At 51.0% G+C, this 69,796-nt stretch overlaps 1 protein-coding gene across 1 annotated transcript; it reads left to right on the top strand.

Annotated features, from left to right (window-relative positions):
• Positions 1-38,953: 38,953 nt before the first annotated feature.
• LOC146822498 (uncharacterized) lies at positions 38,954-65,198 on the top strand. Its single transcript, XM_085613607.1, has 2 exons — positions 38,954-39,175; positions 61,635-65,198. The coding sequence occupies exon 2, from the start codon at positions 62,047-62,049 to the stop codon at positions 64,210-64,212; it is 2,166 nt and encodes a 721-aa protein (XP_085469733.1). The 5' UTR covers positions 38,954-39,175; positions 61,635-62,046; the 3' UTR covers positions 64,213-65,198.
• Positions 65,199-69,796: the final 4,598 nt, after the last annotated feature.

Below are 69,796 nucleotides of genomic sequence, written 5' to 3'. Positions count from 1 at the left end.
TCTTACCACTTACTTTTTCATCTCTTTCTCTCAGGGCCCCTCTACTTTTATTAGCTCAAAGTGTCTCCCTCTCTGCCAAAAAAATTCAAATGATTCTTATTGACATTACCAGTTATACCAATGTTGCCAAACTCAACACATGACGCGTTTAAACTGACTTCACAGCGATATTGATACACAGTTTCAGTTTTGAGAGAAAAGTATACACATTAGAGTACCTATAAACGAGAAGCCATGCTTGACATTTCATGTCACATCTAGCATCATGGTAACAGTATGGCAAATATTTTTGTTGACTCCAGCATGCTTCCGAGGGACAGTGAATAACTTCCCTCTTTAATTTTTTTCAGGATATCTTATCCTAGGAGATAGGATGTGTTTTATATCACAGTGTTAAATGGACAGTGTAAGACTCAACGTCACTCAGGTTCTACTTTTCCATGTGCGTGGATATGGTTCTCCATTGCCATCCTAGTGCAGAGCCTGGCTCCTCTTGGTTTCCACTTCTGTTTTTCTCGACGTTTTGATCTCCAGTTTGTGGCCATTAAGTCTGTGCCTGGTGACTGTCTGTCTTTGTTGGCTTTCCTTTGGAGCTGTTGTTTGCTTGGCCATAGCCCTTGTTAAGGGATGGCCAACAATCTAGCTTGGTGTTCATTTCAGAAATGGGGCGGCACTCTTTTTGGGGGCAGCGGATGTGAGCAAGTCGTGTCTGTCAACTAACACCACCACCCCACCCCTGTGAACAAGTCGTCAGTTGGCTGCCATCCCTCCCGCACCCCGAGAACAAGCTGTCTGTTGCCCGCTCTTACCTGCACCTAAACTTAGGGGCTGCCCTGGATGACAGTAGGTCAAGCTACCCCACTGGCTATATTTAGTGAGTACATCAAGACCAATGAGCCTACCCTGGCTCTCATACCAATTCACTTCTCCTCAGAGAGCACATGTGGTATAAAAATTTTAAAATATACCAAAATATGCTGTAAATCAGGGCAGGCATTACGCACTACTGAGCCATGCTTGAGGACAATTCTGTCCTAACTATATGCCTCCACATATTGTGTCCATGATAAATTCAACATGAATTATTTTTGTAGCTAGGTGAAATTTCATCCCTAATCACGGACCAGATATGGCCCAAACTCAGATCTCAGTAATCCCATTTTCCAAATACAGATCAACCAAAAGTTCAGAAATTTCTAAGGAGTGGCAAGTAGAGTGGGCATTTAAATAAATCTAAATCAGGGCGAGTCAACTCTACCAACCATCTTGAAACCTTCGACTTGTAAAAATGTATTTGGAACTCATATACACTGTATGTACACTGTCTATATACCATGCATCAATGAAGAAAGCAAGCAATAATAAAAGCAAAGCGTTCCATAAACACCGGTAAAACACTGTTTCAGTTGTTTTTTATGGCGCGAAAATGAGTAACCACTGAAAAGCACTGTTTTTTTTAGGTATTGAATTCACTGGAAAACACTGAAAAAACACTACCAGAATTCACCAAAAATAGAAACTGAAAACAGGAAAGCCTATCTATCTTATACAACTAACAAGCATTGTTTAAGCCAAAGGTACTGGCGTGGAGTGAGGCATGGTGTTTGTTGTATATACACAGAGGCAATGTCATGAGCCGCTAAACTACAGCCTGCCATGCCACCGGCTAACAGCCCAAGGGTGTGAATTCTGTGAGGTCTTTGGGTACAGCTGGGCCGCTGTCAGGTCATTGGCAGAAGTACATACATTCTCCAGTTGCATATTACCTGTCTTGCATTCCTCAACTCCTCACGTCAGACATTTAAGGTAACAGACCCCGGCTCTTCAGCAACATCGTGCCATGGTGGCATGCGCGCTGCGTAAACACAGAGCTCCAACCATAAGGGTGCCGAGTAGCAAAACCAGTATATAGGTTTAAGAGGTGTGCCTCTAGCCTTACAGCTGTGTGAAACCACTATCATTTAGAGGTACACCCAGGTGAGAATGGGGCGCTTCTTAAGGTTCAGATGACCATGGCGTGTTGTGGTATCTCCCAGCGGAACCACTGGTAGTGTACTGGAGCTAGCAGGAAACTGGGAACCTGGGATACCGACACTTGTATCTCGCTTGGTGGGGATGCGGTCAGCCAACATAGTGTGCTGCCGTCCCAATAATTGGGGTAGCAGCGTGTCAAACACAATGGGACACTATGTCGATAGAACATTTGGCACTCCCAGTGTGTAACGAAAACTAAACTTCAACGGAGCAGGTAATTTGTCACCGCTGGGAATACTCCGGGCTGGCGGTGGGTACCCGCCCGGCCACCCTCTTATCTGGGAGCATTCTAGGAGGGGTTAAAGTAGGACTTAGCCAATCCGTAATGCTTGGACCATGCCGCAGACAGTGGACACTGCTTAAATCAGACAGATTCTCTAAGCTAGTATGCCTGGGGGTTTCACCACAGAAGGAGCTGAACTGGCATAATTCCCATAAGGAATAAGGGATACATGGCAAGGGCAAGAGGGTCCCTTGCCCATGGCCACACACTTTCAGTTATGAACGCTCACTCAGGATTTAGCAAACAAAGGGACTGTTCAAAGGTTAAATAAAATCCCTCTCGTCAGAATAGCCAGAGCAGGCAGGCGGGTGGGGCAAAGGTCACCTAGCAAGTGGGCTGCTGTCCCATAGATGGGCATGCAGGTTTTCAGGCACACTTGGTGCTAGGAGAACGGCAGCTAGGTGAGATCAGCACATAGATGGGGCCTTGCGAGCCTGGATGTCGGTGGCCACCCCGCCCAGAGCTGGCTCGGGCTGAGGCAAGTGAAGCAGTGGAACTTTCCCGCATGGGGGTGAATTGCTCTTGGCACAACTCCCCAGGCCTGACGGGCCTTTTGTTTCAGCAGACACTATCTGCCCAGGATAGCGTCAAGGGCATGGGATATAGATGGGGCCTTCTATAACCAGCAGGGAGGGTTCTCTTTCATCTGGTTTGCAGGAAGCTCTAGACAGGAGAGGTGGCAGGTAAGACTATAGCTGTTTTGGTGGGGGGATCTGGCGGCGACAGTGGCCGCCTCCAGAGCTGTGGCAGAGTTACAGGGCGATCTGGAAGCAGGCCGGTACCAAGGGTACCTCTGCGCGGCACCATAGGGGGTGCCAGAGCCAAATCCGAGGAGCCTCATGGGAGGGTCCCGGAAGCCGTGTCGACGCCCCGCTAGTCCTTCGGGCGGTTGTGGGCCTGAACAACCGAAGGTTTGCTATGCTATATGCTACGCTCCGCCCCGGGAAGGGGCGTGAGTAGAAGTTACCAACGGTCACATGATCCTGTAATAGAATCACTTGGATGGCAGCAGAGGCAGGGTTCGCCCCAGTGCTGCCCGGCTCATCAGGCGGGCAGGCGGACCAGTTGGTTGCCTGCCCTTGGATCGCCGGTAAGATAACCCACCTATTACATAACGGTGTATGTAATAAACCTGCAGCATTTTGTACCCAATCAAACAGTCTGTGTGAGTGTTATTATTGGGTAATGTATTTTGTTGGAGGGGGACTGAGGGGTGCCAATGGCGATACTATGACGTCCATGGGAGCCCCGACATTCATCACCCCATCTTGAGTCAGCCTTCTGCTGCCGTATAACATTGTATGATTTGTAATGCACCGTTTACATTCACTGTTGCATTCTGGGACTTGTAGTTTCATATACATTTCGTCTGTGTTCGAAAATGGCAGCGACAGAGCCAGGGGTCGTTCTAAGGGACTCCCACGCAGACAGAGATAGTCAGGCCACAGAGGGGGTTGCAGCCTCCCCACCCCTCCCCAAGCCCCTCTAGATTGTCCCTCCCACAACAGAGCGCTGCGAAGCCCTGCATATGAAGAGAGGCGCCCCTGGGGACCATAACTATAACACCCCCTATCTCAAGCATGGGGGGTGAGTCTGCGAGGGGTGGGGCACCAATGGGGGCTGTCAGAATAGGTAAACAGCCCCATAAGCAGGAATTTGTGGGAGGGGCCCCAGGGGGAGTCTGTGGGAGGGAGGGGGCAGGAAAGTGGACTATCAGGACAAGGGAATAGCTCCAGGGATGGAGGGGAGGGCTGTGCTGCCGTCCGAGGGGTGCAGCCAGTACAAGGGGGCCGGGGTGGGGGGGAAGAGCTGCGCTGCAGTCCGAGGGGTGCAGCCAATGCAGGGGGGAGAGGAGAGCTGTACTGCAGTCCGAAGGGTGCAGACAGGACAGGGGGTAATGAAGAGGGATTCTCCCTGAAGGCTCGCACAGAGGGAGCCTGTAAGGGAGTGGTTGCAGAGTCAGGGGTCAGGTGGAGGTAGTAATGAAGAGGGATTCTCCCTGAAGGTTCGCACAGAGGGAGCCTGTAAGGGAGTGCGTTGCAGAGTCTGGGGTCAGGTGGAGGTAGTAATGAAGAGGGATTCTCCCTGAAGGCTCTCACAGAGGGAGCCTGTAAGGGAGTGCGCTGCAGAGTCCAGGTCAGGTGGAGGTAGTAATGAAGAGGGATTCTCCCTGAAGGCTCGCACAGAGGGAGCCTGTAATGGAGTGCGTTGCAGAGTCCGGGGTCAGGTGGAGGTAGTAATGAAGAGGGTTTCTCCCTGAAGACTCGCACAGAGGGAGCCTGTACGGGAGTGCGCTGCAGAGTCTGGGGTCAGGTGGAGGTAGTAATGAAGAGGGATTCTCCCTTAAGGCTCGCATAGAGGGAGCCTGTAAGGGAGTGTGTTGCAGAGTCAGGGGTCAGGTGGAGGTTGTAATGAAGAGGGATTCTCCCTGAAGGCTCGCCCAGAGGGAGCCTGTAAGGGAGTGCGTTGCAGAGTCAGGTGGAGGAAGTAATGAAGAGGGACTCTCCCTGAAGGCTCGCACAGAGGGAGCCTGTAAGGGAGTGCATTGCAGAGTCAGGGGTCAGGTGGAGGTAGTAATGAATAGGGATTCTCGCTGAAGGCTCGCACAGAGGGAGTCTGTAAGGGAGTGCGTTGCAGAGTCCGGGGTCAGGTGGAGGTAGTAATGAAGAGGGTTTCTCCCTGAAGGCTCGCACAAAGGGAGCCTGTACAGGAGTGTGCTGCAGAGTCTGGGATCAGGTGGAGGTAGTAATGAAGAGGGATTCTCCCTGAAGGCTCGCATAGAGGGAGCCTGTAAGGGAGTGTGTTGCAGAGTCAGGGGTCAGGTGGAGGTTGTAATGAAGAGGGATTCTCCCTGAAGGCTAGCGCTGAGGGAGCCTGTAAGGGAGTGCGTTGCAGAGTCAGGTGGAGGTAGTAATGAAGAGGGATTCTCCCTGAAGGCACGCACAGAGGGAGCCTGTAAGGGAGTGGTTGCAGAGTCAGGGGTCAGGTGGAGGTAGTAATGAAGAGGGATTCTCCCTGAAGGTTCGCACAGAGGGAGCCTGTAAGGGAGTGCGTTGCAAAGTCTGGGGTCAGGTGGAGGTAGTAATGAAGAGGGATTCTCCCTGAAGGCTCTCACAGAGGGAGCCTGTAAGGGAGTGCGTTGCAGAGTCCAGGTCAGGTGGAGGTAGTAATGAAGAGGGATTCTCCATGAAGGCTCGCACAGAGGGAGCCTGTAAGGGAGTGCATTGCAGAGTCCGGGGTGAGGTGGAGGTAGTAACGAAGAGGGATTCTCCCTGAAGGCTCGCACAGAGGGAGCCTGTAATGGAGTGCGTTGCAGAGTCCGGGGTCAGGTGGAGGTAGTAATGAAGAGGGTTTCTCCCTGAAGACTCGCACAAAGGGAGCCTGTATGGGAGTGCGCTGCAGAGTCTGGGGTCAGGTGGAGGTAGTAATGAAGAGGGATCTCCCTTAAGGCTCGCATAGAGGGAGCCTGTAAGGGAGTGTGTTGCAGAGTCAGGGGTCAGGTGGAGGTTGTAATGAAGAGGGATTCTCCCTGAAGGCTCGCCCAGAGGGAGCCTGTAAGGGAGTGCGTTGCAGAGTCAGGTGGAGGAAGTAATGAAGAGGGATTCTCCCTGAAGGCTCGCACAGAGGGAGCCTGTAAGGGAGTGGTTGCAGAGTCCAGGTCAGGTGGAGGTAGTAATGAAGAGGGATTCTCTATGAAGGCTCGCACAGAGGGAGCCTGTAAGGGAGTGCGCTGCAGAGTCCAGGTCAGGTGGAGGTAGTAATAAAGAGGGATTCTCCATGAAGGCTCGCACAGAGGGAGCCTGTAAGGGAGTGCATTGCAGAGTCCGGGGTGAGGTGGAGGTAGTAACGAAGAGGGATTCTCCCTGAAGGCTCGCACAGAGGGAGCCTGTAAGGGAGTGCGCTGCAGAGTCCAGGTCAGGTGGAGGTAGTAATGAAGAGGGATTCTCCATGAAGGCTCGCACAGAGGGAGCCTGTAAGGGAGTGCATTGCAGAGTCCGGGGTGAGGTGGAGGTAGTAACGAAGAGGGATTCTCCCTGAAGGCTCGCACAGAGGGAGCCTGTAAGGGAGTGCATTGCAGAGTCCGGGGTCAGGTGGAGGTAGTAATGAAGAGGGTTTCTCCCTGAAGGCTCGCACAAAGGGAGCCTGTACGGGAGTGCGCTGCAGAGTCTGGGGTCAGGTGGAGGTAGTAATGAAGAGGGATTCTCCCTGAAGGCTCGCATAGAGGGAGCCTGTAAGGGAGTGTGTTGCAGAGTCAGGGGTCAGGTGGAGGTTGTAATGAAGAGGGATTCTCCCTGAAGGCTAGCGCTGAGGGAGCCTGTAAGGGAGTGGTTGCAGAGTCAGGGGTCAGGTGGAGGTAGTAATGAAGAGGGATTCTCCCTGAAGGTTCGCACAGAGGGAGCCTGTAAGGGAGTGCGCTGCAGAGTCCAGGTCAGGTGGAGGTAGTAATGAAGAGGGATTCTCCATGAAGGCTCGCACAGAGGGAGCCTGTAAGGGAGTGCATTGCAGAGTCCGGGTGAGGTGGAGGTAGTAACGAAGAGGGATTCTCCCTGAAGACTCGCACAGAGGGAGCCTGTAAGGGAGTGCGCTGCAGAGTCCGGGGTCAGGTGGAGGTAGTAATGAAGAGGGTTTCTCCCTGAAGACTCGCACAGAGAGATCCTGTACGGGAGTGCGCTGCAGAGTCTGGGGTCAGGTGGAGGTAGTAATGAAGAGGGATTCTCCCTTAAGGCTCGCATAGAGGGAGCCTGTAAGGGAGTGTGTTGCAGAGTCAGGGGTCAGGTGGAGGTTGTAATGAAGAGGGATTCTCCCTGAAGGCTCGCCCAGAGGGAGCTTGTAAGGGAGTGCGTTGCAGAGTCAGGTGGAGGAAGTAATGAAGAGGGATTCTCCCTGAAGGCTCGCACAGAGGGAGCCTGTAAGGGAGTGCATTGCAGAGTCAGGGGTCAGGTGGAGGTAGTAATGAAGAGGGATTCTCGCTGAAGGCTCGCACAGAGGGAGTCTGTAAGGGAGTGCGTTGCAGAGTCCGGGGTCAGGTGGAGGTAGTAATGAACAGGGTTTCTCCCTGAAGGCTCGCACAAAGGGAGCCTGTACAGGAGTGCGCTGCAGAGTCTGGGGTCAGGTGGAGGTAGTAATGAAGAGGGATTCTCCCTGAAGGCTCGCATAGAGGGAGCCTGTAAGGGAGTGGGTTGCAGAGTCAGGGGTCAGGTGGAGGTTGTAATGAAGAGGGATTCTCCCTGAAGGCTAGCGCTGAGGGAGCCTGTAAGGAAGTGCGCTGCAGAGTCCAGGTCAGGTGGAGGTAGTAATGAAGAGGGATTCTCCATGAAGGCTCGCACAGAGGGAGCCTGTAAGGGAGTGCATTGCAGAGTCCGGGGTGAGGTGGAGGTAGTAACGAAGAGGGATTCTCCCTGAAGACTCGCACAAAGGGAGCCTGTACGGGAGTGCGCTGCAGAGTCTGGGGTCAGGTGGAGGTAGTAATGAAGAGGGATTCTCCCTTAAGGCTCGCATAGAGGGAGCCTGTAAGGGAGTGTGTTGCAGAGTCAGGGGTCAGGTGGAGGTTGTAATGAAGAGGGATTCTCCCTGAAGGCTCGCCCAGAGGGAGCCTGTAAGGGAGTGCGTTGCAGAGTCAGGTGGAGGAAGTAATGAAGAGGGATTCTCCCTGAAGGCTCGCATAGAGGGAGCCTGTAAGGGAGTGCATTGCAGAGTCAGGGGTCAGGTGGAGGTAGTAATGAAGAGGGATTCTCGCTGAAGGCTCGCACAGAGGGAGTCTGTAAGGGAGTGCGTTGAAGAGTCTGGGGTCAGGTGGAGGTAGTAACGAAGAGGGATTCTCCCTGAAGGATCTCACAGAGGGAGCCTGTAAGGGAGTGCGCTGCAGAGTCCGGGGTCAGGTGGAGGTAGTAATGAAGAGGGATCCTCCATGAAGGCTCGCACAGAGGGAGCCTGTAAGGTATTGCTCTGCAGAGTCCAGGTCAGGTGGAGGTATTAATGAAGAGGGATTCTCCATGAAGGCTCGCACAGAGGGAGCCTGTAAGGGAGTGCATTGCAGAGTCTGGGGTGAGGTGGAGGTAGTAACGAAGAGGGATTCTCCCTGAAGGCTCGCACAGAGGGAGCCTGTAATGGAGTGCGTTGCAGAGTCCGGGGTCAGGTGGAGGCAGTAATGAAGAGGGTTTCTCCCTGAAGACTCGCACAGAGGGAGCCTGTACGGGAGTGCGCTGCAGAGTCTGGGGTCAGGTGGAGGTAGTAATGAAGAGGGATTCTCCCTTAAGGCTCGCATAGAGGGAGCCTGTAAGGGAGTGTGTTGCAGAGTCAGGGGTCAGGTGGAGGTTGTAATGAAGAGGGATTCTCCCTGAAGGCTCGCCCAGAGGGAGCCTGTAAGGGAGTGCGTTGCAGAGTCAGGTGGAGGAAGTAATGAAGAGGGATTCTCCCTGAAGGCTCGCACAGAGGGAGCCTGTAAGGGAGTGCATTGCAGAGTCAGGGGTCAGGTGGAGGTAGTAATGAAGAGGGATTCTCGCTGAAGGCTCGCACAGAGGGAGTCTGTAAGGGAGTGCGTTGCAGAGTCCGGGGTCAGGTGGAGGTAGTAATGAAGAGGGTTTCTCCCTGAAGGCTCGCACAAAGGGAGCCTGTACAGGAGTGCGCTGCAGAGTCTGGGGTCAGGTGGAGGTAGTAATGAAGAGGGATTCTCCCTGAAGGCTCGCATAGAGGGAGCCTGTAAGGGAGTGGGTTGCAGAGTCAGGGGTCAGGTGGAGGTTGTAATGAAGAGGGATTCTCCCTGAAGGCTAGCGCTGAGGGAGCCTGTAAGGGAGTGCGTTGCAGAGTCAGGTGGAGGTAGTAATGAAGAGGGATTCTCCCTGAAGGCTCGCACAGAGGGAGCCTGTAAGGGAGTGGTTGCAGAGTCAGGGGTCAGGTGGAGGTAGTAATGAAGAGGGATTCTCCCTGAAGGTTCGCACAGAGGGAGCCTGTAAGGGAGTGCGTTGCAGAGTCTGGGGTCAGGTGGAGGTAGTAATGAAGAGGGATTCTCCCTGAAGGCTCTCACAGAGGGAGCCTGTAAGGAAGTGCGCTGCAGAGTCCAGGTCAGGTGGGGGTAGTAATGAAGAGGGATTCTCCATGAAGGCTCGCACAGAGGGAGCCTGTAAGGGAGTGCATTGCAGAGTCCGGGGTGAGGTGGAGGTAGTAACGAAGAGGGATTCTCCCTGAAGGCTCGCACAGAGGGAGCCTGTAATGGAGTGCGTTGCAGAGTCCGGGGTCAGGTGGAGGTAGTAATGAAGAGGGTTTCTCCCTGAAGACTCGCACAAAGGGAGCCTGTACGGGAGTGCGCTGCAGAGTCTGGGGTCAGGTGGAGGTAGTAATGAAGAGGGATTCTCCCTTAAGGCTCGCATAGAGGGAGCCTGTAAGGGAGTGTGTTGCAGAGTCAGGGGTCAGGTGGAGGTTGTAATGAAGAGGGATTCTCCCTGAAGGCTCGCCCAGAGGGAGCCTGTAAGGGAGTGCGTTGCAGAGTCAGGTGGAGGAAGTAATGAAGAGGGATTTTCCCTGAAGGCTCGCACAGAGGGAGCCTGTAAGGGAGTGCATTGCAGAGTCAGGGGTCAGGTGGAGGTAGTAATGAAGAGGGAGTCTCGCTGAAGGCTCGCACAGAGGGAGTCTGTAAGGGAGTGCGTTGAAGAGTCTGGGGTCAGGTGGAGGTAGTAATGAAGAGGGATTCTCCCTGAAGGCTCTCACAGAGGGAGCCTGTAAGGGAGTGCGCTGCAGAGTCCGGGGTCAGGTGGAGGTAGTAATGAAGAGGGATCCTCCATGAAGGCTCGCACAGAGGGAGCCTGGAAGGTATTGCGCTGCAGAGTCCAGGTCAGGTGGAGGTATTAATGAAGAGGGATTCTCCATGAAGGCTCGCACAGAGGGAGCCTGTAAGGGAGTGCATTGCAGAGTCCGGGGTGAGTTGGAGGTAGTAACGAAGAGGGATTCTCCCTGAAGGCTCGCAAAGAGGGAGCCTGTAAGGGAGTGCGTTGCAGAGTCCGGGGTCAGGTGGAGGTAGTAATGAAGAGGGTATCTCCCTGAAGACTCGCACAGAGGGAGCCTGTACGGGAGTGCGCTGCAGATTCTGGGGTCAGGTGGGGGTAGTAATGAAGAGGGATTCTCCCTGAAGGCTCGCACAGAGGGAGCCTGTACGGGAGTGCGCTGCAGTGTCCGGGGTCAGGTGGAGGTAGTAATGAAGAGGGTATCTCCCTGAAGACTCGCACAGAGGGAGCCTGTACGGGAGTGCGCTGCAGATTCTGGGGTCAGGTGGGGGTAGTAATGAAGAGGGATTCTCCCTGAAGGCTCGCACAGAGGGAGCCTGTACGGGAGTGCGCTGCAGTGTCTGGGGTCAGGTGGAGGTAGTAATGAAGAGGGATTCTCCCTGAAGGCTCGCACAGAGGGAGTCTGTAAGGGAGTGCGTTGAAGAGTCTGGGGTCAGGTGGAGGTAGTAACGAAGAGGGATTCTCCCTGAAGGATCTCACAGAGGGAGCCTGTAAGGGAGTGCGCTGCAGAGTCCGGGGTCAGGTGGAGGTAGTAATGAAGAGGGATCCTCCATGAAGGCTCGCACAGAGGGAGCCTGTAAGGTATTGCTCTGCAGAGTCCAGGTCAGGTGGAGGTATTAATGAAGAGGGATTCTCCATGAAGGCTCGCACAGAGGGAGCCTGTAAGGGAGTGCATTGCAGAGTCTGGGGTGAGGTGGAGGTAGTAACGAAGAGGGATTCTCCCTGAAGGCTCGCACAGAGGGAGCCTGTAATGGAGTGCGTTGCAGAGTCCGGGGTCAGGTGGAGGCAGTAATGAAGAGGGTTTCTCCCTGAAGACTCGCACAGAGGGAGCCTGTACGGGAGTGCGCTGCAGAGTCTGGGGTCAGGTGGAGGTAGTAATGAAGAGGGATTCTCCCTTAAGGCTCGCATAGAGGGAGCCTGTAAGGGAGTGTGTTGCAGAGTCAGGGGTCAGGTGGAGGTTGTAATGAAGAGGGATTCTCCCTGAAGGCTCGCCCAGAGGGAGCCTGTAAGGGAGTGCGTTGCAGAGTCAGGTGGAGGAAGTAATGAAGAGGGATTCTCCCTGAAGGCTCGCACAGAGGGAGCCTGTAAGGGAGTGCATTGCAGAGTCAGGGGTCAGGTGGAGGTAGTAATGAAGAGGGATTCTCGCTGAAGGCTCGCACAGAGGGAGTCTGTAAGGGAGTGCGTTGCAGAGTCCGGGGTCAGGTGGAGGTAGTAATGAAGAGGGTTTCTCCCTGAAGGCTCGCACAAAGGGAGCCTGTACAGGAGTGCGCTGCAGAGTCTGGGGTCAGGTGGAGGTAGTAATGAAGAGGGATTCTCCCTGAAGGCTCGCATAGAGGGAGCCTGTAAGGGAGTGGGTTGCAGAGTCAGGGGTCAGGTGGAGGTTGTAATGAAGAGGGATTCTCCCTGAAGGCTAGCGCTGAGGGAGCCTGTAAGGGAGTGCGTTGCAGAGTCAGGTGGAGGTAGTAATGAAGAGGGATTCTCCCTGAAGGCTCGCACAGAGGGAGCCTGTAAGGGAGTGGTTGCAGAGTCAGGGGTCAGGTGGAGGTAGTAATGAAGAGGGATTCTCCCTGAAGGTTCGCACAGAGGGAGCCTGTAAGGGAGTGCGTTGCAGAGTCTGGGGTCAGGTGGAGGTAGTAATGAAGAGGGATTCTCCCTGAAGGCTCTCACAGAGGGAGCCTGTAAGGAAGTGCGCTGCAGAGTCCAGGTCAGGTGGGGGTAGTAATGAAGAGGGATTCTCCATGAAGGCTCGCACAGAGGGAGCCTGTAAGGGAGTGCATTGCAGAGTCCGGGGTGAGGTGGAGGTAGTAACGAAGAGGGATTCTCCCTGAAGGCTCGCACAGAGGGAGCCTGTAATGGAGTGCGTTGCAGAGTCCGGGGTCAGGTGGAGGTAGTAATGAAGAGGGTTTCTCCCTGAAGACTCGCACAAAGGGAGCCTGTACGGGAGTGCGCTGCAGAGTCTGGGGTCAGGTGGAGGTAGTAATGAAGAGGGATTCTCCCTTAAGGCTCGCATAGAGGGAGCCTGTAAGGGAGTGTGTTGCAGAGTCAGGGGTCAGGTGGAGGTTGTAATGAAGAGGGATTCTCCCTGAAGGCTCGCCCAGAGGGAGCCTGTAAGGGAGTGCGTTGCAGAGTCAGGTGGAGGAAGTAATGAAGAGGGATTTTCCCTGAAGGCTCGCACAGAGGGAGCCTGTAAGGGAGTGCATTGCAGAGTCAGGGGTCAGGTGGAGGTAGTAATGAAGAGGGAGTCTCGCTGAAGGCTCGCACAGAGGGAGTCTGTAAGGGAGTGCGTTGAAGAGTCTGGGGTCAGGTGGAGGTAGTAATGAAGAGGGATTCTCCCTGAAGGCTCTCACAGAGGGAGCCTGTAAGGGAGTGCGCTGCAGAGTCCGGGGTCAGGTGGAGGTAGTAATGAAGAGGGATCCTCCATGAAGGCTCGCACAGAGGGAGCCTGGAAGGTATTGCGCTGCAGAGTCCAGGTCAGGTGGAGGTATTAATGAAGAGGGATTCTCCATGAAGGCTCGCACAGAGGGAGCCTGTAAGGGAGTGCATTGCAGAGTCCGGGGTGAGTTGGAGGTAGTAACGAAGAGGGATTCTCCCTGAAGGCTCGCAAAGAGGGAGCCTGTAAGGGAGTGCGTTGCAGAGTCCGGGGTCAGGTGGAGGTAGTAATGAAGAGGGTATCTCCCTGAAGACTCGCACAGAGGGAGCCTGTACGGGAGTGCGCTGCAGATTCTGGGGTCAGGTGGGGGTAGTAATGAAGAGGGATTCTCCCTGAAGGCTCGCACAGAGGGAGCCTGTACGGGAGTGCGCTGCAGTGTCTGGGGTCAGGTGGAGGTAGTAATGAAGAGGGATTCTCCCTGAAGGCTCGCACAGAGGGAGCCTGTAAGGGAGTGTGTTGCAGAGTCAGGGGTCAGGTGGAGGTTGTAATGAAGAGGGATTCTCCCTGAAGGCTAGCACCGAGGGAGCCTGTAAGGGAGTGCGTTGCAGAGTCAGGTGGAGGTAGTAATGAAGAGGGATTCTCCCTGAAGGCTCGCACAGAGGGAGCCTGTAAGGGAGTGGTTGCAGAGTCAGGGGTCAGGTGGAGATAGTAATGAAGAGGGATTCTCCCTGAAGGTTAGCACAGAGGGAGCCTGTAAGGGAGTGCGATGCAGAGTCTGGGGTCAGGTGGAGGTAGTAATGAAGAGGGATTCTCCCTGAAGGCTCTCACAGAGGGAGCCTGTAAGGGAGTGCGCTGCAGAGTCCAGGTCAGGTGGAGGTAGTAATGAAGAGGGATTCTCCATGAAGGCTCGCACAGAGGGAGCCTGTAAGGGAGTGCATTGCAGAGTCCGGGGTGAGGTGGAGGTAGTAACGAAGAGGGATTCTCCCTGAAGGCTCGCTCAGAGGGAGCCTGTAAGGGAGTGCGTTGCAGAGTCCGGGGTCAGGTGGAGGTAGTAATTAAGAGGGTTTCTCCCTGAAGACTTGAACAGAGGGAGCCTGTACGGGAGTGCGCTGCAGAGTCTAGGGTCAGGTGGAGGTAGTAATAAGGAGGGATTCTCCCTTAAGGCTCGCATAGAGGGAGCCTGTAAGGGAGTGTGTTGTAGAGTCAGGGGTCAGGTGGAGGTTGTAATGAAGAGGGATTCTCCCTGAAGGCTCGCACAGAGGGAGCCTGTAAGGGAGTGCGTTGCAGAGTCAGGTGGAGGAAGTAATGAAGAGGGATTCTCCCTGAAGGCTCGCACAGAGGGAGCCTGTAAGGGAGTGCATTGCAGAGTCAGGGGTCAGGTGGAGGTAGTAATGAAGAGGGATTCTCGCTGAAGGCTCGCACAGAGGGAGTCTGTAAGGGAGTGCGTTGCAGAGTCCAGGTCAGGTGGAGGTATTAATGAAGAGGGATTCTCCATGAAGGCTCGCACAGAGGGAGCCTGTAAGGGAGTGCATTGCAGAGTCTGGGGTGAGTTGGAGGTAGTAACGAAGATGGATTCTCCCTGAAGGCTCGCACAGAGGGAGCCTGTAAGGGAGTGCGTTGCAGAGTCCGGGGTCAGGTGGAGGTAGTAATGAAGAGGGATTCTCCCTGAAGGCTCTCACAGAGGGAGCCTGTAAGGGAGTGCGCTGCAGAGTCCGGGGTCAGGTGGAGGTAGTAATGAAGAGGGATCCTCCATGAAGGCTCGCACAGAGGGAGCCTGTAAGGTATTGCGCTGCAGAGTCCAGGTCAGGTGGAGGTATTAATGAAGAGGGATTCTCCATGAAGGCTCGCACAGAGGGAGCCTGTAAGGGAGTGCATTGCAGAGTCCTGGGTGAGTTGGAGGAAGTAACGAAGAGGGATTCTCCCTGAAGGCTGGCACAGAGGGAGCCTGTAAGGGAGTGCGTTGCAGAGTCCGGGGTCAGGTGGAGGTAGTAATGAAGACGGTATCTTCCTGAAGACTCGCACAGAGGGAGCCTGTACGGGAGTGCGCTGCAGAGTCTGGGGTCAGGTGGGGGTAGTAATGAAGAGGGATTCTCCCTGAAGGCTCGCACAGAGAGGAGCCTGTACGGGAGTGCGCTGCAGAGTCTGGGGTCAGGTGGAGGTAGTAATGAAGAGGGATGCTCCCTGAAGGCTCACACAGAGGGAGCCTGTAAGGGAGTGTGTTGCAGAGTCAGGGGTCAGGTGGAGGTTGTAATGAAGAGGGATCCTCCATGAAGGCTCGCACAGAGGGAGCCTGTACGGGAGTGTGCTGCAGAGTCTGGGGTCAGGTGGAGGTAGTAATGAAGAGGGATTCTCCCTGAAGGCTCGCATAGAGGGAGCCTGTAAGGGAGTGTGTTGCAGAGTCAGGGGTCAGGTGGAGGTTGTAATGAAGAGGGATTCTCCCTGAAGGCTCGCACCGAGGGAGCCTGTAAGGGAGTGCGTTGCAGAGTCAGGTGGAGGTAGTAATGAAGAGGGATTCTCCCTGAAGGCTCTCACAGAGGGAGCCTGTAAGGGAGAGCGTTGCAGAGTCAGGGGTCAGGTGGAGGTAGTAATGAAGAGGGATTCTCCCTGAAGGTTCGCACAGAGGATGCCTGTAAGGGAGTGCGTTGAAGAGTCTGGGGTCAGGTGGAGGTAGTAATGAAGAGGGATTCTCCCTGAAGGCTCTCACAGAGGGAGCCTGTAAGGGAGTGTGCTGCAGAGTCCGGGGTCAGGTGGAGTTAGTAATGAAGAGGGATCCTCCATGAAGGCTCGCACAGAGGGAGCCTGTAAGGTATTGCGCTGCAGAGTCTGGGGTCAGTTGGGGGTAGTAATGAAGAGGGATTCTCCCTGAAGGCTCGCACAGAGGGAGTCTGTAAGGGATTGCGTTGAAGAGTCTGGGGTCAGGTGGAGGTAGTAATGAAGAGGGATTCTCCCTGAAGGCTCTCACAGAGGGAGCCTGTAAGGGAGTGCGCTGCAGAGTCCGGGGTCAGGTGGAGGTAGTAATGAAGAGGGATCCTCCATGGAGGCTCGCACTGAGGGAGCCTGTAAGGTATTGCGCTGCAGAGTCCAGGCCAGGTGGAGGTATTAATGAAGAGGGATTCTCCATGAAGGCTCGCACAGAGGGAGCCTGTAAGGGAGTGCATTGCAGAGTCCGGGGTGAGGTGGAGGTAGTACTGAAGAGGGATTCTCCCTGAAGGCTCGCACAGAGGGAGCCTGTAAGGGAGTGCGTTGCAGAGTCCGGGGTCAGGTGGAGGTAGTAATGAAGAGGGTATCTCCCTGAAGACTCGCACAGAGGGAGCCTGTACGGGAGTGCGCTGCAGAGTCTGGGGTCAGGTGGGGGTAGTAATGAAGAGGGATTCTCCCTGAAGGCTCGCATAGAGGGAGCCTGTAAGGGAGTGCGTTGCAGAGTCCGGGGTCAGGTGGAGGTAGTAATGAAGAGGGTATCTCCCTGAAGACTCGCACAGAGGGAGCCTGTACGGGAGTGCGCTGCAGAGTCAGGGGTCAGGTGGGGGTAGTAATGAAGAGGGATTCTCCCTGAAGGTTCGCACAGAGGGAGCCTGTCCGGGAGTGCGCTGCAGAGTCTGGGGTCAGGTGTAGGTAGTAATGAAGAGGGATTCTTCCTGAAGGCTCGCATAGAGGGAGCCTGTAAGGGAGTGTGTTGAAGAGTCAGGGGTCAGGTGGAGGTTGTAATGAAGACGGATCCTCCATGAAGGCTCACACAGAGGGCGCCTGTAAGGGAGTGCGCTGCAGAGTCCAGGTCAGGTGGGGGTAGTAATGAAGAGGGATTCTCCCTGAAGGCTCGCACAGAGGGAGCCTGTACGGGAGTGCGCTGCAGAGTCTGGGGTCAGGTGGAGGTAGTAATGAAGAGGGATTCTCCCTGAAGGCTCGCATAGAGGGAGCCTGTAAGGGAGTGTGTTGCAGAGTCAAGGGTCAGGTGGAGGTTGTAATGAAGAGGGATTCTCCCTGAAGGCTCGCACCGAGGGAGCCTGTAAGGGAGTGCGTTGCAGAGTCAGGTGGAGATAGTAATGAAGAGGGATTCTCCCTGAAGGTTCGCACAGAGGAAGCATGTAAGGGAGTGCGTTGAAGAGTCTGGGGTCAGGTGGAGGTAGTAATGAAGAGGGATTCTCCCTGAAGGCTCTCACAGAGGGAGCCTGTAAGGGAGTGCGCTGCAGAGTCCTGGGTCAGGTGGAGGTAGTAATGAAGAGGGATCCTCCATGAAGGCTCGCACAGAGGGAGCCTGTAAGGTATTGCGCTGCAGAGTCCAGGTCAGGTGGAGGTATTAATGAAGAGGGATTCTCCATGAAGGCTCGCACAGAGGGAGCCTGTACGGGAGTGCGCTGCAGAGTCTGGGGTCAGGTTGGGGTAGTAATGAAGAGGGATTCTCCCTAAAGGCTCGCACAGAGGGAGCCTGTACGGGAGTGCGCTGCAGAGTCTGGGGTCAGGTGGAGGTAGTAATGAAGAGGGATTCTCCCTGAAGGCTCGCATAGAGGGAGCCTGTAAGGGAGTGTGTTGCAGAGTCAGGGGTCAGGTGGAGGTTGTAACGAAGAGGGATCCTCCATGAAAGCTCGCACAGAGGGAGCCTGTAAGGGAGTGCGCTGCAGAGTCCAGGTCAGGTGGGGGTAGTAATGAAGAGGGTTTCTCCCTGAAGGCTCGCACAGAGGGAGGCTGTACGGGAGTGCGCTGCAGAGTCTGGGGTCAGGTGGAGGTAGTAATGAAGAAGGATTCTCCCTGAAGGCTCGCATAGAGGGAGCCTGTAAGGGAGTGTGTTGCAGAGTCAGGGGTCAGGTGGAGGCTGTAATGAAGAGGGATTCTCCCTGAAGGCTAGCACCGAGGGAGCCTGTAAGGGAGTGCGTTGCAGAGTCAGGTGGAGGTAGTAATGAAGAGGGATTCTCCCTGAAGGCTCGCACAGAGGGAGCCTGTAAGGGAGTGGTTGCAGAGTCAGTGGTCAGGTGGAGGTAGTAATGAAGAGGGATTCTCCCTGAAGGCTCGCATAGAGGGAGCCTGTAAGGGAGTGTGTTGCAGAGTCAGGGGTCAGGTGGAGGTTGTAATGAAGAGGGATTCTCCCTGAAGGCTCGCACCGAGGGAGCCTGTAAGGGAGTGCGTTGCAGAGTCAGGTGGAGGTAGTAATGAAGAGGGATTCTCCCTGAAGGCTCTCACAGAGGGAGCCTGTAAGGGAGAGCGTTGCAGAGTCAGGGGTCAGGTGGAGGTAGTAATGAAGAGGGATTCTCCCTGAAGGTTCGCACAGAGGATGCCTGTAAGGGAGTGCGTTGAAGAGTCTGGGGTCAGGTGGAGGTAGTAATGAAGAGGGATTCTCCCTGAAGGCTCTCACAGAGGGAGCCTGTAAGGGAGTGTGCTGCAGAGTCCGGGGTCAGGTGGAGTTAGTAATGAAGAGGGATCCTCCATGAAGGCTCGCACAGAGGGAGCCTGTAAGGTATTGCGCTGCAGAGTCTGGGGTCAGTTGGGGGTAGTAATGAAGAGGGATTCTCCCTGAAGGCTCGCACAGAGGGAGTCTGTAAGGGATTGCGTTGAAGAGTCTGGGGTCAGGTGGAGGTAGTAATGAAGAGGGATTCTCCCTGAAGGCTCTCACAGAGGGAGCCTGTAAGGGAGTGCGCTGCAGAGTCCGGGGTCAGGTGGAGGTAGTAATGAAGAGGGATCCTCCATGGAGGCTCGCACTGAGGGAGCCTGTAAGGTATTGCGCTGCAGAGTCCAGGCCAGGTGGAGGTATTAATGAAGAGGGATTCTCCATGAAGGCTCGCACAGAGGGAGCCTGTAAGGGAGTGCATTGCAGAGTCCGGGGTGAGGTGGAGGTAGTACTGAAGAGGGATTCTCCCTGAAGGCTCGCACAGAGGGAGCCTGTAAGGGAGTGCGTTGCAGAGTCCGGGGTCAGGTGGAGGTAGTAATGAAGAGGGTATCTCCCTGAAGACTCGCACAGAGGGAGCCTGTACGGGAGTGCGCTGCAGAGTCTGGGGTCAGGTGGGGGTAGTAATGAAGAGGGATTCTCCCTGAAGGTTCGCACAGAGGGAGCCTGTCCGGGAGTGCGCTGCAGAGTCTGGGGTCAGGTGTAGGTAGTAATGAAGAGGGATTCTTCCTGAAGGCTCGCATAGAGGGAGCCTGTAAGGGAGTGTGTTGAAGAGTCAGGGGTCAGGTGGAGGTTGTAATGAAGACGGATCCTCCATGAAGGCTCACACAGAGGGCGCCTGTAAGGGAGTGCGCTGCAGAGTCCAGGTCAGGTGGGGGTAGTAATGAAGAGGGATTCTCCCTGAAGGCTCGCACAGAGGGAGCCTGTACGGGAGTGCGCTGCAGAGTCTGGGGTCAGGTTTAGGTAGTAATGAAGAGGGATTCTCCCTGAAGGCTCGCATAGAGGGAGCCTGTAAGGGAATGTGTTGCAGAGTCAAGGGTCAGGTGGAGGTTGTAATGAAGAGGGATTCTCCCTGAAGGCTCGCACCGAGGGAGCCTGTAAGGGAGTGCGTTGCAGAGTCAGGTGGAGATAGTAATGAAGAGGGATTCTCCCTGAAGGTTCGCACAGAGGAAGCATGTAAGGGAGTGCGTTGAAGAGTCTGGGGTCAGGTGGAGGTAGTAATGAAGAGGGATTCTCCCTGAAGGCTCTCACAGAGGGAGCCTGTAAGGGAGTGCGCTGCAGAGTCCTGGGTCAGGTGGAGGTAGTAATGAAGAGGGATCCTCCATGAAGGCTCGCACAGAGGGAGCCTGTAAGGTATTGCGCTGCAGAGTCCAGGTCAGGTGGAGGTATTAATGAAGAGGGATTCTCCATGAAGGCTCGCACAGAGGGAGCCTGTACGGGAGTGCGCTGCAGAGTCTGGGGTCAGGTTGGGGTAGTAACGAAGAGGGATCCTCCATGAAAGCTCGCACAGAGGGAGCCTGTAAGGGAGTGCGCTGCAGAGTCCAGGTCAGGTGGGGGTAGTAATGAAGAGGGTTTCTCCCTGAAGGCTCGCACAGAGGGAGGCTGTACGGGAGTGCGCTGCAGAGTCTGGGGTCAGGTGGAGGTAGTAATGAAGAAGGATTCTCCCTGAAGGCTCGCATAGAGGGAGCCTGTAAGGGAGTGTGTTGCAGAGTCAGGGGTCAGGTGGAGGTTGTAATGAAGAGGGATTCTCCCTGAAGGCTAGCACCGAGGGAGCCTGTAAGGGAGTGCGTTGCAGAGTCAGGTGGAGGTAGTAATGAAGAGGGATTCTCCCTGAAGGCTCGCACAGAGGGAGCCTGTAAGGGAGTGGTTGCAGAGTCAGTGGTCAGGTGGAGGTAGTAATGAAGAGGGATTCTCCCTGAAGGTTCGCACAGAGGGAGCCTGTAAGGGAGTGCGTTGCAGACTCTGGGGTCAGGTGGAGGTAGTAATGAAGAGGGATTCTCCCTGAAGGCTCTCACAGAGGGAGCCTGTAAGGGAGTGCGCTGCAGAGTCCAGGTCAGGTGGAGGTAGTAATGAAGAGGGATTCTCCATGAAGGCTCGCACAGAGGGAGCCTGTAAGGGAGTGCATTGCAGAGTCCGGGGTGAGGTGGAGGTAGTAACGAAGAGGGATTCTCCCTGAAGGCTCGCACAGAGGGAGCCTGTAAGGGAGTGCGTTGCAGAGTCCGGGGTCAGGTGGAGGTAGTAATGAAGAGGGTTTCTCCCTGAAGACTCGCACAGAGGGAGCCTGTACGGGAGTGCGCTGCAGAGTCTGGGTCAGGTGGAGGTAGTAATGAAGAGGGATTCTCCCTGAAGGCTCGCATAGAGGGAGCCTGTAAGGGAGTGTGTTGCAGAGTCAGGGGTCAGGTGGAGGTTGTAATAAAGAGGGATTCTCCCTGAAGGCTCGCACACAGGGAGCCTGTAAGGGAGTGCGTTGCAGAGTCAGGTGGAGGTAGTAATGAAGAGGGATTCTCCCTGAAGGCTCTCACAGAGGGAGCCTGTAAGGGAGTGCGCTGCAGAGTCCGGGGTCAGGTGGAGGTAGTAATGAAGAGGGATCCTCCATGAAGGCTCGCACAGAGGGAGCCTGTAAGGTATTGCTCTGCAGAGTCCAGGTCAGGTGGAGGTATTAATGAAGAGCGATTCTCCATGAAGGCTCGCACAGAGGGAGCCTGTAAGGGAGTGCATTGCAGAGTCCGGGGTGAGTTGGAGATAGTAACGAAGAGGGATTCTCCCTGAAGGCTCGCACAGAGGGAGCCTGTAAGGGAGTGCGTTGCAGAGTCCGGGGTCAGGTGGAGGTAGTAATGAAGAGGGTATCTCCCTGAAGACTCGCACAGAGGGAGCCTGTACAGGAGTGCGCTGCAGAGTCTGGGGTCAGGTGGGGGTAGTAATGAAGAGGGATTCTCCCTGAAGGCTCGCACAGAGGGAGCCTGTACGGGAGTGCGCTGCAGAGTCTGGGGTCAGGTGGAGGTAGTAATGAAGAGGGATTCTCCCTGAAGGCTCGCATAAAGGGAGCCTGTAAGGGAGTGTGTTGCAGAGTCAGGGGTCAGGTGGAGGTTGTAATGAAGAGGGATCCTCCATGAAGGCTCGCACAGAGGGAGCCTGTAAGGGAGTGCGCTGCAGAGTCCAGGTCAGGTGGGGGTAGTAATGAAGAGGGATTCTCCCTGAAGGCTCGCACAGAGGGAGCCTGTACGGGAGTGCGCTGCAGAGTCTGGGGTCAGGTGGAGGTAGTAATGAAGAGGGATTCTCCCTGAAGGCTCGCATAGAGGGAGCCTGTAAGGGAGTGTGTTGCAGAGTCAGGGGTCAGGTGGAGGTTGTAATGAAGAGGGATTCTCCCTGAAGGCTCGCACCGAGGGAGCCTCTAAGGGAGTGCGTTGCAGAGTCAGGTGGAGGTAGTAATGAAGAGGGATTCTCCCTGAAGGCTCTCACAGAGGGAGCCTGTAAGGGAGTGCGTTGCAGAGTCAGGGGTGAGGTGGAGGTAGTAATGAAGAGGGATTCTCCCTGAAGGTTCGCACAGAGGAAGCCTGTAAGGGAGTGCGTTGAAGAGTCTGGGGTCAGGTGGAGGTAGTAATGAAGAGGGATTCTCCCTGAAGGCTCTCACAGAGGGAGCCTGTAAGGGAGTGCGCTGCAGAGTCCGGGGTCAGGTGGAGGTAGTAATGAAGAGGGATCCTCCATGAAGGCTCGCACAGAGGGAGCCTGTAAGGTATTGCGCTGCAGAGTCCAGGTCAGGTGGAGGTATTAATGAAGAGGGATTCTCCATGAAGGCTCGCACAGAGGGAGCCTGTAAGGGAGTGCATTGCAGAGTCCGGGGTGAGGTGGAGGTAGTAACGAAGAGGGATTCTCCCTGAAGGCTCGCACAGAGGGAGCCTGTAAGGGAGTGCGTTGCAGAGTCCGGGGTCAGGTGGAGGTAGTAATGAAGAGGGTATCTCCCTGAAGACTCGCACAGAGGGAGCCTGTACGGGAGTGCGCTGCAGAGTCTGGGGTCAGGTGGGGGTAGTAATGAAGAGGGATTCTCCCTGAAGACTCGCACAGAGGGAGCCTGTACGGGAGTGTGCTGCAGAGTCTGGGGTCAGGTGGAGGTAGTAATGAAGAGGGATTCTCCCTGAAGGCTCGCATAGAGGGAGCCTGTAAGGGAGTGTGTTGCAGAGTCAGGGGTCAGGTGGAGGTTGTAATGAAGAGGGATCCTCCATGAAGGCTCGCACAGAGGGAGACTGTAAGGGAGTGCGCTGCAGAGTCCAGGTCAGGTGGGGGTAGTAATGAAGAGGGTTTCTCCCTGAAGGCTCTCACAGAGGGAGCCTGTAAGGGAGTGCGCTGCAGAGTCCGGGGTCAGGTGGAGGTAGTAATGAAGAGGGATCCTCCATGAAGGCTCGCACAGAGGGAGCCTGTAAGGGAGTGCGTTGCAGAGTCCGGGGTCAGGTGGAGGTAGTAATGAAGAGGGTATCTCCCTGAAGACTCGCACAGAGGGAGCCTGTACGGGAGTGCGCTGCAGAGTCTGGGGTCAGGTGGGGGTAGTAATGAAGAGGGATTCTCCCTGAAGACTCGCACAGAGGGAGCCTGTACGGGAGTGTGCTGCAGAGTCTGGGGTCAGGTGGAGGTAGTAATGAAGAGGGATTCTCCCTGAAGGCTCGCATAGAGGGAGCCTGTAAGGGAGTGTGTTGCAGAGTCAGGGGTCACGTGGAGGTTGTAATGAAGAGGGATCCTCCATGAAGGCTCGCACAGAGGGAGACTGTAAGGGAGTGCGCTGCAGAGTCCAGGTCAGGTGGGGGTAGTAATGAAGAGGGTTTCTCCCTGAAGGCTCTCACAGAGGGAGCCTGTACGGGAGTGCGCTGCAGAGTCTGGGTCAGGTGGAGGTAGTAATGAAGAGGGATTCTCCCTGAAGGCTCGCATAGAGGGAGCCTGTAAGGGAGTGTGTTGCAGAGTCAGGGGTCAGGTGGAGGTTGTAATAAAGAGGGATTCTCCCTGAAGGCTCGCACACAGGGAGCCTGTAAGGGAGTGCGTTGCAGAGTCAGGTGGAGGTAGTAATGAAGAGGGATTCTCCCTGAAGGCTCTCACAGAGGGAGCCTGTAAGGGAGTGCGCTGCAGAGTCCGGGGTCAGGTGGAGGTAGTAATGAAGAGGGATCCTCCATGAAGGCTCGCACAGAGGGAGCCTGTAAGGTATTGCTCTGCAGAGTCCAGGTCAGGTGGAGGTATTAATGAAGAGCGATTCTCCATGAAGGCTCGCACAGAGGGAGCCTGTAAGGGAGTGCATTGCAGAGTCCGGGGTGAGTTGGAGATAGTAACGAAGAGGGATTCTCCCTGAAGGCTCGCACAGAGGGAGCCTGTAAGGGAGTGCGTTGCAGAGTCCGGGGTCAGGTGGAGGTAGTAATGAAGAGGGTATCTCCCTGAAGACTCGCACAGAGGGAGCCTGTACAGGAGTGCGCTGCAGAGTCTGGGGTCAGGTGGGGGTAGTAATGAAGAGGGATTCTCCCTGAAGGCTCGCACAGAGGGAGCCTGTACGGGAGTGCGCTGCAGAGTCTGGGGTCAGGTGGAGGTAGTAATGAAGAGGGATTCTCCCTGAAGGCTCGCATAAAGGGAGCCTGTAAGGGAGTGTGTTGCAGAGTCAGGGGTCAGGTGGAGGTTGTAATGAAGAGGGATCCTCCATGAAGGCTCGCACAGAGGGAGCCTGTAAGGGAGTGCGCTGCAGAGTCCAGGTCAGGTGGGGGTAGTAATGAAGAGGGATTCTCCCTGAAGGCTCGCACAGAGGGAGCCTGTACGGGAGTGCGCTGCAGAGTCTGGGGTCAGGTGGAGGTAGTAATGAAGAGGGATTCTCCCTGAAGGCTCGCATAGAGGGAGCCTGTAAGGGAGTGTGTTGCAGAGTCAGGGGTCAGGTGGAGGTTGTAATGAAGAGGGATTCTCCCTGAAGGCTCGCACCGAGGGAGCCTCTAAGGGAGTGCGTTGCAGAGTCAGGTGGAGGTAGTAATGAAGAGGGATTCTCCCTGAAGGCTCTCACAGAGGGAGCCTGTAAGGGAGTGCGTTGCAGAGTCAGGGGTGAGGTGGAGGTAGTAATGAAGAGGGATTCTCCCTGAAGGTTCGCACAGAGGAAGCCTGTAAGGGAGTGCGTTGAAGAGTCTGGGGTCAGGTGGAGGTAGTAATGAAGAGGGATTCTCCCTGAAGGCTCTCACAGAGGGAGCCTGTAAGGGAGTGCGCTGCAGAGTCCGGGGTCAGGTGGAGGTAGTAATGAAGAGGGATCCTCCATGAAGGCTCGCACAGAGGGAGCCTGTAAGGTATTGCGCTGCAGAGTCCAGGTCAGGTGGAGGTATTAATGAAGAGGGATTCTCCATGAAGGCTCGCACAGAGGGAGCCTGTAAGGGAGTGCATTGCAGAGTCCGGGGTGAGGTGGAGGTAGTAACGAAGAGGGATTCTCCCTGAAGGCTCGCACAGAGGGAGCCTGTAAGGGAGTGCGTTGCAGAGTCCGGGGTCAGGTGGAGGTAGTAATGAAGAGGGTATCTCCCTGAAGACTCGCACAGAGGGAGCCTGTACGGGAGTGCGCTGCAGAGTCTGGGGTCAGGTGGGGGTAGTAATGAAGAGGGATTCTCCCTGAAGACTCGCACAGAGGGAGCCTGTACGGGAGTGTGCTGCAGAGTCTGGGGTCAGGTGGAGGTAGTAATGAAGAGGGATTCTCCCTGAAGGCTCGCATAGAGGGAGCCTGTAAGGGAGTGTGTTGCAGAGTCAGGGGTCAGGTGGAGGTTGTAATGAAGAGGGATCCTCCATGAAGGCTCGCACAGAGGGAGACTGTAAGGGAGTGCGCTGCAGAGTCCAGGTCAGGTGGGGGTAGTAATGAAGAGGGTTTCTCCCTGAAGGCTCTCACAGAGGGAGCCTGTAAGGGAGTGCGCTGCAGAGTCCGGGGTCAGGTGGAGGTAGTAATGAAGAGGGATCCTCCATGAAGGCTCGCACAGAGGGAGCCTGTAAGGGAGTGCGTTGCAGAGTCCGGGGTCAGGTGGAGGTAGTAATGAAGAGGGTATCTCCCTGAAGACTCGCACAGAGGGAGCCTGTACGGGAGTGCGCTGCAGAGTCTGGGGTCAGGTGGGGGTAGTAATGAAGAGGGATTCTCCCTGAAGACTCGCACAGAGGGAGCCTGTACGGGAGTGTGCTGCAGAGTCTGGGGTCAGGTGGAGGTAGTAATGAAGAGGGATTCTCCCTGAAGGCTCGCATAGAGGGAGCCTGTAAGGGAGTGTGTTGCAGAGTCAGGGGTCACGTGGAGGTTGTAATGAAGAGGGATCCTCCATGAAGGCTCGCACAGAGGGAGACTGTAAGGGAGTGCGCTGCAGAGTCCAGGTCAGGTGGGGGTAGTAATGAAGAGGGTTTCTCCCTGAAGGCTCTCACAGAGGGAGCCTGTAAGGGAGTGCGCTGCAGAGTCCGGGGTCAGGTGGAGGTAGTAATGAAGAGGGATCCTCCATGAAGGCTCGCACAGAGGGAGCCTGTAAGGTATTGCGCTGCAGAGTCCAGGTCAGGTGGAGGTATTAATGAAGAGGGATTCTCCATGAAGGCTCGCACAGAGGGAGCCTGTAAGTGAGTGCATTGCAGAGTCCTGGGTGAGTTGGAGGTAGTAACGAAGAGGGATTCTCCCTGAAGGCTCGCACAGAGGGAGCCTGTAAGGGAGTGCGTTGCAGAGTCCGGGGTCAGGTGGAGGTAGTAATGAAGAGGGTATCTTCCTGAAGACTCGCACAGAGGGAGCCTGTACGGGAGTGTGCTGCAGAGTCTGGGGTCAGGTGGGGGTAGTAATGAAGAGGGATTCTCCCTGAAGGCTCGCACAGAGAGGAGCCTGTACGGGAGTGGGCTGCAGAGTCTGGGGTCAGGTGGAGGTAGTAATGAAGAGGGATGCTCCCTGAAGGCTCACACAGAGGGAGCCTGTAAGGGAGTGTGTTGCAGAGTCAGGGGTCAGGTGGAGGTTGTAATGAAGAGGGATCCTCCATGAAGGCTCGCACAGAGGGAGCCTGTACGGGAGTGTGCTGCAGAGTCTGGGGTCAGGTGGAGGTAGTAATGAAGAGGGATTCTCCCTGAAGGCTCGCATAGAGGGAGCCTGTAAGGGAGTGTGTTGCAGAGTCAGGGGTCAGGTGGAGGTTGTAATGAAGAGGGATTCTCCCTGAAGGCTCGCACCGAGGGAGCCTGTAAGGGAGTGCGTTGCAGAGTCAGGTGGAGGTAGTAATGAAGAGGGATTCTCCCTGAAGGCTCTCACAGAGGGAGCCTGTAAGGGAGAGCGTTGCAGAGTCAGGGGTCAGGTGGAGGTAGTAATGAAGAGGGATTCTCCCTGAAGGTTCGCACAGAGGATGCCTGTAAGGGAGTGCGTTGAAGAGTCTGGGGTCAGGTGGAGGTAGTAATGAAGAGGGATTCTCCCTGAAGGCTCTCACAGAGGGAGCCTGTAAGGGAGTGTGCTGCAGAGTCCGGGGTCAGGTGGAGTTAGTAATGAAGAGGGATCCTCCATGAAGGCTCGCACAGAGGGAGCCTGTAAGGTATTGCGCTGCAGAGTCTGGGGTCAGTTGGGGGTAGTAATGAAGAGGGATTCTCCCTGAAGGCTCGCACAGAGGGAGTCTGTAAGGGATTGCGTTGAAGAGTCTGGGGTCAGGTGGAGGTAGTAATGAAGAGGGATTCTCCCTGAAGGCTCTCACAGAGGGAGCCTGTAAGGGAGTGCGCTGCAGAGTCCGGGGTCAGGTGGAGGTAGTAATGAAGAGGGATCCTCCATGAAGGCTCGCACTGAGGGAGCCTGTAAGGTATTGCGCTGCAGAGTCCAGGCCAGGTGGAGGTATTAATGAAGAGGGATTCTCCATGAAGGCTCGCACAGAGGGAGCCTGTAAGGGAGTGCATTGCAGAGTCCGGGGTGAGGTGGAGGTAGTACTGAAGAGGGATTCTCCCTGAAGGCTCGCACAGAGGGAGCCTGTAAGGGAGTGCGTTGCAGAGTCCGGGGTCAGGTGGAGGTAGTAATGAAGAGGGTATCTCCCTGAAGACTCGCACAGAGGGAGCCTGTACGGGAGTGCGCTGCAGAGTCTGGGGTCAGGTGGGGGTGGTAATGAAGAGGGATTCTCCCTGAAGGTTCGCACAGAGGGAGCCTGTCCGGGAGTGCGCTGCAGAGTCTGGGGTCAGGTGTAGGTAGTAATGAAGAGGGATTCTTCCTGAAGGCTCGCATAGAGGGAGCCTGTAAGGGAGTGTGTTGAAGAGTCAGGGGTCAGGTGGAGGTTGTAATGAAGACAGATCCTCCATGAAGGCTCACACAGAGGGCGCCTGTAAGGGAGTGCGCTGCAGAGTCCAGGTCAGGTGGGGGTAGTAATGAAGAGGGATTCTCCCTGAAGGCTCGCACAGAGGGAGCCTGTACGGGAGTGCGCTGCAGAGTCTGGGGTCAGGTGGAGGTAGTAATGAAGAGGGATTCTCCCTGAAGGCTCGCATAGAGGGAGCCTGTAAGGGAGTGTGTTGCAGAGTAAAGGGTCAGGTGGAGGTTGTAATGAAGAGGGATTCTCCCTGAAGGCTCGCACCGAGGGAGCCTGTAAGGGAGTGCGTTGCAGAGTCAGGTGGAGGTAGTAATGAAGAGGGATTCTCCCTGAAGGTTCGCACAGAGGAAGCATGTAAGGGAGTGCGTTGAAGAGTCTGGGGTCAGGTGGAGGTAGTAATGAAGAGGGATTCTCCCTGAAGGCTCTCACAGAGGGAGCCTGTAAGGGAGTGCGCTGCAGAGTCCTGGGTCAGGTGGAGGTAGTAATGAAGAGGGATCCTCCATGAAGGCTCGCACAGAGGGAGCCTGTAAGGTATTGCGCTGCAGAGTCCAGGTCAGGTGGAGGTATTAATGAAGAGGGATTCTCCATGAAGGCTCGCACAGAGGGAGCCTGTACGGGAGTGCGCTGCAGAGTCTGGGGTCAGGTTGGGGTAGTAATGAAGAGGGATTCTCCCTGAAGGCTCGCACAGAGGGAGCCTGTACGGGAGTGCGCTGCAGAGTCTGGGGTCAGGTGGAGGTAGTAATGAAGAGGGATTCTCCCTGAAGGCTCGCATAGAGGGAGCCTGTAAGGGAGTGTGTTGCAGAGTCAGGGGTCAGGTGGAGGTTGTAACGAAGAGGGATCCTCCATGAAGGCTCGCACAGAGGGAGCCTGTAAGGGAGTGCGCTGCAGAGTCCAGGTCAGGTGGGGGTAGTAATGAAGAGGGTTTCTCCCTGAAGGCTCGCACAGAGGGAGGCTGTACGGGAGTGCGCTGCAGAGTCTGGGGTCAGGTGGAGGTAGTAATGAAGAAGGATTCTCCCTGAAGGCTCGCATAGAGGGAGCCTGTAAGGGAGTGTGTTGCAGAGTCAGGGGTCAGGTGGAGGTTGTAATGAAGAGGGATTCTCCCTGAAGGCTAGCACCGAGGGAGCCTGTAAGGGAGTGCGTTGCAGAGTCAGGTGGAGGTAGTAATGAAGAGGGATTCTCCCTGAAGGCTCGCACAGAGGGAGCCTGTAAGGGAGTGGTTGCAGGGTCAGTGGTCAGGTGGAGGTAGTAATGAAGAGGGATTCTCCCTGAAGGTTCGCACAGAGGGAGCCTGTAAGGGAGTGCGTTGCAGACTCTGGGGTCAGGTGGAGGTAGTAATGAAGAGGGATTCTCCCTGAAGGCTCTCACAGAGGGAGCCTGTAAGGGAGTGCGCTGCAGAGTCCAGGTCAGGTGGAGGTAGTAATGAAGAGGGATTCTCCATGAAGGCTCGCACAGAGGGAGCCTGTAAGGGAGTGCATTGCAGAGTCCGGGGTGAGGTGGAGGTAGTAACGAAGAGGGATTCTCCCTGAAGGCTCGCACAGAGGGAGCCTGTAAGGGAGTGCGTTGCAGAGTCCGGGGTCAGGTGGAGGTAGTAATGAAGAGGGTTTCTCCCTGAAGACTCGCACAGAGGGAGCCTGTACGGGAGTGCGCTGCAGAGTCTGGGGTCAGGTGGAGGTAGTAATGAAGAGGGATTCTCCCTGAAGGCTCGCATAGAGGGAGCCTGTAAGGGAGTGTGTTGCAGAGTCAGGGGTCAGGTGGAGGTTGTAATGAAGAGGGATTCTCCCTGAAGGCTCGCACAGAGGGAGCCTGTAAGGGAGTGCGTTGCAGAGTCAGGTGGAGGTAGTAATGAAGAGGGATTCTCCCTGAAGGCTCTCACAGAGGGAGCCTGTAAGGGAGTGCGCTGCAGAGTCCGGGGTCAGGTGGAGGTATTAATGAAGAGCGATTCTCCATGAAGGCTCGCACAGAGGGAGCCTGTAAGGGAGTGCATTGCAGAGTCCGGGGTGAGTTGGAGATAGTAACGAAGAGGGATTCTCCCTGAAGGCTCGCACAGAGGGAGCCTGTAAGGGAGTGCGTTGCAGAGTCCGGGGTCAGGTGGAGGTAGTAATGAAGAGGGTATCTCCCTGAAGACTCGCACAGAGGGAGCCTGTACGGGAGTGCGCTGCAGAGTCTGGGGTCAGGTGGGGGTAGTAATGAAGAGGGATTCTCCCTGAAGGCTCGCACAGAGGGAGCCTGTACGGGAGTGCGCTGCAGAGTCTGGGGTCAGGTGGAGGTAGTAATGAAGAGGGATTCTCCCTGAAGGCTCGCATAAAGGGAGCCTGTAAGGGAGTGTGTTGCAGAGTCAGGGGTCAGGTGGAGGTTGTAATGAAGAGGGATCCTCCATGAAGGCTCGCACAGAGGGAGCCTGTAAGGGAGTGCGCTGCAGAGTCCAGGTCAGGTGGGGGTAGTAATGAAGAGGGATTCTCCCTGAAGGCTCGCACAGAGGGAGCCTGTACGGGAGTGCGCTGCAGAGTCTGGGGTCAGGTGGAGGTAGTAATGAAGAGGGATTCTCCCTGAAGGCTCGCATAGAGGGAGCCTGTAAGGGAGTGTGCTGCAGAGTCAGGGGTCAGGTGGAGGTTGTAATGAAGAGGGATTCTCCCTGAAGGCTCGCACCGAGGGAGCCTCTAAGGGAGTGCGTTGCAGAGTCAGGTGGAGGTAGTAATGAAGAGGGATTCTCCCTGAAGGCTCTCACAGAGGGAGCCTGTAAGGGAGTGCGTTGCAGAGTCAGGGGTGAGGTGGAGGTAGTAATGAAGAGGGATTCTCCCTGAAGGTTCGCACAGAGGAAGCCTGTAAGGGAGTGCGTTGAAGAGTCTGGGGTCAGGTGGAGGTAGTAATGAAGAGGGATTCTCCCTGAAGGCTCTCACAGAGGGAGCCTGTAAGGGAGTGCGCTGCAGAGTCCAGGTCAGGTGGAGGTAGTAATGAAGAGGGATTCTCCATGAAGGCTCGCACAGAGGGAGCCTGTAAGGGAGTGCATTGCAGAGTCCGGGGTGAGGTGGAGGTAGTAACGAAGAGGGATTCTCCCTGAAGGCTCGCACAGAGGGAGCCTGTAAGGGAGTGCGTTGCAGAGTCCGGGGTCAGGTGGAGGTAGTAATGAAGAGGGTTTCTCCCTGAAGACTCGCACAGAGGGAGCCTGTACGGGAGTGCGCTGCAGAGTCTGGGGTCAGGTGGAGGTAGTAATGAAGAGGGATTCTCCCTGAAGGCTCGCATAGAGGGAGCCTGTAAGGGAGTGTGTTGCAGAGTCAGGGGTCAGGTGGAGGTTGTAATGAAGAGGGATTCTCCCTGAAGGCTCGCACAGAGGGAGCCTGTAAGGGAGTGCGTTGCAGAGTCAGGTGGAGGTAGTAATGAAGAGGGATTCTCCCTGAAGGCTCTCACAGAGGGAGCCTGTAAGGGAGTGCGCTGCAGAGTCCGGGGTCAGGTGGAGGTATTATTGAAGAGCGATTCTCCATGAAGGCTCGCACAGAGGGAGCCTGTAAGGGAGTGCATTGCAGAGTCCGGGGTGAGTTGGAGATAGTAACGAAGAGGGATTCTCCCTGAAGGCTCGCACAGAGGGAGCCTGTAAGGGAGTGCGTTGCAGAGTCCGGGGTCAGGTGGAGGTAGTAATGAAGAGGGTATCTCCCTGAAGACTCGCACAGAGGGAGCCTTTACGGGAGTGCGCTGCAGAGTCTGGGGTCAGGTGGGGGTAGTAATGAAGAGGGATTCTCCCTGAAGGCTCGCACAGAGGGAGCCTGTACGGGAGTGCGCTGCAGAGTCTGGGGTCAGGTGGAGGTAGTAATGAAGAGGGATTCTCCCTGAAGGCTCGCATAAAGGGAGCCTGTAAGGGAGTGTGTTGCAGAGTCAGGGGTCAGGTGGAGGTTGTAATGAAGAGGGATCCTCCATGAAGGCTCGCACAGAGGGAGCCTGTAAGGGAGTGCGCTGCAGAGTCCAGGTCAGGTGGGGGTAGTAATGAAGAGGGATTCTCCCTGAAGGCTCGCACAGAGGGAGCCTGTACGGGAGTGCGCTGCAGAGTCTGGGGTCAGGTGGAGGTAGTAATGAAGAGGGATTCTCCCTGAAGGCTCGCATAGAGGGAGCCTGTAAGGGAGTGTGTTGCAGAGTCAGGGGTCAGGTGGAGGTTGTAATGAAGAGGGATTCTCCCTGAAGGCTCGCACCGAGAGAGCCTCTAAGGGAGTGCGTTGCAGAGTCAGGTGGAGGTAGTAATGAAGAGGGATTCTCCCTGAAGGCTCTCACAGAGGGAGCCTGTAAGGGAGTGCGTTGCAGAGTCAGGGTGAGGTGGAGGTAGTAATGAAGGGGGATTCTCCCTGAAGGTTCGCACAGAGGAAGCCTGTAAGGGAGTGCGTTGAAGAGTCTGGGGTCAGGTGGAGGTAGTAATGAAGAGGGATTCTCCCTGAAGGCTCTCACAGAGGGAGCCTGTAAGGGAGTGCGCTGCAGAGTCCGGGGTCAGGTGGAGGTAGTAATGAAGAGGGATCCTCCATGAAGGCTCGCACAGAGGGAGCCTGTAAGGTATTGCGCTGCAGAGTCCAGGTCAGGTGGAGGTATTAATGAAGAGGGATTCTCCATGAAGGCTCGCACAGAGGGAGCCTGTAAGGGAGTGCATTGCAGAGTCCGGGGTGAGGTGGAGGTAGTAACGAAGAGGGATTCTCCCTGAAGGCTCGCACAGAGGGAGCCTGTAAGGGAGTGCGTTGCAGAGTCCGGGGTCAGGTGGAGGTAGTAATGAAGAGGGTATCTCCCTGAAGACTCGCACAGAGGGAGCCTATACGGGAGTGCGCTGCAGAGTCTGGGGTCAGGTGGGGGTAGTAATGAAGAGGGATTCTCCCTGAAGACTCGCACAGAGGGAGCCTGTACGGGAGTGTGCTGCAGAGTCTGGGGTCAGGTGGAGGTAGTAATGAAGAGGGATTCTCCCTGAAGGCTCGCATAGAGGGAGCCTGTAAGGGAGTGTGTTGCAGAGTCAGGGGTCAGGTGGAGGTTGTAATGAAGAGGGATCCTCCATGAAGGCTCGCACAGAGGGAGCCTGTAAGGGAGTGCGCTGCAGAGTCCAGGTCAGGTGGGGGTAGTAATGAAGAGGGTTTCTCCCTGAAGGCTCGCACAGAGGGAGCCTGTACGGGAGTGCGCTGCAGAGTCTGGGGTCAGGTGGATGTAGTAATGAAGAGGGATTCTCCCTGAAGGCTCGCATAGAGGGAGCCTGTAAGGGAGTGTGTTGCAGAGTCAGGGGTCAGGTGTAGGTTGTAATGAAGAGGGATCCTCCATGAAGGCTCGCACAGAGGGAGCCTGTAAGGGAGTGCGCTGCAGAGTCCAGGTCAGGTGGGGGTAGTAATAAAGAGGGTTTCTCCCTGAAGGCTCGCACAGAGGGAGCCTGTACGGGTGTGCGCTGCAGAGTCTGGGGTCAGGTGGAGGTAGTAATGAAGAGGGATTCTCCCTGAAGGCTCGCATAGAGGGAGCCTGTAGGGAGTGTGTTGCAGAGTCAGGGGTCAGGTAGAGGTTGTAATGAAGAGGGATTCTCCCTGAAGGCTAGCACCGAGGGAGCCTGTAAGGGAGTGCGTTGCAGAGTCAGGTGGAGGTAGTAATGAAGAGGGATTCTCCATGAAGGCTCGCACAGAGGGAGCCTGTAAGGGAGTGTGCTGCGGAGTCCAGGTCAGGTAGAGGTAGTAATGAAGAGGGATTCTCCATGACGGCTCGCACAGAGGGAGCCTATACGGGAGTGCATTGCAGAGTCTGGGGTCAGGTGGAGGTAGTAATGAAGAGGGATTCTCCCTTAAGGCTCGCATAGAGGGAGCCTGTAAGGGAGTGTGTTGCAGAGTCAGGGGTCAGGTGGAGGTTGTAATGAAGAGGGATTCTCCCTGAAGGTTCGCACAGAGGGAGCCTGTAAGGGAGTGCGTTGCAGAGTCCGGGGTCAGGAGGGGGTAGTAATGAAGAGTGTTTCTCCCGAAGGATCGCACAGAGCGAGCCTGTATGGGAGTGCGTTGTAGAGTCAGGTGGAGGTAGTAATGAAGAGGGATTCTCCCTGAAGGCTCGCACAGAGGGAGCCTTTAAGGGAGTGCGTTGCAGAGTCCGGGGTCAGGTGGAGGTAGTAATGAAGAGGGTATCTCCCTGAAGACTTGCACAGAGGGAGCCTGTAAGGTATTGCGCTGCAGAGTCTGGGGTCAGGTGGAGGTAGTAATGAAGAGGGATCCTCCATGAAGGCTCGCACAGAGGGAGCCTGTAAGGGAGTGCGTTGCAGAGTCTGGGGTCAGGTGGAGGTAGTAATGAAGAGGGATTCTCCCTTAAGGCTCGCACAGAGGGAGCCTGTAAGGGAGTGCGTTGCAGAGTCTGGGGTCAGGTGGAGGTAGTAATGAAGAGGGATCCTCCATGAAGGCTCGCACAGAGGGAGCCTGTAAGGGAGTGCGCTGCAGAGTCTGGGGTCAGGTGGAGGTAGTAATGAAGAGGGATCCTCCATGAAGGCTCGCACAGAGGGAGCCTGTAAGGGAGTGCGTTGCAGAGTCTGGGGTCAGGTGGAGGTTGTAATGAAGAGGGATTCTCCCTGAAGGCTCGCACAGAGGGAGCCTGTAAGGGAGTGCGTTGCAGAGTCAGGGGTCAGGTGGAGGTAGTAATGAAGAGGGATTCTCCCTGAAGGCTCGCACAGAGGGAGCCTGTAAGGGAGTGCGTTGCAGAGTCTGGGGTCAGGTGGAGGTAGTAATGAAGAGGGATTCTCCCTTAAGGCTCGCACAGAGGGAGCCTGTAAGGGAGTGCGTTGCAGAGTCTGGGGTCAGGTGGAGGTAGTAATGAAGAGGGATCCTCCATGAAGGCTCGCACAGAGGGAGCCTGTAAGGGAGTGCGCTGCAGAGTCTGGGGTCAGGTGGAGGTAGTAATGAAGAGGGATCCTCCATGAAGGCTCGCACAGAGGGAGCCTGTAAGGGAGTGCGTTGCAGAGTCTGGGGTCAGGTGGAGGTTGTAATGAAGAGGGATTCTCCCTGAAGGCTCGCACAGAGGGAGCCTGTAAGGGAGTGCGTTGCAGAGTCAGGGGTCAGGTGGAGGTAGTAATGAAGAGGGATTCTCCTTGAAGGCTCGCACAGAGGGAGCCTGTAAGGGAGTGCGTTGCAGAGTCAGGGGTCAGGTGGAGGTAGTAATGAAGAGGGATTCTCCCTGAAGGCTCGCACAGAGGGAGCCTGTAAGGGAGTGCGTTGCAGAGTCAGGGGTCAGGTGGAGGTAGTAATGAAGAGGGATCCTCCATGAAGGCTCGCACAGAGGGAGCCTGTAAGGGAGTGCGTTGCAGAGTCTGGGGTCAGGTGGAGGTTGTAATGAAGAGGGATTCTCCCTGAAGGCTCGCACAGAGGGAGCCTGTAAGGGAGTGCGTTGCAGAGTCAGGGGTCAGGTGGAGGTAGTAATGAAGAGGGATTCTCCCTGAAGGCTCGCACAGAGGGAGCCTGTAAGGGAGTGCGCTGCAGAGTCTGGGGTCAGGTGGAGGTAGTAATGAAGAGGGATCCTCCATGAAGGCTCGCACAGAGGGAGCCTGTAAGGGAGTGCGTTGCAGAGTCTGGGGTCAGGTGGAGGTTGTAATGAAGAGGGATTCTCCCTGAAGGCTCGCACAGAGTGAGCCTGTAAGGGGGTGCGTTGCAGAGTCCGGGGTCAGGTGGAGGTAGTAATGAAGAGGGATTCTCCCTGAAGGCTTGCACAGAGGGAGCCTGTAAGGGAGTGCATTGCAGAGTCTGGGGTCAGGAGGGGGTAGTAATGAAGAGGGATTCTCCCTGAAGGCTCGCACAGAGTGAGCCTGTAAGGGGGTGCGTTGCAGAGTCCGGGGTCAGGTGGAGGTAGTAATGAAGAGGGATTCTCCCTGAAGGCTTGCACAGAGGGAGCCTGTAAGGGAGTGCGTTGCAGAGTCAGGGGTCAGGTGGAGGTAGTAATGAAGAGGGATTCTCCCTGAAGGCTCGCACAGAGGGAGCCTGTAAGGGAGTGCGCTGCAGAGTCTGGGGTCAGGTGGAGGTAGTAATGAAGAGGGATCCTCCATGAAGGCTCGCACAGAGGGAGCCTGTAAGGGAGTGCGTTGCAGAGTCTGGGGTCAGGAGGGGGTAGTAATGAAGAGGGATTCTCCCTGAAGGCTCGCACAGAGTGAGCCTGTAAGGGGGTGCGTTGCAGAGTCCGGGGTCAGGTGGAGGTAGTAATGAAGAGGGATTCTCCCTGAAGGCTTGCACAGAGGGAGCCTGTAAGGGAGTGCGTTGCAGAGTCAGGGGTCAGGTGGAGGTTGTAATGAAGAGGGATTCTCCCTGAAGGCTCGCACAGAGGGAGCCTGTAAGGGAGTGCATTGCAGAGTCAGGGGTCAGGTGGAGGTTGTAATGAAGAGGGATTTTCCCTGAAGGCTAGCACGAGGGAGCCTGTAAGGGAGTGCGTTGTAGAGTCAGGTGGAGGTAGTAATGACGAGGGATTCTCCCTGAAGGCTCGCACAGAGGGAGCCTGTAAGGGAGTGCGTTGCAGAGTCTGGGGTCAGGTGGAGGTAGTAATGAAGAGGGATCCTCCATGAAGGCTCGCACAGAGGGAGCCTGTACGGGAGTGCGCTGCAGAGTCTGGGGTCAGGTGGAGGTAGTAATGAAGAGGGATCCTCCATGAAGGCTCGCACAGAGGGAGCCTGTAAGGGAGTGCGCTGCAGAGTCTGGGGTCAGGTGGAGGTTGTATGAAGAGGGATTCTCCCTGAAGGCTCGCACAGAGGGAGCCTGTAAGGGAGTGCGTTGTAGAGTCAGGTGGAGGTAGTAATGAAGAGGGATTCTCCCTGAAGGCTCGCACAGAGGGAGCCTGTAAGGGAGTGCGTTGCAGAGTCTGGGGTCAGGTGGAGGTAGTAATGAAGAGGGATCCTCCATGAAGGCTCGCACAGAGGGAGCCTGTAAGGGAGTGCGCTGCAGAGTCTGGGGTCAGGAGGGGGTAGTAATGAAGAGTGTTTCTCCCGAAGGATCGCACAGAGGGAGCCTGTAAGGGAGTGCGCTGCAGAGTCTGGGGTCAGGAGGGGGTAGTAATGAAGAGGGATTCTCCCTGAAGGCTCGCACAGAGGGAGCCTGAGAAGTGTCACTTGCCTGATACTCCCACCTCAGAAACCTCCTCTTCCCATCAAAGGAACATTACATGAAAAAAAACATTTTTGAGAGTGATAATATTTAGAAAGAGATTTGGAAAAGAGTGCGTTTTACTGGGCCTTGTAAGATTAAGAAGAGATAAAAGAGGGCCCTGAAGACATATATGCGACAAATCGAGCCCGCAGTGGCCCACCCAAATGCACCCTTGGCCCACCCATATAAAAATTCCTGCAGCCGGTCCTGGCTGTACTGCCGTCTGAGGGGTGCAGCCAGGGCAGGGGGGGCAAGCATGGGGGCTGGGGTGGAGGTGGGAGCTGTCCTGCAGTCCGAGGTGTACAGCCAGGACAGGGGGGGCAACCAGGGTGGCCGGGGGTGGATGGGAGGGCTGTGCAGCAGTCTGAGGGGTGCAGCAGGACAGGGGGGGCAAGCAGGAGGGCTGTGGGTGGAGGGGAGAGCTGTGCTGTAGTCTGAGGGGTGCAGCCAGGACAGGGGGTGCAAGCAGGGGGGTGGGGGAGAAGAGAGCTGTACTGCAGTCCGAGGGGTGCAGCCAGGACTGGGGGGCATGCAGAGCAGCCGGGGGTAGAGGGGAGAGCTGTACTGCAGTCCGAGGGGTGTATCCAGGGAAGGGGGTGCAAGCAGGGGGGCCGGGGATGAAGGGGAGGGTTGTGCTGCAGTCCGTGGGGAGAAGCCGGGACAGGGGAGGCAAGCGGGGGGGGGGGGCACTGGAGGGGAGAGCTGTGCTGCAGTCCGAGGGGTGCAGTCAGGGCACGGGGGCAAGCAGGGGGAGGTAAGGGGAGAGCTGTCCTGCCTTCCGAGGGGGTGCATTCAGGACCGGGGGTGCAAGCAGGGGGGCCAGGGTGGAGGGGAGAGCTGTACTGCAATCCGAGGGGTGCAGTCAGGACAGGGGGGGCAAGCAAGGCAGCCGGGGGTGGAGGGGAGAGCTGTACTGCAGTCTGAGGGGTGCAGCCAGGACAGGGGGTGCAAGCAAGGGGGCCGGGGTGGAGGGGGGAGCTGTGCTTTAGTCCAAGGGGTGCAGCCAGGACAGGGGGTGCAAGCAGGTGGGGGGCGGGGGGAGGGCTGTCCTGCAGTCCGAGGGGTACAGCCAGTACAGGAGGGTCAAGCAGGGGGACCGGGGGTGGAGGGGAGGGCTGTACTGCGGTCTGAGGGGTGCAGACAGCACAGGGGGGGCAAGCAGGGAGGCTAGGGGTGGAGGGAAGAGCTGTGCTGCAGTCCGAGGGGTGCAGCCAGGGCTGGGGAGGGCAAGCAGCGGGGCGCGGTGGAGGGGAGAGCTGTACTGCAGTCTGAGGGGTGCAGCCAGGATGGGAGGCAAGCAAGAGGGCCGGGTGGGGGTGAGAGCTGTGCTGCAGTCTGAGGGGTACAGTCAGGGCAGGAGGGGCTAGCAGGGGGGTCGGGCTGGAGGGGAGAGCTATGCTGTAGTCCGAGGGGTGCAGCCAGGGCAGGGGGGGCAAGCATGGGGGCCGGGGGTGGAGGGGAGGGCTGTACTGCGGTCTGAGGGGTGCAGCCAGCACAGGGGGGCAAGCAGGGGGGCCGGGGGTGGAGGGGAGAGCTGCACTGCAGTACGAGGGGTGCAGCCAGGGCTGGGGAGGGCAAGCAGGGGGTCCAGGGGTGGAGGGGAGGGCTGTACTGCGGTCTGAGGGGTGCAGCCAGGACAGGGAGGGCAAGCAGGGGGGCTGGGGGAGTGGAGAGCTTTGCTATAGTCCGAGGGGTGCAGCCAGGACCGGGGGTGCAAGCAGGGGGGCCAGGGTGGAGGGGAGAGCTGTACTGCAATCCGAGGGGTGCAGTCAGGACGGGGGGCAAGCAGGGCAGCCGGGGTGGAGGGATGGGGGCAAGTGGGGGGATGGGGTAGAGGGGAGAGCTGTGTTGCAGTCCAAGGGGTGCAGCCGGGACAGGGGAGGGCAAGCGGGGGGGGGGGGCGGGGGGTAGAGGGTAGAGGGGAGAGCTATCCTGCAGTCCAGGGAGTGCAGCCAGGACAGGGGGACAAGCAGGGGGGCTGGGGGCGAGGGGAGAGCTGTACTGCAGTCCGAGGGGTGAAGTCAGGGTAGGGGGGGGGCAAGCAGGGGGGCCAAGGGTGGAGGGGAGAGCTGTACTGCAGTCCGAGGGGTGCAGTCAGGGAAGGGGGGCAAGCAGGGGGGGGGGCGTAGAGGGGAGAGCTGTATTGCAGTCCGAACGGTGCAGCCAGGACAGGGAGTGAAAGCAGGGGGACGGGGGGAGAGCTGTACTGCAGTCCGAGGGGTGCAGCCAGGACAGGAGGGCAAGCACAGGGTGTGGGGTGTGTTCAGGGCAGGAAGGCACTTCACACGTCCCTATAGGAGGCTGCAACACAGAACACAAGGAGGAGGGGGGGTCAGAGGGAGGAAGCGGAGATGACAAGAGGAAGCAGGAGGTGGGGGCTTGGGGGAGAGGAAGTTACTGGAAACATGTTCTACAGGATGCTGCCAACCCCTTCCTGTCTTGAGAGGAGCTGCACCACAGAGCACAAGGGGGGGGGGGCACATTTATTGTGTAATCAGGGAAACTAAAAGGCCCCGCCCCTTATCTCTCCGTCCTGAAACCTCTCACCATCGCTTCGTGTGGGGGTGCTTGGAGGGTGTCCTGGGACTCCCCAGTCTGTCCACCCCCTCTGGATGAAGCACTTCTGACGTCACTGCTAATGACGGGGTGGGGGCGACTGCTTAAGCCCTGGATGTCAGACTCCGACAGGCGAGCTATTTTCAACCCAAACAAAGTGCTCTGGGAAGTGAGCGCGCCGTGTGATCTGCTGCAGGTGAGTTGTCTGTGTGGGAAGGCTGGAGCCGGGGATCTTAGATTGAGGGGGTTTTCTGCCCTTTTTTGTGTAATGTACTTAGTGTAATAAAAAGGGGCGCTCCCAGAGGGTCTCAGGCCTGTGACCATTGAAACTGGGCTGTATGGCTCCAAATGCAAAGGTTGTTCCGGTGCTGCTGCCGGTCCAATCCCTCTACCTCATCCCTTCCCTCTATCCCTCTCTCTTCTGCCTTCTTCTTTCTCCTCTTCCTCCCGCTCACCTCTGCCGCCCCCTCTCTCCTCTCTGTCTCCCCTCTCTCCTCTGCCTTCTTCTCTCCCCTCTGCCCCCCCTCTCTCCCCTCTGCCTCCCTCTCTCTCCTCTGCATCCCTCTCTCCTCCCTGTCTCCCTCTCTCCCCTCTGCCTCCTCCCTCTCTCTCTGCCTTCTTCTTTCTCCTCTGCCTCCCGCTCACCTCTGCCGCCCCCTCTCTCCTCCCTGTCTCCCTCTCTCCCCTCTGTCTCCCCTCTCTCCTCTGCCTCCTTCTCTCCCCTCTGCCCCCCTCTCTCTCTCTCTGCCTCCTTCTCTCCCCTCTGCCTCCCTCTCTCCCCTCTGCCTCCCTCTCTTCCTCTCCCCCAGTGCCTCCCTCTCTCCCCTCTGCATCCCTCTCTCCCTCTGCCCCATCTCTCCCTCTCTCCCCTCTGCATCCCTCTCTCCCACGCCCCTCCTCTTTCACTCTGTTCCCTCCACCTCCCCTTTGTATGTTCCATCTTTATCTTTCTTCTCTGCATACACGTTGGTCCCTATTTTTATCAGGTGCAATAACCATTGCACCTAAAAGAAGCCACTGGTGATCAACCTTCGACCCCAGTAGGGCTGTCTCAGCCTCTCATCCTTGTGAAGTGGATATTAGAAGCTGTCATGACAAAGTATGGGGTGTGATGTCATCTTGAAGCGGATTTGATGTAATGTGATGTTAGTTAACACACTTTTTAACAAGTATGTGTTATTTTTGTGCTCAAGCGTTAGATTGTCTGCGGCTGTGGGTTCACATGACAGGGGTATTGTGGGTGGGGGTCCATGCATGTGCTCTCGTCCAGTGAGTAAATGTGGTGTAAGTGTAATGGTTCCCTCTGGATGGAATCCAGGTATTGAGGTGGAAGGGTGGGTATGGGGGGTGGAATCCAGGCATCGAGGTGGAAGGGTGGGTATGGGGGGTGGAATCCAGGCATCGAGGTGGAAGGGTGGGTATGGGGGATGGAATCCAGGCATCGAGGTGGAAGGGTGGGTATGGGGGGTGGAATCCAGGCATCGAGGCGGAAGGGAGGGTATGGGGGTGGAATCCAGGCATCGAGGTGGAAGGGTGGGTATGGGGGTGGAATCCAGGCATCGAGGTGGAAGGGTGGGTATGGGGGGTGGAATCCAGGCATCGAGGTGGAAGGGAGGGTATGGGGGTGGAATCCAGGCATCGAGGTGGAAGGGAGGGTATGGGGGGGTGGAATCCAGGCATCGAGGTGGAAGGGAGGGTATGGGGGGGTGGAATCGAGGTATCGAGGTGGAAGGGTGGGCATGGGGGTGGAATCCAGGCATCGAGGTGGAAGGGAGGGTATGGGGGTGGAATCCAGGCATCGAGGTGGAAGGGAGGGTATGGGGGTGGAATCCAGGCATCGAGGTGGAAGGGTGGGCATGGGGGGTGGAATCCAGGCATCGAGGTGGAAGGGTGGGTATGGGGGGTGGAATCCAGGCATCGAGGTGGAAGGGTGGGTATGGGGGTGGAATCCATTTGTCGGTGTTTATTTATTTTTATGACTGTGATGTGTTTGTTCTGCTTTCATAACTTAGTTTAAATTGCAGCGTCTGTAAGAAGACGCACAGCACTGTATTTCAGTGTTTCCTTTGCATGTTTATATTGCATTTGCAGCACCAAACACACACGAATGGGAGAAAGAGAAGGAGGTGGAGCTGAGGGTGAGTTGTGGGGGCCATGCAAGTGTCAGGGTGGACTATAGTGGAAAGGTAGAATCACTCTTGAATCCTTCAAACCTCTCCCAGGATTGAGGTCTGTGAGCTGTGCAGAAAGAGCCAGAGAAGCTGTCAATAAAGAGGTGAGTAGAGCCCTTCAGACCTCTCTCAGTATTGAGGTCTGTGAGTTGTAGAGAAAGGGCTCAAGAAGCTGTCAATAAAGAGGTGAGTAGAGCCCTTAAAACCTCTCCCTGTATTGAGGTCTGTGAGTTGGACAGAAAGAGCTCGAGAAGCTGTCAATAAAGAGGTGAGTAGAGCCCTTAAAACCTCTCCCTGTATTGAGGTCTGTGAGTTGGACAGAAAGAGCTCGAGAAGCTGTCAATAAAGAGGTGAGTAGAGCCCTTCAGACCTCTCCCAGTATTGAGGTCTGTGAGTTGGACAGAAAGAGCTCGAGAAGCTGTCAATAAAGAGGTGAGTAGAGCCCTTCAGACCTCTCCCAGTATTGAGGTCTGTGAGTTGTACTGAAAGAGCTCGAGAAGCTGTCAATAAAGAGGTGAGTAGAGCCCTTCAGACCTCTCCTAGTATTGAGGTCTGTGAGTTGGACAGAAAGAGCTCGAGAAGCTGTCAATAAAGAGGTGAGTAGAGCCCTTCAAACCTCTCCCAGTATTGCGGTCTGTGAGTTGGACAGAAAGAGCTCGAGAAGCTGTCAATAAAGAGGTGAGTAGAGCCCTTCAGTCCTCTCCCAGTATTGAGGTCTGTGAGTTGTGCAGAAAGAGCTCGAGAAGCTGTCAATAAAGAGGTGAGTAGAGCCCTTCAGACCTCTCCCAGTATTGAGGTCTGTGAGTTGTACTGAAAGAGCCAGAGAAGTTGTCAATAAAGAGGTGAGTAGAGCCCTTCAGACCTCTCCCAGTATTGAGGTCTGTGACTTTGACAGAAAGACCTCGAGCAGCTGTCAATAAAGAGTTGAGTAGAGCCCTTCAAACCTCTCCCAGTATTGAGGTCTGTGAGTTGTACTGAAAGAGCTCGAGAAGCTGTCAATAAAGAGGTGAGTAGAGCCCTTCAAACTTCTCCCAGGATTGCGGTCTGTGAGTTGGACAGAAAGACCTCGAGCAGCTGTCAATAAAGAGGTGAGTAGAGCCCTTCAGACCTCTCCCAGTATTGAGGTCTGTGAGTTGTACTGAAAGAGCTCGAGAAGCTGTCAATAAAGAGGTGAGTAGAGCCCTTCAGACCTCTCCCAGTATTGAGGTCTGTGACTTGGACAGAAAGAGCTCGAGAAGCTGTCAATAAAGAGGTGAGTAGAGCCCTTCAGACCTCTCCCAGTATTGAGGTCTGTGAGTTGTACTGAAAGAGCTTGAGAAGCTGTCAATAGAGAGGTGAGTAGAGCCCTTCAAAACTCTCCCTATCTTGAGGTCTGTGAGTTGAAAAGAAAGAGCTAGAGAAGCTGTCAATAAAGAGGTGAGTAGAGCCCTTCAAACCTCTCCCAGTATTGAGGTCTGTGAGTTGGACAGAAAGAGCTCGAGAAGCTGTCAATAAAGAGGTGAGTAGAGCCCTTCAGACCTCTCCCAGTATTGAGGTCTGTGAGCTGTGCAGAAAGAGTTGGAGAAGCTGTCAATAAAGAGGTGAGTAGAGCCCTTCAGACCTCTCCAAGTATTGAGGTCTGTGAGTTGGACAGAAAGAGCTCGAGAAGCTGCCAATAAAGAGGTGAGTAGAGCCCTTCAGACCTCTCCCAGTATTGAGGTCTGTGAGTTGTACAGAAAGAGCTTGAGAAGCTGCCAATAAAGAGGTGAGTAGAGCCCTTCAAACCTCTCCCAGTATTGAGGTCTGTGAGTTGTACAGAAAGAGCTCGAGAAGCTGTCAATAAAGAGGTGAGTAGAGCCCTTCAAACCTCTCCTAGTATTGAGGTCTGTGAGTTGGACAGAAAGAGCTCGAGAAGCTGTCAATAAAGAGGTGAGTAGAGCCCTTCAAACCTCTCCCTGTATTGAGGTCTGTGAGTTGTAGAGAAAGAGCTCGAGACGCTGTCAATAAAGAGGTGAGTAGAGCCCTCCAGACCTATCCCTGTATTGAGGTCTGTGAGTTGTACTGAAAGAGCTCGAGAAGCTGTCAATAAAGAGGTGAGTAGAGCCCTTCAGACCTCTCCTAGTATTGAGGTCTGTGAGTTGGACAGAAAGAGCTCGAGAAGCTGTCAATAAAGAGGTGAGTAGAGCCCTTCAGACCTCTCCAAGTATTGAGGTCTGTGAGTTGTTTAGAAAGAGCTGGAGAAGCTGTCAATAAAGAGGTGAGTAGAGGCCCTTCAAACCTCTCCCAGTATTGAGGTCTGTGAGTTGTACTGAAAGAGCTCAAGAAGCTGTCAATAAAGAGATGAGTAGAGCCCTTCAGACCTATCCCTGTATTGAGGTCTGTGAGTTGGACAGAAAGAGCTTGAGAAGCTGTCAATAAAGAGGTGAGTAGAGCCCTTCAGACCACTCCCAGTATTGAGGTCTGTGAGTTGGACAGAAAGAGCTCGAGAAGCTGTCAATAAAGAGGTGAGTAGAGCCCTCCAGACCTATCCCTGTATTGAGGTCTGTGAGTTGTACTGAAAGAGCTCGAGAAGCTGTCAATAAAGAGGTGAGTAGAGCCCTCCAGACCTCTCCCAGTATTGAGGTCTGTGAGTTTGTACTGAAAGAGCTCGAGAAGCTGTCAATAAAGAGGTGAGTAGAGCCCTTAAAACCTCTCCCTGTATTGAGGTCTGTGAGTTGGACAGAAAGAGCTCGAGAAGCTGTCAATAAAGAGGTCAGTAGAGCCCTTCAGACCTCTCCCAGTATTGAGGTCTGTGAGTTGGACAGAAAGAGCTCGAGAAGCTGTCAATAAAGAGGTGAGTAGAGCCCTTCAGACCTCTCCCAGTATTGAGGTCTGTGAGTTGGACAGAAAGAGCTCGAGAAGCTGTCAATAAAGAGGTGAGTAGAGCACTTGCCATAAACTGTCACCTGCAGGTTACACAGTCCAGTCCCACTGAAAGGTCAGAAGTCCAGTGCCTGCTGGGGTGGACAGTGGATAACATCAGGTTACACAGTCCAGTCCTCCTGAGAGGTCAGGAAGTCCAGTGCCTGCTGGGGTGGACAGTGGATAACATCAGGTTACACCATCCAGTCCCACTGAGAGAGGTCAGGAAGTCCAGTGCTTGCTGGGGTGGTCTGTGGATAACATCAGGTTACACAGTCCAGTCCCACTGAGAGGTCAGAAGTCCAGTGCCTGCTGGGGTGGTCTGTGGATAACATCAGGTTACAAAGTCCAGTCCCACTGAGAGAGGTCAGGAAGTCCAGTGCCTGCTGGGGTGGACTGTGGATAACATCAGGTTACACAGTCCAGTCCCACTGAGAGAGGTCAGACAGTCCAGTGCCTGCTGGGGTGGTCTGTGGATAACATGCAGGTCACTTGTTCTAAAGCCAGTAAGGTAGCTTGGTTGGTATATGCACCTGCTGAACATGTGCATGGGGGAGTCTGGCTGAAATCATATTGCTGAATTTGCTTTTCCCGAACAAAAATATACAATATTAGGTACATGGGCAGTTCACCCACAACCACATGACGTGAGGCTACTTCCACTATTATCAGCACAGGCACTGAGAGAAGCAAACCTTGAACATGTGAAGGGTTCCGGGCATCAGTGGGTGACAGAGCCATCAGGTGTCAGTCACTGCTGGGGCATCAGCTCTTACAGTGGGGGTCGTGCCCGATGTTGCCAACGCACTACACCCCGAGGTGTTCTGAGCAACCCCGGAATCACTGCAACAGAACAGCTGTAGTGAACAAGCCAACATTCACAGCCCTTCTGTTTCATTATTCAAAACATCAGGGTGCAATGAATCACTTTAAAAAACTATTCTTTTCTCAAATGCAGGACTTTAAGCCTGAGCAGGACAATGTGGCTGAAAGTGAAAGGAACACTGTGAGGATTTGGGTGTACTGTTAGATATGGCGGGGGGCCTTATTGTGCAGTACACTCACGAATACCGTCTTGGGTCCAGTCAGACGCGTTCTCTTAACCTCAAGCCCAGCCGGGGGTAGCTGTGGCTGCGAGCACTAATGTTTAGCAAAGGAACTATGGGCCATATGTATGAACTTCAGCTTTTGCAACTCCGAAATTGCAATTTTAGCAACTCGCAACTTGTGAGTCACAAAACCTGATGTACAACAGTGCCTCAGACACTGCCTCATTAATATTCATGAGGCAGGTTGCAATTTACGAGAATCGTTGGCACTCATTGGGATGGTGACCTGCTGGGGTCAGTAGACTACCATGTCTGTGACTGCTTTTTAAATAAGCAAAAGACATACAATTGATGGACGGAATGCAGAACAAATCAAAATATTCACCCCCAATCAAGAGATCTGGGTTAAATCCATCATTCTTTTGCTCGCCATGCCACCCCAGTTTAGACCTGGCCATATGCAAATCAGTCTTGACCCTGTGCCCAATGGGAACAGTCCAGCCCGAACTGCCAGGCCTGGTCCTCCCTGGACTGGAAACAAGCATCCTCGGACCGGTTTCGGGGTTTCACCCCTCTTCAACCAGGATAGCATGATTCCAGTGGCACAGTGAGCCCAAGACTCACGTCTGGGCATACCTGGCGCACTTAGGGCGAGAAAGCAAAAGACACACAATTGATGGACGGAATGCAGAACAAATCAAAACATTCACCCCCAGTCAAGAGATCTGGGTTAAATCCATCATTCTTTTGCTCACCATGCCACCCCAGTTTAGACCTGGCCACATGCAAATCAGTCTTGACCCTGTGCCTTATGGGAACAGTCCAGCCCGAACTTCCAAGCCAGGTCCTCCCTGGACCGGAAACAAGCATCCCTAGGACCTTTTGACTGGGGGAGAATGTCTACATTGTCAGCATTCCGTCCCTCATTTGTTTGCTGTATCACTTTTTGCCCTAAGTGGGATGGGTATGCCCAGATGTGGGTCCCTTGCTCACTGTGCCACTGAATTCAAGCTAACCTGGTTGAAGAAGAGTGACATACCCTGAAACCGGTCCTAAGATGCTTGTTTCCGGTCCAGGGAGGACCTGGCCCAGCATTTCGGTCTGGACTGTTCTCATGGGGCACAGGGTCAAGTCTGATTTGCATATGGCTGGGTCCAAACTGGGGTGGCAAAGTGGGCAAAAGAACGATGGATTTAACCCAGATCTTTTGACTGGGGGAGAATCTTTGCATTGTCAGCATTCCGTCCCTCTTTTAAACCTTGTATGGAAGATTTTCAAGAGATGATTTGCAATAATGTCAGGAGCAGGTTGAACAACGGATGGGGGACATGGATCAAGCGGGGAGCCGGATTTGGAAGAATTCATTAGCTCTTTTACTTGTTCCTTCTTGACAGAGGCATATTCAGTGAGCGCGTTGTTCTCTGTAGATGGGGAAACCGAACTACTTTCCTTTGACTCAGATTTGATGTTAAAGGAGAATCTATTGTAAATCCGTTCAACTTTGTTTTGGAAAAAGATAGCTTCCGTTTTGCAAAAGGATTGGCTACTTCCTGTTACCTTTTTACAAGAAACATTGACGAGCTTGTTGACGGTCTGAAACAGTTCCTTCAATGAATTCTTTGCTTGATTCAATTTTCTGGGTATAATATTGGGATTTTTCTTCTTCTGACACGATCTTGTATTCTGCTATGCATTGTTTATATTTGTATTTCTCTAAGTCATTTGGAAAAAGATAGCTTCCGTTTTGCAAAAGGATTGGCTACTTCCTGTTACCTTTTTACAAGAAACATTGACGAGCTTGTTGACGGTCTGAAACAGTTCCTTCAATGAATTCTTTGCTTGATTCAATTTTCTGGGTATAATATTGGGATTTTTCTTCTTCTGACAGGATCTTGTATTCTGCTATGCATTGTTTATATTTGTATTTCTCTAAGTCATTATAGTCTTTTCTCAACTTCCGTTCCTGTCTCCTGCAACTTTGTTTCTGGTTCCTAAGTTTGTCTGAAAACCATGGCGCCAAAGGTCTACTTCTTAGATGTGCAGCTACTTCAACACGGGCCAGAGTCAAAAGTGCGAGGCTCAACCAATTGGAGTGGGTAAAAGTTAATTGATCGAAATCCCCAGTACAGTTGGGTTGAGATTGGAATAAAGCTGATTAAAATAGTCAGATTGAATTTCATCCCAAGCCCGATGTGTTTGAGAGGTGCGCGCGCTGTGGCCGAGCACGCGCTGTGAGCAACTTTATTTATTTATTTTTTTTACATTTTATTTGTGATTTTTCAAAAGTAAAAACCAAGGAAATGTATACATTTCATAGCATTGGTATGGCATAGACACAATGTACAACTTATTTGGCATGACTAAACAATACATAACTCGGCTTTACAGGCATGCACAATCATGACAGTGATTAAAAGTGCATTTCATGACAGTACAGGGCAATACAGGACATCCGACAGTAGGTACAGTCAACAGATAAGCAGTGAGGGGACCCCAGATATCACGTGGTTTCGATGACGTAGGCAGCTCCTCCGCATAACATGTGAACCGATCCCGACAGTAAGTCAGGTCTTGCAACCATAGTTTGGTGGTAGACGCAGGTCTGCCCCCCCAACCCATAGAGACTCTGCGTTTAGCCATTATCAATGCTATAGCCACAAACCTCCTAGGAGATGCCATAATAGTGACCAAGCCCAGTAGGCATAGTTGGGGAGTACAGGCTATGGGCATCCGCACCATCAAGTGTATGATATGTGTGACAGACCCCCAATATGAATTCACCTTTGGGCATTCCCAAGCTAAATGATAAAAATCAGCACCAGATTCCACAAAGCGCCTACAATTGTCAGCGTCTTGCAGCCCATATTTATATAGCTGAGCCGGTGTGTAATATAATTGATGAAAATATTTAAAGTGCACCAATCTTAGGTTACCATTTGCAGTCAACTGCCCAGTCAGGCGGCAACATCCGAACCACTCGTCTTCTGAGATTGGGTATGGCAAAATGGCATTCCATTTGGTTAGTGCAGTCATATCTATTGCGACCTCCTCCCTCTGCGATGCATGATAAAGTCTCGTAACCAGCCTGGCTCATGACGTGGTAGTATATAAAAGCTGTAGGGCCTCAAGTGCAGGCGGTTCTGTAGGAAATTGCGGATAGAGCGCACGCATAGCGGAACACAGCCTAGTGTAGACAAATAGCTGCATGGCAGTGATGTTGCCACCGGCAACCATAGTCGCTGATTTTATAAATTGACCACCAGGAAACACATCCTCCATTTTTGTCATAGCCGTGTCTTTAAGGGTCTTTAATGTACCGGGTTCGCCAGTAACAGAGAGTTCTGTATGGTATAGTAGCTGCATACTGGGCACATATAGTGGCAGTTTCTGTGCTCATTTTCCTAGCTCTTGCCAGGCTTTGGCTGTAGTTTGCACAGTGTCGAACTCCCCTTTCTCAAATATTGTGTGTTTATTTACTATCATGGCTTTAAGCGGTATCGGGTGTACAGCGCCTGCCTCCACCGCTACATGGGGAATGTAAGCCAGGTCCTGCTGCCAGTAGTACGCATAATGCGCCTGCGCACAAAGATAGTATAGATGAAAATTGGGCGCTGTGAACCCCCCGGTCATAAGGAAGCGTAAGTGTTTCCCAGTTATGCCGAGGTTTTTTGCCTCCCCATGCCAGCGTAACTAAGAGAGAGCGGAGCGTATTAAAAAAGTGTTGTGTTAAATGGACAGGGATATTTCAAAATAAATACAGAAAGCGCAGAAGAATTACCATCTTCATTAGCGCTATGCAACTTAATCCAACAATTTACTTGTCCTTTAAGGCGCGTGATAGCTGTACCATAATTGTATTGTATGACAACCTGCGGATCTCTATGGAGCCATATTCCCAAGTATTTCACAGTGTCAGAACACCACGCCAGGGGATAATCCAGATCGATTTGTTGCGTGCTGTCCATGAGAGGAAAGATGACCGATTTAGACCAATTAATTCCCAGTGCTGAGAACCATTTAAACCGGATATATTCCCTAATGAGTTGCTCCAGATGTGTAGTGGGGTCACAAACATACAACACCATGTCGTCGGCATACATAGAGACAGCCAGAGGGCGTTGGAGAAATCGTAATGCAGCCTGAGCATAGCCCTGCCTCAGGATACAGGATAGCGTTTCACGTATAAGTGCAAATAGCAAGGGCGATAATGGACACCCTTGCCGTGTGCCACGCTGTATACAAAATTCCTCCGACAACTGATCATTAACCTTCACACGCGCAATGGGATTTGTGTAAAGCAACTTAATCCAGTTGGTAAAAATAAATGGCACGCCCATACGGTGCAAAATTGCAAACATATATGTCCATGAGATAGAATCAAACGCTTTTGCAGCGTCAAGGAGCACTGCAGCCGCCGGCAGGGTGGGCTCAAGAACATGCTTTTACAGCAAAGAGTGTTCGCAAATTATGGGACGTACAGCGAGTTGGGACAAACACAGATTGATCGGGAAGTACCATAACTGGAAGGAGTAGCTTCAACCTAGTTGGCTATACCTCCGCTAGAATCTTTACATCTGTATTTATTAATGATAAGGGTCGATAAGAATCACACCTGTCCGGAGGTTTCTCAGGTTTTAACAATGTGACCACAAGCCCTCTCTCTCTCGCAAGGTCGGTGGCAGACACTGAGTCTCGTATGCTTCCACATATAACTGGAGGAGAAAAGGAGCTAGTATATCTATATATTCCTTATAAAATTCTGCTGGTAACCTATCGGTACCAGCCGATTTCCCATTAGGCAGCGCAATGATGGCCTCCCGTATTTCGTCTAGAGTAATATGATGCATTATAAACTCTTGTTGCCCATGTGAGAGCCATACCAACGCTATATCATCAAGATATTGTGTGAGTTCTCCCTCATCTGCAGCTTGTTGATTGGCATACATCGTAGCATATTAATTTGCAAATGTTTTAAGTATATTGGGTGTGTCATAATGCGTTGCATCATCTGCAATGATTGCTTTAACTAGACAGGCCTTGTTTCGAGACTCCATTATGCGGCTGGCCAGTGCTCTACCTGGCCTGCCACATTCACCATAGTACCAAGCTTTGCTCCGCCGTGACATGTGTCGTATCTCCTGATCAGCTGCATCATTATATTCTGTGATTTTAGTTTTAATGAGTGCCAGTGTGGCGGGTTCTTCTGTGACATCATACCTACGCTTGAGGTCACACAACTCTCGTTCTAGCGCAGCCATAGTGCCGCGTAACGATTTCAGAACCCCGGCTGGGAGACTGATACAGGCCCCCCGAATGGTCACTTTAAAAGCTTCCCAAAGCGTCTCCACAGTCTGAACAGACCCGGTGTTATGTGAGAAATAGTCAGAGATAGCTTCACGAATCCCTTCGCAAAATACCTGGTCTAGTAAGGAGAACGACTGCCGTCGCCATTGAAATTGGGAGGGGATACAAGATGCTAATGTCATGCTGAGAAATACAGGGGAGTGATCTGATAGCGTCCGAGGTAGATGCCTAATCTGTACTGTCCATGTATTGACATCTTGTGTGACTAGCCAGTAGTCTATGCGGGACCACGCTTGCATGACATGTACTTTCTCGAGAGCTTGGGTGTCGCAGTTGCCAAATATCCGTAAGCCCCAGTGTAAGTAGTCCGTCGTGAACTGACGCAGCAGCCTTCTTGACAGAGGGGTCAGCTCTAGATAACCTATCCATTGCAGTCTAGAACAACGTTAAAATCTCCCCCGCATATAAGAGTTGAGGGAGGCAGGTTATAAAGCTTACCCCATAACGAATCATAAAATGCAGGCTCGTCAACATTTGGCCCCTATAAGTTCACAATAACCATCTTCGAACCATATAGTGTTCCTTGTACTATTATATATCTACCCCCATCCTCCTCCTCTACGTGTATTGGTACAAAGGGGACCCCTTTCTTAATGAGAATCATCACTCCCCGCGCATAGGAAGAGTAATATGCAGCCAATCGCACTCCCGCCCACCTGGTGGCTATGGTTGAAATCGCCCGCTTGGTAAGGTGAGTCTCTTGTAAAAGAGCTATCTGGATATGATGGTGATCCAAGTATGAGAGCACTTGTCGCACATTTTTCGGGTTGTTAAGCCATCTAACATTCCAGCTTAACCACGAAATCGTCGAAACGTTTGGTTCTGTCATATCTAAAGATGGTGATATTCCTGACTGTGTTGCTGCCTATAAATGAGTGTTGTGCAAGCCGAGCTCGGCCAATGTGATGTGACCAATGCTACTTCAATTAAACATATCTCCCCAACATCCCTCTCCACCCACTTCAGCCATGGAAACTTGCTGTGACATCCCGCCTTAACAATAAAACAAATAAGCAGTTGCATGCCAGAATCAGAGAATACAAAAGAGGAAAAAACAGAAATCAACATAGCAAAGGCACCAAGAGGCGCCCTAACATAAGGAAGAACTTTGTGGCGAATTCCCATCCAGTGGGTTGCTAGTAGCCGTTAGCCCCCGGTTGAAACAGGGTGGGTCGAGACATAAAGAAACAGGCTAACCAGCCATGGGCACAGTGACAATTAACGAGCCCTAGTGCATAATATTGTATACATACTAATGTTATATAACAGGCATCGTAAAGTATTAAGAGCTTGAGCATCATGCAGTTTACATAGGACAATCATAAGATATTGGAAAGTGCAATTAAGACCTGATATAGAGTAATAACTGCATAATGTACTGAGAATAGCAAGAGAAATAATACATAAGAGATAACTGTAATCTGTGAGCGATACACCAACCGAGTTCAACCAACAGTGTGAGTCTCACGTGACCATCCCTCAGAGTCGGAGTCTGCACCCCTCTCTCTCGTCGACTCTTGTCGTTTGATCCATATGATATATTGAAGTGTATCTTTGGGCGTCTGGAAGATGCGCGCTTTCCTATCATGTTAAATCCTCAGGCGGGCTGGGTATAGCATCGCAGATGGGATGTGTAGGGATTGCAACTTTTTTTTAACAGATTGAAATTCTCAGCGCGCTTGTTGCACAGCTACAGTGAAATCAGGAAATAGTTCCACTTTCATTCCCTGATAGTTCAGACTGCCTTTTTCTCTAGCCAAACGGAGTGCCGTGCCCCAATCCCGATAATTCAAAAGTCTAGCTATGTGGGAGAAAAGATACTGGTAAATAAAAACAAATTAAAATAAATGTGAGAAGGCAAATTGGTAAAAACAAGATAAAAAGGTACAAACATTCTACAATATGGCACCCACTTTAGCAGGAGCCGGGCACCTCCTAAAATGGCATAGATATTCCTACAAGGAAATTAAAAGTGTGGGCTGAAACAGACAACTGTAACAAAGCTTTGGACAGTTACCTGGCAATCAGAACATTTTTGAAGCAAAATCCAAACTTAGCAGGACAACACCATCGACATCAATGTAGTGATCCTGATTACGCAGAAAGCAGCCAAAAGATGCTCCAAGAATGTTCCGGTTGTGGTGCTAGATAGGGCTGTCTTTTTGGGTGCTCCCTGTCCATGGGTGGACTGGGGCAAACAACTTTTTCAAGCCAGGATCTGCAGGCACAGCTTTTCAGGTCCAAGGGCAGCTGGGCAGTCCTTCGGTCCTCTCTCCAATTCTAGTGTGATCTTTGGGTCAGAGTGCCTCGGGTGCCATATTTATCCCAGGAAAGTTCCCTGAGGGTACCACACGGTCACTAGCCAAAGGGCTACTGGGTGCCCTCCTATCTAATGATGAAGCTCCTGTGATGTGTGCCACCTGGCTACCCCAGAGTGTCACATTCTTGCCCCTTTCAAGATGGTGCAACCCTTCCTCAGCTATTAGGACGTTGGTAGCCAGCCCTAGAGGTGTGGCTGCCAGAGGGCTACCTGCCCATGGTAGAACCAGTTTGCAGGCAAGTTTTTCCCCGCTTGACCCTGTCTCCACTTTGTCTGCAGTTTGAAAGAATAACTCAATCTGATTGGATATTGGAGCTAAAGTTTGTGCTGTCCTTATCTGGTTCTGGAAATCGTCTGTGAAGCTGATTGACTAACTGCTGCATGAGAAGAATGTTGTGCCTGTCATTATTGGAATCAGTCAATCGCTGCCCACATCCTGAAAAAAACAGAAATGGCAAAATAGCGGAGGGTAAGTAAACCCTGACCCCCAGACCATGTTGGGGGTCCAAAGGGTTAACCTTCAAATAACAAGCTTTTTAAAAGGTATATTTTGTTGTGGAATTTGCAGACCCGACTGCAGGAATAACATGCTTCAGCACGACTCCCGAGGTTTGCAAACGTGCAGCAAGCGGTCATGGTCCTTTTTTGGCCCTCTTGCACATTTGTAAACCCCATGAAAGGCTCGACAAGCAACCAGGAGCATGCAAGAGTTTGCAAATGCTTGACTAGAGTCCACAAACCTCAGAAATATTTGTAAAGAACCCCAGAAATTTACTGAAAAAGAAACATTTTGTTGTCACTCTAGTGGATGGTACTATAAATGCTGCAGTTCGGGCCCGAAGCCACATTTCATTGTCACTCTAGTTGATGGCACTATAAATGCTGCAGTCCTGGCCTGAAGCGACGTTTCGTTGCCACTATAATGGATAGCACTATAAATGCTGCAGTCCAGGCGTGAAGCCACGTTTCGTTGCCACTCTAATGGATGGCACTATAAATGCTGCAGTCCGGGTGTGAAGCCACGTTTCATTGCCACTCTAGTGGATGGCACTATAAATGCTGCAATCGCTGGAACCACTTGATCACTTGTTACTTCACTGTAGACAGGTGTATCAGGACAAACTGTTATTTGGGTCTCAAGAGTGACAAGTTCCATAGCTTTGCTACTTAGCCCTTCTTTTCTCACTGTAGAATCTTCAAAGGTGATGAGTCTCTCAGTTTGAACCTCTTGGATTGTAGCTAGAGGAGTGCGTCTGCTACATTGTCAGAGTCCACTTGGCCTACTGCTTAGTATCGGCCACATACTGTGGTTTGATCAGGTCAATGGACACAAATCTTTTCTCCTTTTTACCAGCAAGGGGCGGCAAAAGTACTCTTCTTGATCCATGGATTGCTAGGACAGGTACTGGTTGTCTGTAAGAAGGCCCAAATTCCTTCCTGTCCGCGATCTTTTCTCTGACTAGATCACCAAGCTTTGGGCTCCAGACAGGCCTTGCTGGGACAGTTGTTTTCCCCAGTGGTGGTTGACTTCAGGAACACGTTTCTTTGTTTCGATCTTAGTTCATTTAAGTCCTGTAAAACAGCCAAACGATCTTTGATATCAAACTTTTTATTTTCCACCGCTGTGCCTTTCATGTCAGGTCCGGTATCAACATTCTTGTCCCAAATAGGACCTCGTATGGAGTGACACCCCCTAGAGAACTTCTTGGCAAATTGTTTAATGAGCGTTGGACCCCATAAAGATGTTTGACCCACCCATCACCCAAGCCTAATACCCTAGCTGTTATAGACTTCTTTATGTCCCGGTTTTTTCTTTCCACAACAGAATTTCCCTCAGGATGGAATGGAAAAGAGTACCGCAATGCTACGCCCAAACTGGCCATGGCTTCTTTGTAAGCTCGAGAGCTAAACACAGAAACCTGGTCAGAGTGTAGTGTGCCAATTGCGTGTGTGCCGATAAAGACTCACAAATCTTTTATAACAGTTCGAGCATCAGCCGAGCACTGAGGCCACATCCAAAGGAACCTTGAACGCGAATCCACTGCGGCCATGATATATTTCTAGTTACCATCCCTTTGTAAGGGACCCTAGTGGTCCAGGTAAACACACGCTAATGGTTTATCTGAGATTAACAGGGGCGTCTGCGCAGGACGTTTCCCAGTTGAGACTTTCATCTTCTGGCATATTTCACAGTCCAAAACATAGTTTCTGGTCTGTTTCCTAAAGGCTGGCCACCAGTATCTCTGTTTTAATAACGATACTGTGGCGGAAACACCTGCATGAGCAGAGGCGATCCCTTCATGTGCTGCTAGGATTAGTCCTAATCTAAGTTCCATGTTTAGTATTACCCTATCCCCCACCCCAGGGATTCGAACAAACGGAACATTGTTCGCATCAATTGTATATGAGTATTTGAGTGGAAACCTTTTAGGTAATGCTTCACCGCTGCCTTTGCTTAACGCATTGACAGCCAGTATTATTTCACTGTCTAGTTTTGTTTTTGAACGAGTGATTGCATCTACGGAACCTGTTTGCACAGCCCCCTTCGCGGTTTCATCAGCCAATGAATTCCCTTCAACGTGAACGCCATCACGTTGATGACTCGTCTTGTGTATCACGTGAGTGTTTTGTAGTCCGTCTCGCAACAGAACTACTTGTTCCCAAAGCGTTTTATGCTCGATTGTGCCACCTTTTGCATCTTTCAAACCATTTTGAAGCCAATTCTGTAAATATTCATTATATGATTGAACACAGTAAAAAGAATCGCACACTATGAGTGTGGGGAATTCGCGATCCGTATTTTCAAGTGCCGTTTTGAATGCTTGTAGTTCAGCTCGCTGAGCTGTACAATCTCCTAGAGATTGCATTTTTGTGACCATTGGTCTAATTTTGCCATTGCGCATACAACCTTTAACGATTGCTCATACTGCACTATAATCTTGCAACCCCCCGTAGCGGGTTGTGCAGATCCGTCAGTATAAATTATAAATTTGTACTGGTCAAGAGGGAGAATCTCAGTAGGCAGAGGACATTCGTGTTCGTATTGCAGGAATGCTTGTGTTTTCAAATAAGGATCAAAAACATATTCAACATCAGTTGCAGCAAGAGAATTAACCCATTGTATCCATCTCGGATGTAAAGCCTTTGCATTCGGAATGCTAGCTTTTGTAACTGCCTCTAAGGCTGGTACAGGGCTGGTACAGGAGTTATCACCATAATGTGTTTCCCCTGTGCTAGGGCTTTTTCTTTTGCTACAGCGGTTTGAACGGCTGTCAGAATTTTTTCTGTTGATTTTAAATTTTATTTCTGCTTGCGTGTACAAATGTGATTTGTATGCAATTGGTACTTTTTCACCTTCATTAAAAGTTAAGTAGGTGAATCCGCATTGACCCGGAATGATTCGGATCACTAAGTTGCATACGTTTACGCGTGTTTGCAAATGTTTTGTTGCTAACATGTCTGTTTGGAGTGAACGCAAAATTTCTGTGTGTTTTTGTGTCCAATTTACTGTTTTAAAATCAGGTTTGATTAATTCGTAGAGAGGTTTAACCCTTTCTGCGTAATTTAGAATGTAAGTTCTTCCGAAATTCAGGAAACCTAGAATTGACTGTAAGTTTTCAGTGTTTTTGGCGGTTGGAGCAGCGCACACTTTTCTAAAAAGTTGGCTGCCAGGTTCTTGCCTTCACTTGATAACTCATATCCTAGAAAAAGGACGTTGTGATGGGCAATTCTTGATTTTTTTTTAAATTGAATTTGTACCCTTCAGAGGCGAAGCCCAGTATAATGGAGTTTTGTTGCTAACATGTCAGCTTGAAGTGAACGCAGGATATCTGTGTGTTCCTGTGTCCAATGTGTGATTTTAAAATCAGGTTTAATTAATTTGTAGAGAGGTTTAACCATTTCTGCGTAGTTTAGAATGTATGTTCTTCCAAAATTCAGGAAACCTAGAATCAACAAAGTTTTTCATCATTTATGGAGGTTGGAGCAGGGCACACTTTTCTAAAAAGTTGGCTGCCAGGCTTTTGCCTTTACTTGATAGTTCATATCCTAGAAAAAGGACGTTGAGATGGGCAATTCTTGATTATTATAAATTGAATTTATAACCCTCAGAGGCGAAGCCCAGTATAATGGTGTTCACCCTGTTCAAGTGCCTGTTCAGGTCATCGTCTGTCAGATAGATATCATCGACATATGACAATGCCTCGTCCTCATAAATTTGTAGTAACTCTGTTACCCTTGCTGAGAATAACCCTGGACTATTCTTGAATCCTTGCGGGTGACAACAGAAGTGAGGCTGCGTCCCCATTATTGAGAAAGCTGTCAAATACCTACTTTCAGGTGCTATGTTTTGACAAAAGAAAACGTTAGAAATATCTAAAGTGGTTTTATATTTTTTACGCTCTATGTTATTTATTAATGCTGTACTATGTCCATTTTGCACTGCTAATGTTTTACAACAAGCGTTTAGGTGTCTGTAATCCAAAACTAGACGATATGTATTGTCTGGTTTGGAAACAGGAAACAAAGGATTGTTCATTGATGAGGCGCATGTTTCAATCACCCCTTGGTATTCAAGTTGATCTAAGATCTCCCTGACCTGCTTTTTAGCTTCTTGCTTAATTGGATACTGCCTTTATGCAGTTGGTTGATTTTTTAACTGGATCTTATGGTGAGGTGAGTCCTCATCCCATCCTACATAATTTTGGTATAATGTTGGGGCTTGGGCAACTGCCCATTTCCTGGCATAAGTATATTTTAAATGTACCGGAACATGGTTGGAGAAGGCTGGCATAATGATGTCTTCGCCATGTGGGCACTCCCTGACAAATTCTGGTAGCCAGTCTCGTTCTGCTAGAAGTATATCATAACCCTTTGAAAGATGCTCCCAAAAGAGTGCTTTCACTTTTCTTGGTATGTCCCCCTACATCTGGAGTGTTATTTCATATAACCTATGTGGAGAACTAACCCTGGTGTCTACAGTCTCAACTTGAATGTCTTCATTCAGGTCTACTGTCTCCAGAAGTTCCTTCAGGTTCTGGCGAGCTATTGTTACTTTTGCTGCACTGTCCAGCATTGTCTGAGCCCATTCTCTGTTCTTGAGTTGTGTTCTCAGAATCCTCGGCATGTCTGATCTTCAGACCTGCTACCTTCTTCTTGGAGAGTTGAGGTTTTGGTTTGTTTTTCCAAACGTGTTGGTCGTCTTTGGACTTCATACGTTCTTCTTTTTGATCTGACCGTCCTCTTCTTTCGGATTTCTGTGACGATATCTGAAAGGTACGAGAGGAACGTGTATCAGTATCTTGATATCTGTCAGGTTTTCTCAAATTATCCCTATTCCTGAGGTTGTACCTCCATTCAGAGGGCTCCTTTTGAGAAGACCTACCTCGGGATTGAGAATGTTTCTCTTTTGAATGTTGTTTGTTATTTTCCCATTTCTTTTTTGAAGAGGTAGGATTGGGTTTAATAAAGTCCTTCTCAGGACCTCCATGCAGTTGTGGTTTAACTGGTTTACCACCCAAACTGTCTCTGCCTAATTCTTCATAGGATTTTTCAATGATTCTGGATAACTCTTGTGGTTTTTCTGTTACATCAAATTTCCTTAATTTCTGGCAGATCGCCACTGATGCTACTTCTCCTTTAATATTAGATAATATTATTGTTGAGACCTGGTTGAAATGTTTAAGTAACTTCATACCTAAATTCAGAGCAGGCTCTGCCCCGTATTCGTTTTGAATTTGTTTCAGGACATCAGGTATTTCCGCCATAGACTGAACACCATATGTTTTAATATAGATAGCAGCAAAGACTGTGCCCCAAGTGATAAGGTCTTCCAGATGTGGTGTGATCCCCATTGGTAAACAGATTGTTAGAATTCTGTGTTTCTCATAAGGGCTAGTATTAGGAAATAGTGCTTCAATTTGAGTAATTTTTTGAGCTATCCAGAATGGAATTTGTTCACGTTTTGTGGGCATTTTACCCAGGACTGCGTGTAAAGTCTGTGGAGTGATTTTTAGCGCATTCCCCTGGTGAGACGTTTGTCTTGGAATAGCTATTATTGGTTGGACTGTGAAAGTCCACATGACATATTGAACCAATTGTCTATAAATTTTGATTAACTTGGCGTTGAGCAAGTAATCTGGATCTGTCATTTCTTCAATGTCAGGTGATAACCAGCTAAAATCGGCCATGTTGCTCCTGGTCTACCTAGTGGACCTAGCCTGGTAATGTGATTTGAATGTTTTAGGGCGCCTTTAAACGAGAGATCATGCTCCTGGTATGTGAGTGGAATTTCAATATCCTCGAAAGGAATATATTCCTCAGGTGGATCATCTTCTTTGTAGAAGTGAAACGTTTTAGTTATTGGATGTGATTCAGGGAATACTATCCGTGAGTAGAATACCTCTGTCTGGTGAGATTCATATGCCTCTATCACAAAAACTGCTCTACCACCTCTTGGTGTTAGGCCATGTTTTATAAGTTTTAGAGTGATGGCTCTCCTTAAAATTGGAGGAATGATTATCGCATTTTCATCGGTTTCATTAAAACCTGTATAATCAAAAGCTACTGCGACATTGTCGGGTACTGCCTCGTTGTTTAATGAAAGTTGCAGAGCAAGTTTCAAGGGAACAAAGATGAGGTGGACAATATTTTGGAACACTGTATGCTTCAACGTTGAACAAACCAAAAAGCTAATACATAGGATTTTCGTCCTACTCTGCTATGGCGGATATTATCCCTACCCACTCCAGACGTCTTATGGAGTACTATGAGTAGGGGTCTCTGAGAAAAGCACGACGGAGTTACTTCAGTATCTAGCGTTAAATTAATGCTTTACCAAACTGTTGGGCGCCATGTAGTGTAGTTCCTATATCCCTGATAAGCTCTGCTCATTGGAATAATATACACTATAGTTTTGACATAGGACTGAGGTCAGTATGTCTCTATTGAGTACATTAAACTTAATTACTTGTGTGTGCCAGCTAACTCAGAGGTCACTAGAAACTTCTCAAATAAACAAGAAGGGATTAGTTTCTGACAGCCGCATAAACATGACAACTTTGTTTCCTTTAGAATCGGAACAGTCTTAGAATTGTGGAAACAATAGATAACATTTTCACCTCGTCAATCGTGCATGCTTCGTTTCTACAGAGTTTACACAGAAATAGATAGACGGGCGTTTCAATAAAAAGGGTTTATTGAACAGTCTTATTCCTCATGCAAGAGATATGAACTGCTACAATCGTAAGACAGAATACGAGTATAATACGTACAGCGTTAGCAGTAAGATAAAATAATACTGCAATAGCATGGTTTGTAGCTATGACATATATTTATAAAAATACGTACATAAATAACATAGGCTAAAATGTGATTGCTCATCTGGTGCTTCTAGCTAGTTCTACCCCAGTGTACCTAGCCTAAGTGTAGTACGAGGCCGAGGTAAGAAGTAGGTGCTGTTTTTCTATAGTCTAGTTTAGCTATTGTTTGGATTGGTGTTGCCAAGATTTGCCAAAAGTCCCTCCAGGTTCTAGTCCGCTCCATACCTTAGAATGAGAGAGGTTGGAATCTCTTTCTGGGTCTCAATCTCTAACACCCCGCAAGGGGAGTCAGAAACACTGGAGCTGGATTTTCTGCGAGGAGGATGACAGTGTCTGGTTAATGCGTCAGGCGGGGACTCGACTTCCTTCCGAACTTGCTGTGGCGAGCCGTGTCGTGCAAGTATGCAGCCGAACCATGGTTTGCCATGGCAAGTGAAAGTATATTTATACCTTGAAGGTGTTTAGGAATACCAGTATTGACGTAAAAGTCGGGCAGAAGAACATCATGAATGAACCCCTAAGGAATAGATGTTCATGCATAATAAATGAGTTCTTGGAGAAATCAATAATCCAAGCAAGGGGAAGTCCTAAAGGCTTGAGAGTCTGGTTTTCCAAGAACTCGTTGTGACGTGGATAGACGGATGTAGGTGGCCATGCCTGAATTTGGTTAGCATGGATAATGCCTAAATAAGGGTAGGATTTCTATGCCTAAATATGGGCAATGCGAATTGTGCCTATATAAGGACGTAAATCGGGAAACCTATATACGGTATCTAAATCGCAAAAAAACAAGACTGAACACGGTAAACTGTGCATGTGTCAATCTGTAGGTGTGCACATATGTGGAGACATTTTTTCCAACCTACCGAATGATGCAAAAGTAGCCACATCACAGCCCCTCTGTTTTTCTTTTTTTTCTAATGTTGTTCCACATTGGAAAAGCCTATACCCCTAAAAGGTGAGACTTATTGACTTTGCCAATGTGTGTTTAAAATGGTTGTAAACCTCCTGTTCCTTGAGTAGATCTGGTCAGAGCCTCGGATCTCTGGAGTTACACTATGTGGAGGATGCTCAGATTTCCTGTCCGGGTCCTAGCTCAGGCTCTCTGATAGAATAAAGGACTCCCTTGCAGCAATTGCTTATGTTTCCCGCCGTTATTGTGATGCTCTGTGTTGCATGGTCCATTTACTGGAAAAGGCTCCATCTTGTAATATTTGTTAGGTAGCGTGATAATAGGAGTATTCCCTGGACTAAGGAGGCATCTTGTCGCTATGAATTTAACATTGTAGTTTGTCATAGGGGAGAGGGTCTCATTCACTTAAAAAGCAACCTTCTCTGATGTCTTGGTTACTCCTTGAGTCCATACTCCTCAATAGAAACGGACCATGGGAGGGGTGTATACCCTAACCCTGATGATTGCATTTTTACATTGAAATTGTAATCTAGAATTTCTTCACCTTACTTATCAATAGGGACAATTAAATGGCAATAGATTTTTGTGATGGACTCTGCATTTCAGCTTATTAAGTGTTTCTTTTTCTTAATCTAACAGGTGAAATAACTGCAGTGATAAACGAAAATGATAAAGCCATTAAACATCACTCGTGTAGGAAGTGATGTAAAAACAGAATACCTCGAAATCTCCTTCCTTGAAGGTTAGTGCCTCGCCAAAATATGTTTTTTACAACAGAAAACCAAAACTGCCCAATGAGGTCTGTACTTGGGTCTTAGGCATCAGATGATATACATAGAAGATAAACCACACTGACATATCGAAGCAAGCCTTATGAGGTGCTCATAACGAAGGAAGAGATAACATAGTGTCAGAAAGAACACACAGGGGAGAAACCGTATGAATGTCACAAAACATTTATTCGGCAGAGAAAGAGCAAATGCGACATCTGCAACTTCATACTGGAGAAAAGTCATATTGAGGGACTGACTGTGGAAAAGTTTTCTCTGAAATGAAAGAACTAATGCAGTATCAGAGTGTCCACGTAGAGGACAAGCCATATAAATGTATAGAATGTAATAAAGTGTTTGGAAGGAAGAAGAATCTAGAGCAGCATCTACAAATGCATGCTGGTGAGCGACCATATGAATGTACACAATGCGACAAAGCATTTATAACAAATGGAAATTTAAAGCAACATCAGAAAGTCCACATTAGAGAGAAACCAAATGAATGTACAGAATGTAATAAAGTGTTCCGAAGTAAGGAGAACCTAAAGCAAAATTGGAAAATCCACTCTGGGGAGAAACCGTATGAATGTACAGAGTGTGACAAAGCATTTATTAAAAAGCAACGTTTAAAAATACATCAGCAGGTTCACACAGGAGAAAAACCACATAGATGTACAGAATGTGACAAGGCAATTAAAACAAATGGAGAGCTGAAGCAACATCAGAGAATCCACACTGGAGAGAAACTGTATAAATGCACAGAATGTGACAAAGCATTTTTAAGAAAAGGAGCACTGAAGCAACATCAGAAAATCCACACTGGGGAGAAGCCATATCAATGCACTGAATGTGAAAAAGCATTTATAACAAATGGAAACCTAAAACAACATCAGAAAATCCACACTGGGGAGAAGCCATATCAATGTACAGAGTGTGACAAAAAATTTGTAACAAATGGAAAGCTAAAGCAACATCAACAAATCCACACTGGGGTGAAACTGTATGAATGCACAGAATGCGACAAGGCATTTATAACAAATGGAGATCTGAAACAACATCAGAAAATCCATACTGGAGAGAAGCCATATCAATGCACTGAATGTGACAAAGCATTTATAAAAAATTATCACCTAAAACAACATCAGAAAATCCACACTGGGGAGAAGCCATATCAATGCACTGAATGTGAAAAAGCATTTATAATCAATGGAAACCTAAAACAACATCAGAAACTCCACACTGGGGAGAAGCCATATCAATGCACTGAATGTGAAAAAGCATTTATAACAAATGGAAACCTAAAACGACATCAGAAAATCCACACTGGGGAGAAAACATATCAATGTACAGAATGTGACAAAGCATTTTTAAGTAATGGAGAACTAAAGCAACATCGGAAAGTCCACACTAGAGAGAAACCAAATGAATGTACAGAATGTGACAAGGCATTTCTTGCAAAGCAAAGTTTAAAAATACATCAGCAGGTTCACACAGGAGAAAAACCACATAAATGTACAGAATGTGACAAGGCATTTATAACAAATGGAGTGCTGAAGCAACATCAGAAAATCCACACTGGGGAGAAACCGTATAAATGTACTGAATGTGACAAAGCATTTATAACCAATGGAGAGCTGAAGCTACATCAGAAAATCCACACTGGGGAGAAACCGTATGAATGTACTGAATGTGACAAAGCATTCATAACCAATGGAGAACTGAAGCGACATCAGAAAATCCACACAGGAGAAAAACCACATAAATGTACAGAATGTGACAAGGCATTTATTGCAAAGAGAAGTTTAAAAATACATAAGCAGGTTCACACAGGAGAAAAACCACATAAATGTACAGAATGTGACAAGGCATTTCTAACAAATGGAGATCTGAAACAACATCAGAAAATCCATACTGGAGAGAAGCCATATCAATGCACTGAATGTGACAAAGCATTTATAAAAAACGATCACCTAAAACAACATCAGAAAATCCACACTGGGGAGAAGCCATATCAATGCACTGAATGTGACAAAGCATTTATAGCAAATGGAAAACTAAAACAACATCAGAAAATCCACACTGGGGAGAAAACATATCAATGTACAGAATGTGACAAAGCATTTATAAGAAATGGAGATTTAAAGCAACATCAGAAAGTCCACACTAGAGAAAAACCACATAAATGTACAGAATGTGACAAGGCATTTACAACAAATGGAGTGCTGAAGCAACATCAGAAGGTCCACACTGGGGAGAAACCATATAAATGTACTGAATGTGACAAAGCATTTATAACCAATGGAGACCTGAAGCGACATCAGAAATTCCACACTGGGGAGAAACCATATCATTGTACAGAATGTGACAAAGACTTTGTAACAAATGGAAACCTTAAAAAACATCAGAAAATCCACACTGGAGAGAAGCCATATCCATGTAGAGTGTGACAAAGCATTTGCAACAAATGGACAGCTAAAACAACATCAGATAATTCACACTGGGGGATAACCATATCAATGTACAGAGTGTGACAAGGCCTTTATTGCAAATCAAAGTAAAAAAATACATCTGAAACTCCACACTAGAGAGAAGCCATATGAATGCACTAAATGTAACATTGTATTTTTAGAAAGCAAAATGTAATTGCCCATCAGAAAGTTCACACTGAAGAGAAACCATATCAATGTACAGAACATGCCAAAGCATTTAAAACAAGTGGAGAGCCAAAGCAACATGAGAAAATCCACATGGAGAGAAATCCTATGTATGCTAAGAATGTAATAAAGTCAACAGGACGAATAAGTTAACGCAACATCAAGAAATCGACACTAGGGAACAATCATTTTAATGTATAGAATGTGACAAGATTTATTACAAAACCAAAATCAATGACATCAGGATGTTTACACAGGTGAGAAACTATATAAATTTCATGAAAGTGACAATATATTCATAAGAAATGGAGGGCTAACGCAACATCAAAAGTCCACACTGAAGACTGCACGGAATGAGGCATGGCATTTATCAGCAAGGGAGACTTAAAACAACATCAAAAAGTCCCCACTGAGGAAAATTTCTATGAATGTACAAAACGTGACAAAGTATTCTTGGAAGTAACCGCTTGAATGTACAGAAGTGACAAGGCATTTATTACATGGGCACAGCACAAACCATCAGAAAGTCCACACAGGGGAGAAACCACATCCATGCACTTACTGTGACAATGCATTTGTTGAAAATGCAACCTCGCATGACATCAGAAAGATCACATGCAATAGAAATGATATGACTGCACTGAATTCAACAAAGCAGTTATTAGAAAGGCACAGCTAATGTAATATCAAAGTCCACAAAGTGAAGAAAGTCATTACATGAAGAACGCATATCACAACAAATATGTACAGGCATTTGTTAAAAAAGAAAGATCAAACACAACGTCAAAAAGCTCACCCTAGGGATAGACGATATAAATGTACTTAATGTGACAATTAAGTTGTTGACCGGGCACAGCTCATACAATAACAGTAAGTCAACAGAGAGGAGAAAGTCATGATTGTGGAGAATGCATATCACTGCACTCAATGTGGGATGGCATCCTCTACAAAGGCAAAACTGATGCAACATCAGAAAGTCATTACTAGTGGGACACCTGTCATCCGCACAGGAGCGACTCTAAACGTGATAAAGCAATCATTATGAAAGGACTATTAATGCAACATCTGAAAATCCACACTGGGAAGTAACTGAAGCAATATGTGTGGCCAGGTGCTACTCAGATAGTCCACATTGGCAGAAACAACTTTTTCTTGCAAGTGTTTTCTCACAGTAGGGGCCTGATGTGTCAGCATGTATTCCAGAGAGAAACTATATCTGTCTTCAGTGTGACAAGACATTCATTACAAAGGAAAAGCTAACGCTTGATCAGAAATTATACACTGGGGAGAAGCCATTCGAATAATATAAACGTGGAAGAGCATTTCCTACCAAACGCTCTCCGATAAGGTATCAAAATGGCCACCCGGGTTTAAGATGTATTTATATTGAAGTCTTTCATTTGAAACAGTCATCAGTTGCTATGTCAAAAAATCCACACCTCACACAGATATAGGGGGAGAAAATATTTGAAAAAATGTGGAACAAAGGAACAGCAATAGTGGCTGTCATCGTAGGTGCCAAAGGATTAATCAAGAAAAGGTTCCACCTTACCCCCATCCCACAGAGATTAAAATTAGGGGTGGGTGGAATTTGCATAGTCGCGCTACGCAAAGCTCTGCGAAATTATAAAAAATCACAGCGAACACGCAAAAGTTCTGCGAACACGCGGAATTGATTGTTCCGCCCGTTCGCGATGCTTTTCTCCTGTTCGCGAATGCTGTTTGCGTGCTCGGGGAGAAATATCTCGTGAATACGCATTTTGATAGTGCTAACAAGCAAAAAATTCCGCAAAGCTGCAGATCGCGAAATTTTTGTCAATTCCGCGTTCTCCGCACAACGCAAAATTACCCAAATTCCGCAAATTCAGTGAGCGGAATGGAATTTACTGCCCAGGCCTAATTAAAATATGCCAACTCCAGAGAGCATCAAACTTTGACAAAATGCAAATGTTACAGAAAACAACAGCTAGATTTGTTTCCTTGTTCCCAGCCTACTGTAGTATAAGGACAATTTTGGCCATCTTGTGATAAGAAATGACTCTGCCTATTTACTCAGTAACGTGATATTTGTTCTGCAAGGCTTTCTCTAGGGTAAGTTGCTAGATAAGCATACGACTGCCCAGTGGTGCGGCGAAGGGGAGGAGAGGCATGATTGCCTTTCTTACCCACACTAATAGAAGGGATGGGAATGGGCAAAGCTGTGCTCAAATGCATCACTCTACTATACACTACCCCCAAGGCAAGAAAATAAGTCAACAATTTGTATTCTCCAAAATCAAAACATAGGAGCATCAGGCAAGGCTGTCTTCTCTCTTCTATCCCTTTTCCCTAGCTACGTAGCCACCGGCCAGGCTTCTTCCACCACCACAGAGGCCCACAATTGGGTGTGCGTATTGTCGTTTTCTCGATGTATGCAGACGATATTCTGCTATTGCTCAAGGACCCTGCTTGTAGTCTTCATCCTATAGTTACTAAAATATCTGTATTAGGGGAATTGTCTTTAAAAATCAATTGCTCCAAGTCAGAAATGATGCCCCTAACCAGGTGGAGAACTACACCTGAGCTGCAGGTACCCGTGAGTTGGGTGTCGCTGGAATTTGTCCACAATAATTAGTGAAAACTGTGGGAAGTTTGTGTCAAAGTACTAAACAGATGATGGATCAAAGTGCTGATATCAATGGCGGGGGATTTGCCTTACGAAGATAAAGCTGCTCCCTAAACGGTCGTATCTGCTTCAGAATATCCAGATGGCGCTAAATAAAGCTGGATCTGGATATTCTCCGTTGATTAAGATCAGCGTGGTGAGGTGGACAGCTCTGAATACCATGGAGCAAGATGCAACAAGCATGGGGGATTCGAGCTCCCAGCTTTGAAGTATATCACCTTGTGGCCCAGGCACAGTTTGACCATAACTGCTTCCCCAAACCTAGACAACCACCACACTGTGCATTGAAGTGGAACTAGCGGCCCCGGGTCCACTGCGTACCGGTCTGAGGCTGAAGGTCAGGCACCTATGTGGCAATGTCCATACAGTAAGATGCACCACCTGCTGGGCATGGGACAGGCTGGCTAAACTAGTGGTGAAGGAAAGGTCATATTTGCTAAACTTCCCTCTGCTTCATAACCCGAGATGAGAATTACCTAACCCTCGGGCGATTAGACAGCTGAGTAGTCTAAAACCTGGTAGCATTGGGGGACACCTTCAATAATAAATCATTTGCTATCAGAATGCTTGCAATGTGATGCCTTCGTAGCTAAGGTTATTCCGACATATCAACAACTTCAATGCTGTATGACGGAGTTATTCCCAGAAATTCCAGATGATCCATTAGATTGGGATCTCCTCAGTTTGGTCCTTGCGATCCCTGGCCCCGCAAACCTGATTACACAAATGTACAGTTGTAGTTTGGATAAAGTGCACGTGGTGATTTAAGCATGAAGACAAAATGAAGACAAGAATTGGGCCATGAGATTATATAAGTGAAGTCGATATAATGCTGCCAACAGATTAGAGATATTTCCCCCCAGCAGGACATTTGGACTTAGGCTGCTGGAATATATACATAGAGCAATTTACCTGTTGCTAGCACGCTAGCTTTGGACTCCACTTGTTAGAGATGTAGAGCAACAAGTGCAGATTTCTTGCAGATGGCCTGGCAGTGACCACAGACATATGCATGCTGGCGGCAATCAAGGCTATTCTCTCTGCCGAGCTCGTCACCTCCCCCATGGTGGGCCTGCTTGGATATGTAAAGGAAGTCCCCAAGTCATCCCGGAAGCTTACTGCCATTGCCCCTTTACTGGCTAAGGGCAGGGTTGATATCAAATGGAGGAAGCAGGGGGTACTGAGCTGACTTAGAGATCCTTCCACGTGCTGTGAGCAATCCAGAGTCTTCGGATACTTATTGCCTCACGTTTCTCGCTCCAGAGATATTCAGGGGCCTTTACAAATTTACCTGGCAGCCTCGGCTGCGCGGCCAGAGGCGTAGCTAGAGCTTGTGGCGCCCGGGGCTATCCCTCAGATTGCCGCCCCTGGGGAGGGGGGGTTGCAGGGGAAAAAGGACGGCGAACACTTGAAAGAGGTCCAAGAGACATGTAGTATTGCCGCTAATAGTTACCTCGATCATGCAAGTTACATGCACATACATGACACGGTCCAAGGCTACACAGTTGAATACACCGGTGACTGGCAGTGACCGGCAGTATAAAAGAGAACACACAGACTGCACTGATCTATCTGGGGACTCAGAAAAACTGCATGTGACATCCATCAGAGAGCTGCGTGAATAATTACCTGGTAATCCCCTCAGCACAATGCAAACATGCACATACATGACACTGTTCAGGGATCCATCATCTACACCTGGTATGCGTGCAATACAATGCAGCACACATCCAAAGTGAGAAAAACAAGGAGACATTAAAATATTTCTCCCCATTGCGCCTACCTCGAGTACGCATAGGAATTTAGTGCAAACCCCTGTCTACAATTCGTTGTAGATATAGATTTGCATCAAACCAATCGGTGGTTGCAGAGGAATGCCCATGCACCAACGAGGGAATGCTCCCTTGATGCAAAGTAGAGCAAGGGAGCTTATTGAACACATTTGCGTTATTGTCCAAAGCAAATCCTAATTTATGCTGGATAATAAATCCCACCTGAGCACTTTGCTTCGCTTTTGCATTAGAAAAGTAACAAAAACCCGACGCAAAGTGTTTGTGGATCGGGCCTCGATATCTATGAGGATATGCATATATCTGCTATCCTATTCACAAGTTGTTGAAGAGGTTTTTGCAGCTGGTGCAAATTCACAAACCTGGGCTACTATTCGATTATAGAGGTAAGCTGGCATGTTGCAGAAGACCAACAAAGAGTCCTAGAGTGCACCTATAAACCACTTTAACAGGTTGAGAGACAAAGAAATATACAATTTGAGAGCACCTAAGGGCCATGATGACCACTTGAGTAGCCCATTTCTCTATCTCCTGTTAATATCACAAGCCCCACATTGTTGCTGACATGACTGTTGCAGGTATTCTGCTCTAGAACAGAACTATGCTTGGGACCATTGAACATCATGTAGGGACTGAGTCATCCTACTACCTCGGTATCCATGACCCCGAGTCCAGCTAGCTATAGTGCCTCACTTGCTCTCCTAACCATACCAGAGAAGCAAGTGAGTTGGCACCCCCAGAACACAACCCTCTCGACCCTCTCAGGGATCGCGGTAGCAGGACACACCCTTTCGCTCTCTCACTCGTACTTATCCACAATAAGATAACTATGAGACACAAAAGAAGTTTAGAACATTTATTCAAAATATTGTGCTCCGAAATGCAGTATAAGTGCCACAATTATAACACAAATGCATAATAA

The sequence above is a fragment of the Triturus cristatus genome, chromosome 6, assembly GCF_964204655.1.
Source record: "Triturus cristatus chromosome 6, aTriCri1.1, whole genome shotgun sequence".
Classification (NCBI taxonomy): Eukaryota; Metazoa; Chordata; class Amphibia; order Caudata; family Salamandridae; genus Triturus; species Triturus cristatus.
Note: the sequence above shows the minus strand (reverse complement) of the source record. Positions and strands in the feature narration are given on the sequence as shown.

Coding starts and splice junctions, on each gene's coding strand:
- LOC146822498 (XM_085613607.1), top strand. CDS start 62,047: ATGAAAGAACTAATGCAGTATCAGAGTGTCCACGTAGAGGACAAGCCA.